The sequence below is a fragment of the Primulina eburnea genome, chromosome 17 (assembly GCF_022965805.1).
Source record: "Primulina eburnea isolate SZY01 chromosome 17, ASM2296580v1, whole genome shotgun sequence".
In the NCBI taxonomy this organism is placed as follows: domain Eukaryota; kingdom Viridiplantae; phylum Streptophyta; class Magnoliopsida; order Lamiales; family Gesneriaceae; genus Primulina; species Primulina eburnea.
In genome coordinates this window covers 22,545,555-22,614,086 of record NC_133117.1, presented here as the reverse complement: position 1 = coordinate 22,614,086, position 68,532 = coordinate 22,545,555, and the positions used below count along the sequence as shown (strand labels likewise).

At 35.9% G+C, this 68,532-nt stretch overlaps 2 protein-coding genes, 1 long non-coding RNA gene and 1 other non-coding gene across 9 annotated transcripts; 3 read left to right on the top strand and 1 right to left on the bottom strand.

The window, feature by feature from the left end:
* Nucleotides 1–8,070: 8,070 nt before the first annotated feature.
* LOC140818271 (phosphatidylinositol:ceramide inositolphosphotransferase 2-like) lies at nt 8,071–12,327 on the bottom strand. The gene is made up of 12 exons (XM_073178189.1): nt 11,824–12,327; nt 11,620–11,709; nt 10,084–10,170; nt 9,927–9,995; nt 9,764–9,844; nt 9,520–9,591; nt 9,318–9,375; nt 9,138–9,240; nt 8,940–9,035; nt 8,807–8,853; nt 8,587–8,708; nt 8,071–8,480 (listed from the first exon to the last, which is right to left on the bottom strand). Exons 1-12 carry the CDS (start codon nt 11,890–11,892, stop codon nt 8,400–8,402), a joined length of 975 nt encoding a protein of 324 aa, XP_073034290.1. The 5' UTR covers nt 11,893–12,327; the 3' UTR covers nt 8,071–8,399.
* Nucleotides 12,328–24,140: 11,813 nt separating this feature from the next.
* On the top strand, nt 24,141–25,589 carry LOC140818780 (uncharacterized). The gene is made up of 2 exons (XM_073178827.1): nt 24,141–25,375; nt 25,474–25,589. Exon 1 carries the CDS (start codon nt 24,250–24,252, stop codon nt 25,372–25,374), a length of 1,125 nt encoding a protein of 374 aa, XP_073034928.1. The 5' UTR covers nt 24,141–24,249; the 3' UTR covers nt 25,375; nt 25,474–25,589.
* An 18,456-nt stretch (nt 25,590–44,045) lies between these two features.
* Nucleotides 44,046–44,150, top strand: LOC140818866 (U6 spliceosomal RNA). The gene has a single exon (XR_012115097.1). It is a non-coding gene; the product is annotated as a U6 spliceosomal RNA (small nuclear RNA).
* Nucleotides 44,151–58,100: 13,950 nt separating this feature from the next.
* Nucleotides 58,101–66,764, top strand: LOC140818847 (uncharacterized). Of its 6 annotated transcripts, none has more exons than XR_012115083.1 (5): nt 58,101–58,450; nt 58,613–58,687; nt 58,850–59,505; nt 65,819–66,004; nt 66,609–66,764. It is a non-coding gene; the product is annotated as an uncharacterized lncRNA (long non-coding RNA). The 6 variants fall into 6 exon arrangements; XR_012115086.1 differs by lacking the exons at nt 65,819–66,004; nt 66,609–66,764 and adding an exon at nt 60,921–61,158 and having other exon boundaries at nt 58,850–58,900; nt 59,439–59,505; XR_012115085.1 differs by lacking the exon at nt 65,819–66,004.
* The last annotated feature ends 1,768 nt before the right edge of the window (nt 66,765–68,532 follow it).

Sequence of the window (68,532 nt, the reverse complement as noted above, 5' to 3'; positions counted from 1 at the left end):
AGAGGGTGAAACTGATAGGACACCAATTGCACGATGTTGCTAAACACTCGTGGATCACGATGAAACGGGCATTGGAACAACGAGGTACGACCATTACCTGGAATGTGTTTAAGTCCGAATTTTATCTATGGTTCTTTCCAGTATCTTATAGGAAGGATAAGGGAGCCGAGTTTGCAAATTTGAAACAAGGCCAGTTAAACATTGAGGACTATGTGGCTAAGTTTTCTACACTGCTCCGATTTGCTCCCCATGTAGCTGAGCATGATGAGGCCGTTGCGGATCAGTTTATAAATGGCCTAAATCCTGAAATCTTTACCTTGGTGAATACCGGGAGGCCAAACAATTTCGCCGACGCTTTGAATAGAGCCAAGGGAGCCGAAGCAGGACTGATGAGACAGAGAGAGGCTTCGTTTGTGCTTCTAGTACCGGGACAGCAACAACCACCTCCTCGATTTGAAGGTAGCAGTAGCAGTAGCAGGAAGAAAGATTTCTTGAGGGCTAGAGGGAAGCAATTCAAGAAATCAGGAACTAGCTCGTCCAGTTCGAGTGGCTCTAGACAGACCGGTCAGGGCCAGAGCTATACAGGACCGTACTGTGGTACTTGTGGAGGGAGGCATTACACAGACCAGTGCCGAGGAGTGGTCGGCAGCTGTCGTATTTGTGGACAGCAAGGACACTTTGCTCGAGTGTGTCCCCAGAGGAGTGCTCAGGGATCACAGGCAGCTGAGTCATCGGGATCAGTAGCTCAGGCAGGTAGACGACCGTTTGCCGTGCATACTTTTCATCCAGCACCGCCTACTCAGTCACAGCAGAGGCCAGGAGGGGGCTAGACCTCGAGCCAGCCTCCTAGACCGCAGGCCCGATTGTTTGCTTTGACTGAGGAGCAGGCACAGGATGCACCTGATGATGTTGTGGCAGGTAACTGTTTTATTTCTGGTTATCCTGCATATGTATTGATTGATACTGGTGCATCGCATACTTTTATTTCTGAAAGGTTTGCATTGAGTCGTGCATTTCCAATTGAGTCATTGTCTGCGGTAGTGTCTGTTTCTTCCCTGTTAGGAACAGGTTTGATATCAGTGAAATCTGTGAAACCTTGTATACTGCAGTACGATGGACATACGATTGAGCTAGACTGTATTGTGCTTGGTTTATCTGATTTTGATTGTATTATCGGTATCGATACGTTAACCAAGTACAGGGCTACAGTCGATTGTTTCCACAAAATTGTCCGCTTCAGACCTGAGATGGCTGATGAGTGGAAATTTTATGGTAAGGGTTCTCGTGCCAGAATTCCTTTGATATCTGCAATGAATATGACTCGATTATTGCAGAAGGGAGCGGATGGATTCCTGGTATATTCAGTTGACTTACTGAAATCGAGCCCATCATTGGCGGATTTGCCAGTGGTGTGCGAATTTGCTGATGTCTTTCCAGATGAGATTCCTGGATTGCCTCCGATTCGAGAGATAGACTTCAGCATTGAATTGATGCCAGGGACAGTTCCGAATTTCGAGAGCTCCTTACAGGATGGCACCGATCGAATTGAAAGAACTGAAAGAACAGTTGGAGGATTTACTGGCCAAGGGGTATATCAGACCGAGTGTATCTCCTTGGGGTGCACCAGTACTGTTCGTGAGGAAGAAGGATGGGTCGATGAGACTTTGTATCGACTAGCGGCAACTAAACAAGGCAACGGTAAAGAATAAATATCCATTGCCTCGTATTGATGATCTGTTTGATCAGTTGCAGGGCTCTTCGGTGTATTCCAAGATTGATCTGAGATCTGGATACCATCAACTGAGAGTCAGGGACTCTAATATCTCAAAGACAGCATTCAGAACCAGGTATGAACACTATGAGTTTATTGTCATGCCTTTTGGTTTGACGAATGCACCGGCGGTATTTATGGGATTGATGAACCGCGTCTTTCAGAAATATTTGGATGATTTTGTTATCATATTCATTGATGATATATTGATCTATTCAAAGAATATGATCGAGCATGCTGATCATCTGAGGACTGTGTTGCGAACTTTGAGGGCGGAGAAACTGTATGCTAAATTTTCGAAATGCGAGTTCTGGTTGAAGCAGGTGATATTTCTGGGTCATATCATATCCGGAGACGTAATATCAGTTGATCCCAGTAAGGTTGAGGCAGTGATTTCTTGGCCGAGACCGACATCTGTACCAGAAATACGCAGTTTTATGGGTTTGGCAGGATATTATCGCCGATTTATTAAAGATTTTTCGAGTATTGCCAAACCGATTACGCAGTTGACTCAGAAGAACGCTCCGTTTAATTGGTCAGAAGACTGTGAATCTAATTTTCTGGAATTGAAAAAGAGATTGACCAGTGCGCCTATGTTGACGATTCCTTCAGGCACTGGTGGATTTGTTGTTTATTGTGATGCATCTCACCGAGGATTGGGTTGTGTATTGATGCAGCGGGGGCATGTGATTGCTTATGCCTCGAGACAGCTGAAACCCCATGAATCTCGTTATCCAATTCATGATCTTGAATTGGCAGCCATAGTCTTTGCATTGAAGATATGGCGGCATTATTTGTACGGTGAGAAATTTGAAATATATTCTGATCACAAAAGCTTAAAGTATTTGTTTTCCCAATCAGAGTTGAATATGAGACATCGAAGATGGTTGGATTTATTGAAAGACTTTGATTGTGAAATCAAATATTATCCGGGGAAATCCAACGCAGCAGCAGATGCACTGAGTCGAAAGGTATGTGCACTATCCTTATCGACGATAGGTGTTTCAAATTTGATAGAAGACTGTTGTTTGTCTGGATTAGCTTTTGAAACAGATCGTCAGCCTCTGAGATTATATGCAATTCGAGCTGAACCAGAATTGATATTGAAAATCAAAGAGGCACAGAAAAGTGATCAGAATATACAAAATTCGATTGCTATGGTCAGAGCTGGTCATCAATCGGAATATCAAGTGAGGAATGGCACTTTATATGTGAATAATCGTTTGGTTGTGCCGAATGTTTCGGATTTGAGACAGCGAATACTGACAGAAGCGCACAACAGTCGTTTTAGCGTTCATCCTGTTGGCAGGAAAATGTACAATGATTTAAAGGCACAGTATTGGTGGAAACAAATGAAATCTGATGTGACTAAATTTGTAGCCAAATGTTTGAATTGCCAACAGGTGAAAGTTGAAAGAAAGAAACCAGGAGGATTGTTGCAGAGTTTGTCCATTCCTGAAGGAAATGGGATCACATTTCCATGGATTTTGTGACACAATTACCGAGATCCTCCCGAGGTTATGATGCGATTTGGGTCGTGATTGATCGATTGACCAAATCCGCATGTTTTATTCCATACAAGATGACATATAGATATGATCAGATGGCCGATATCTATGTTAAGGAAGTGGTTAGACTGCACGGAGTTCCGAAATCAATTGTTTCAGATCGTGATCCTCGATTCACTTCGCACTTCTGGCGGAGTTTACAGCAGGCTCTAGGTACGAAGTTACATCTGAGTACCGCATATCATCCACAGACTGATGGACAGTCAGAGCGGACGATTCAGACATTAGAAGATATGCTGAGAGCTGTAGTGCTTGATTTTAGCACTAATTGACAAGATGCATTGCCTCTTTGCGAGTTTTCGTACAACAACAGCTATCAAACGATTATTGAGATGGCTCCATTCGAAGCGTTGTACGGAAAGAAATGCAGATCCCCATTGTATTGGGATGATATCTCTGAAGTTCCTGAGACTGGACCTGACATGATCAGAGATATGACTGAAAAAGTGAAACTTATTCAGAAGAAAATGAAGGCAGCCCAAGACAGACAAGCCAAATATGCCAACCTTCGGCGACGACCGTTGGTATTTGAGGCAGGAGACCGAGTGTTCCTGAAGATTTCTCCTTTCAGGGGTGTTGTCCGATTTGGGAATAAAGGGAAGTTGTCTCCACGATACGTCGGTCCTTATGAGATTCTTGAAAAGATAGGAGATTGTGCCTATCGACTCGCCTTGCCGCCTTCATTATCAGGAATACATGATGTTTTTCATGTATCGATGCTGCGGAAATATCTCCCTGATGATTCTCACGTGATTCAGCTAGATGAGACCGAGCTGGATGAGACATTGAGTTATGTCGAGAATCCGATCCGGATTATCGATCGTAAAGAAAAACAGCTCAGAACAAAGAAGATTCCTCTTGTGAAAGTTCAATGGACTCGTCATGGCGTGGAAGAAGCCACTTGGGAGACGGAATCTGATATGAAACAAGAATTCCCAGCATTATTTCAGTAATGTAAATATTTGTTCAGTTTGAATTACATTCTCTCTTAATGATATGATTTGACTATCTGTGATTTCGAGGACGAAATCGTATCTTAGGGGGGGAGAAATGTAATGCCCGGAAATTTAATCTTAATAATATGTAATTATTGAATTATAATTTGATATGATTATGAGAGGATTAATCGGGACACGAAATAAGAATACGTGTGAAAATGTATGTGCGAGAGCCGAAGGTCTCGCGCATATGCGCGAAGAGTAGGCGCGCATATGCGCGAGTAAGACAGTAGCCCATGATGCAAGACAGTAGCATCGGCGCACATGCGCGAGCAATCCAGAAAGGTTGGCGCACATGCGCGACTTGGATTCGCGCACATGCGCGACACAACCCGAGAGTTGTGAAGAATTACTCGCGCATATGCGCCGATCAAGGGCGCGCATATGCGCGAGGTGATGTGCCAGACACGCGCCGAGACATATGGTCTCGCGCATATGCACGAGGTGATGTGCCAGACACGCGCCGAGACATATGGTCTCGCGCATATACGCGAGTGATGTCGTGCATATGCGCGAGACGTGCTGCATGAAGGGTGTGCCACTTGCCTTTATGCATGTAGGTAGATGTATATATATATATATACATGCAACTTAATTCCCTCAGAAACAAGACCGAGGGTTTCCGGGGAAATTTAGCTTTTTGTGCTTCAAACTTCAACCGTGTAAAATCCGTCCGTCTGATTTCAAATCCGACTTCAGTACCGAATTCCTATCGACGTAGGCTACAACAGGACGCAAGTTTTATTGATTTCTGGTATCATTTGAAAATATGATGTTGTAGGAATTTGATATAATTCGTGTATGGTGTTCTTGACATGTTAGACACCGTAGAATCGAAGTCAGATCAGAAAACGGAGTGATTCTGGAATTGTTATGATTTTCTGATTATATTGATTTGAAGTCGAATAGATTTGGATTATGGACTGATTACGGATTGTAATGGGTAGGAGTTATGGATTGTAATTAATATCTGGTGATATGGTATTGACGGGAATATTGAAATTATACCGTTATGCCGTTGATTTTGAATTAAATCCAAATTGATCAGATTGTTATTGATTTGAGAGGTATATTGATATGAAATTATTGGTATTGTCATTGCCAGACAGACTGTGAATTCAGGACTTTGACTGAGCCAGAAACCGACGAAAGAAAGGTATAAGTCAATGTGGTATTGGGAGATGGACTTGAGTCGGTTTAGACTTGAGTTTCCCTAAATCACATACTTTACTTTATTGCATTGATTTGATTGATGTACTTGTTCTCTTGAATTATAGATAACAGGTAGTAGATGAGTAATCTTGTGACAGAAGTTCCTGATAGTGGTGGGATCGCCACGGGAACATTGCACGATGTCACAAGATAGTATAGAAATCTTGTAGACGGAAGTCCCTGATAGTGGCGGGATCGCCACGGGCACATTGCACGATGTCTCAAGATAAGGATATTAGGGATAGATCTACAGTCTATGACAGTTAGGTCAGGACGCCGGATGTTTGGTTATATCGAGTAATAGGATTGGAATTCTTCTATTACGGAATTCGATATAGGAACACCATATTTGGTTATATCGAGTAATAGGAACAGAGTTCCTTCTATTACGGAATTCGATATAGGAATACCACATTTGGAAATCGGGATCCCTAGACTAGGATGGAGTCTAGTCTGAAACGTGGAGTCACGTATATGTTTGACAGTCTACGATTGTTTATGTTTCAGATTTTGATACATATATCTGTTACCTGATTACATGCTTTATATTTGTTTATATGATTGCATGTTTCGTTGATTTATACTGGGATTTATTCTCACCGGAGTTATCCGGCTGTTATCTTGTCTGTATGTGTACATGACAACAGGTGGGACATGATCAGGGTCCAGGAGATGAGGAGAGATCGTGATAGAGTGGAGACTTCGGACTTTGATGTATATAATGTGTGACACTTGATATATAGATGTTGTACCTTAGTTTTACTGGTTTGTAGACGGTACAGGACATGTACTTTATTTTATACTGAGTTGTATATTAGTTTGATTTCACTACGTTCCGCAGTTTAAAAAGAAAAAAATTTTAGACCCTGTTTTTAATTGATTAATTAGTCCCAATTATGATTAAGAACTTGATTAGCGTCCGGGTCCCCACATTGAGTTTCTCTCAAATTTTTAATCTGGACGTAAAAAATTCTTTCAAATATTCTAGTGCTATTTGAAAGAAGAACAAATCATCTAGTCGTGGACCTGATTAGAAGAAAGAAGTCCTTGAAGAAAGTTCGTAGGGAATTCATCAAGAGCTATCTCCGCTAACCCCGGAATAGTTGGAGTCGTGTGAATCGTTCACCAAAAGTATATTACTAAACATCCTATGTATGTTTATTAATTAAAATCATACGAGCGCCCAAAGAAAAACATATTTTGATTGTCAAAATAAATAAAAAAAAATCTAAACTTCCGCTGCGTTTGGGCGTGTAGAAAACCGGGATCCAATAAATCCTTGTACATATCTATACTGAATTGTTGTACGGTTTAATATATTTAAGTTATATTGTTCTCATTCGCTATATTTTTTACTTGTTGAAATGGGCGTTTGATTCTCGTCAATTTTAATTATAACTACAAGTGAAAGGCTAACCTATATGTGAGATGAGACTGAGCTGAGCAAGTTAATCGTGGACTCGAATTTTTTGCGAATTAATCGTTTCTTTGAACTCTAGGTGATCAAGAGCTCGGACAACCAACCATGTTGCTCTTGAGCACGTTGTGTCACCTGAGGATCCCAAAAGCAGATGCTCGGGTCGAGTATTTAGCTTAGGACGCAAGCAACTCGGTCATTGGCTCATGGCTGCACCGATGCCAATAAAAAGAGGAGTGTCGAGCTGCTCGAAACATCGATCTAGCAGTGCTAACGTGTTCGTCCAAAATGTCGGTCATGCAGTTTATGGATATAAGTACTTAAATTTTTAGTATCATAACAAGAAAGACAAGAATGGAGTGGTATGTTTTGACTAGAACTTTAATATCAATTAATATTCTCGCTTAAATTGCACCAACATGAGCACTCCTGTATATATATTCACACATATATGTATATCCGTCGAGAGAGAGATGCACGTGAAAGGGGGCACGTGAGTTAACAAATTAGCTGTATAGAACCCTTTTTTATTGTACCAAAAACACACATAAGTGAACATAAAGACTCAGTACCCCACCCCCTTAAATTGCTCCACTCAGTGAACAAAACACAAGTTGAAGAGCAAATGTGTATGGAGAGTCGCTTTCACCAAATAATTAGTATATCCCATGATTCAGAAAGCATCATTGGTTCTTAATAAAAGGGTTATCATTAAACGAGCTCGTGTGAATACTGAGTTATTGTCTTCAATTTAGTGCCGCTTGAATTAATAAGTATTCTGTCAAGCAGTGAAGTGTGAGTGGGCTCCCACAAGCACATGGAATAAGCCAATTCTTCATAATTCTTGAATAAAGTAATGGAGAAGTTCATTCATAGGTAAGCACGGGAGAAAGTAGCCTCTACAAGGCATGTGATGGCAAGATGCTATCCGATAAAGACATTTTCCAGTTTCGCAAGGTTCTTTAATCAGCAAGGCAAGTTGCTTTTCTTTTCTTGTTTTTTCTCTTTCTTGCAACGTTAAGCATGTGTGATGACAGACGTGTATGTTTCACAAAAACAATTCAAACACAGATGCGTGGAAGTCGAAAAATGGGATACGGCAGATGGGTCGGTTAATATGATGTAGCGTGAAGAAACAGCGCGATTTCTCAACTTCATAAATGAACATGGTTTTCTTGATTTTGATATTTCATTGCAACTCATACAGGATTAAGCATAAATAAGAAATGAAGATATGTAACCATTGAAGGGATTAGAAAAACATGGAATTCCATGATACATTAAGGTGTCTTTGAGACCACATCGCAGGACCGGTTCATGAACCATGAAATTTGAAAAGCATTACCCGGTCTCCACGAACAAGAATGAAAATTATATTGTGATGACTTTCGGGAGATCGTTGTGAAGTAGCAAGAAGTTATTCCGTTCCTAGACTATACAGTGTTAATAACAGCTTCAACATGCACGACGTTTCCATCTTCCAAAACCTTGCCATTGATTTGAGTTCTTGGCCTCTGAACAAGAAACAAACAAATGTTAACAGAAGCTGTATGGTCGAGGAATCTGTGCAAATTACAAAGAAGTGAAACAAGGGTTGGTGGGGAGCCAGTTTTATTTTACCCAGTCGGCAGTAAAATCTCCGGAATGCCCATTAAAAAGTTTGTGATTAACCCCTTCCTTGGTTTTGCTATCCTTGCTCAATGGGAGCAAAAGTGCTGCAGCTCCAGAACGATCTGGAAGTTCTGCACGAACAAAACTCAAGTCGGACTTGAAATGATAGGCAAAACAAGATGAACATATTCAAGCAGACACGGCCATTCAGAGAACAACAAATGCTAACCTGGCAATTTTTTGTCAATAAAGAACACCACCAAATTAACAGTGTACCTGAGATAACATTGTGTGTCGTTCAGACCATTTCTAAGATTTATGAGCTAAAATTCGTTAGTACAGCTTGGTTGTTTTGTTTTTACCATGCCACAACCACATCAACTGTGTAGTGTTTACGCGATGCAATGATCAACAAACTCTGAATCACAACAGTAAACCAGGCACACTGTTTGAGAAACCTGCCTCACCACATCGAGAAACATATCAGAATTTGAAAGTTCCATATTTGCAGATTACATGTTGAAACTTCAAACATATCATGAGATGGTTCACGGTATTACCTTTGAGTGCCATATTTATTATACGTACGCACAAAGACTAGAGAGAATATCATGTGAGAGGAAAATATCAAATCACCACAGCCGAAGAGCACCCCCCGTGGAACTGAACCATAAGAATTCCAATAAACAAACATATATATAATATACATTTACAGAAAGCAAAGGAAAGCAAAGTGTTACCTATCAATAGAACTTCTAGCATATTATCAGGACGAGGCAGTGTGGCGAACTTTGACCCCTAAACCATCCAAAACAATATTGCAAATATTAATTGTGCTGTTCACTTACAACTTCTAAAGAAAATACAAATAGATACTGACTATCTTCAGCAGAAAGCAATCATATCAACTGAGAGAAAAAAATGATCCTAGCAGGGTCTTACCTCCCGACAATGGTAATTTGGACCAGGTAGTTGAGTAGAATAAAAGGTAATGATCCGAAGAATTTGACAAGCCTGCAACAATGGGAAATTAAATGCAGAAAATTAACATGAGAATTATCGTACTTGTAAAATGCCAACGAACTAGATTGAGAACTCCTAGCCCTAAATATAGTCCCATTAAATTTTCACGGAGGTTCATAATTTTTCACCGAGTGATCGATTTAAGATTCAAAATAAAACTTACAACTAAGCATGCCAAGACCCTGCACCATATCAGGACTGTGTAAATCTTCTTGCTCTTCAAAATGAATGGATGGAAAGTCCACTGCATATGTATTTGAAATATTTAAAGCATTTAACTTTACTGAAATTTGGGGAAAAAATGATGCAACAGAGCGAAAACTCACCAAGACAAAAGATAGAAAAATGAAGGTAAATACAAATTCGCTGACGTAAGCTTTATCTTGCCCCAGCTCCTACAGTTCCAGAAAGTTGAAATCATACATAATTCTCCAGAAGGACCAGAAATAGATATAATAAGCAGCACAACTGAAAAAAGCTTACTGGAAGAAGGAAAAAGCCAGCATCCTGAAGTATTGGTCCTGGTCGATGAAAATAATGAACTCCTCGAGCTGCCAACCCATGGATATACTGAAGTAAACAGATGAGATAAATTACACAAGTAAGAATCTCCAGAGAAAATAAAACATAACATAAGCAAATGTTCAACATCCTGTAGGAAATTGCGAACTCATTAAATATTGATAAACAGGCTGGAAAGCAATTAAATCTTTTCCTTAAATAGAAGAATGTTACGGCCCAATGACAGATTTTTTCTTTTAAACCTTGCATTTCCAGAATGCATGCCAAAAGTGCATGAGAACTCCAGATTATATGTCATAAAAACTGAGATCCATTTAACTAGAAAGATCATATTGCTCGTCAAATTAAGGTTATGACAAAGTCGCATACTTTTACAGTGTCACAACAGAAGCTTCAAGATCAAAATTATGCAAAATACTAAACAGCATATTTAATCTCTTAGTGTGAGTAAAGAAGAGAACTATCTCTAGCAATGTTAATTAACGGAAACCTAGAGTTCACTAGTTACCAAAGTTGTTACCTAATATAGATTTTCCAAATTACAAACAGTAGAATAAGAAGTAACTCTCAGCAGTTCAAAATATCGAAAGGCCCCCGAGCACAGTAAATCAATGCATTAAAATAAACTGCCACAAAAAGTTAATTTTTTTTAAAAGAAAATAGCCAAAAGCATGGAGAATGATAAATAGTTGGTCGATTTCTGTAATGCTTGAGCAAATTAGTCTGCATGCCATGATTGCCTTAGAATTATAATCAACTACGGATCCCTTTAAAACTTATAAAATGATGAAAAAAATCCATATGGCCGTTCTATTCATGGAGACTAAACAACCATAATTTAGTACCATTCCCACTGGATACCCCTTTGTCACATGTGCCCGGAAACTATTGTTCCATAAGCATATAATCAATGTCAGCAAACTCACGTCAAAATTATACTTTATCTTTGTTGCTATGATGAACACACATTTAAACAACCTGAAACACCACATCACTAAAAAAATGTACTATCCAAACAAGTAAAATCAGGTTCACACGCCACCACTAAATTCATTCTTAGCCACGAATCTTTAAAAGAAACAACTATTACAAGTGCAAACCAAGTTTTGGAAAGATTTTTCGGTCCATTTCACTTTTGAAAATAACTGATATCTTCAACTAAATCTCTAGTCTATACAGGCATAAGCTGTCATGTTTTTTCTCTCCATTGAAAAGCCAAAACAGATTATCATTTCGATGTATTGAAACGAGATTACTAGACTCCAAAATCTCCAATAATTGAATGAAAACTGGATTCTGAATTCCTGATAGTAATTACTTTGAACAAAGAATCGCGATTCAGGCATATTAAAATGAACTTAACAGGTTTTCACATTGCATGTTCTCATGTCAGATTAATACCTGCACTAAAATTGATCGGACTACATCACCAGCCAATTAGTAATTATAAGCAAGCGGAGATTATCCTATCAACATAAACAGTAGAAATGAACAAACCTGACAGATGAGACCCCCTAAAATATATTTCCAATTTTCTGCAAGAAGGTTGATTTCTGTAATAGTTTCCGCACAAAATCTCTTCCAAAACTTCGGATCACAAAATCCAAAAAACACCCATCAATCAAATAATCCGAGGTAAATAACATGAAAATCAAACTAAGAAGAGCACGAAATGCTCCATGGAAGGGGAAAAGGTCGAACCTTTGAAGCCTCGCGACCAACGTAAAACGACATATCTTCTACGTATGCTTCAGAAAACAGCAATTCCATATTACATCACAAACAGACCCCGTAATCTGAACAATTCATCAACAAAAAGAACACAGCGTTCCTATATCCGATCGAGAACCCACCAAGAAAAAAAAAGATTCCACCCTCAAGATTAAAAAAGAACACAAAAGGCAAAAACCCAGTTGCCAAATCGAGGGCCTTGTAGATAATGATCGATATCTGCGCTGGCAGTGCCAAAAGAAATTTGAATTTTGAAATTAAAATCGCAGAAGTAACCTCTTTTTCTCTCTCTTACAAGTGGTGGGCATGTATGCGGTTATTAGTTTTTTGTTTCTCTCCTTTTTCTCTCCTTTTTCTCTTCTCTCCTTCGACAGTTTCTTCTTCGTATGTTTTCTCTCGCACACACAATTTATACAAAATCTAGTTTTGATTCGTCTCCAGTTTCTGCTGAAACGCGAGTTGAACGCGGAGAGACGGTTGAGATGGACTTGGGAGAGAGGGAAGAAGGTGAATAATTTTTTTTTAAAAAAAAACAAATGTTTTTCAAAGCCAATAAAATTATAATATTATAAAATAAAATAAAGTTAAATTAATTAAAATTTTCCAGTTTAATAATTATCTTTTTTAAGACAGGGATCGAAATATAATATTTAAACACACTGTCAATTATAATTTTTGATAAAACGTTAACTTTCGATCTCAACTCATAAAAATATGATATTATAATAGAAATATATAATAAGAATATTTGGTTGAGTTCGTAAATATGTGTAGCAACAAGAATATTGCATCTTTATGAACTATTATTTTTTCAATTTTTTCCTCACATAATAACTAATTAAGGAAAAAATAAGTGAATTTCAAATTAAAATGATAAGAAGGCAATGCAAAAGATAAATGAAATAAAAACTTTTGTGGGACGGTCTCACGAGTCGTATTTTAGAAGATTGATCTCTTATTGGGTCATCCATGAAAAAGTATTACCTTTTATACTAAGGGTATGTTTGGTTGAGTGGATTAAATAAGGATAGATTAATAGTCAAATATTTATCGTTAAAATTTTAAGTTGTTTTAATAATTATTTTAACCCGGTTTAAGATCCAATTTTATGGATAACTATTTGATTAATAAAATTGGATCTTAAACCGGGTCAAAATGATTATTAAAACATCTTAAAAATTTAACAATAAATATTTGACTATTAATCTATTCTTATTTAATACACTCAACCAAGCACACCCTAAGAGTATTACTTTTTATTGTGAATATTGGTAAGATTGACTCGCCTCACAAATTAAGTTTCGTGAAACCGTCTCACAAAATACATACTCAATGATTTTTGGTTCCAAAAGTCCCATTTGAGTTATGGGTTTTTGGTCAAGCCAATCCAATTTTTTCAAAAAAAAAAAAAAAATTAAAATAATCGATGTCCATTTTATAATATATATATATATATATATATATATATATATATATATATATATATATATATATATATATATATATATATATATATATATATATATATATATTCTAGAATGTATACATTCTAGACTGAATAGCATCTTGCTATTTAAAATGGACATTGATTATTTTAATTTTTTTGAAAAAATGGGGGTTGACTGGTGGCTTGACCAAGCCAAACCCATGACTCAAATTGGACTTTTTGGAAGCTTCCTTCATCCAGTATTGTGTGTGGAATTAGGACTAGTCCATTTTGACATCAAGGATTAGTAACATGAAAATAAATTTTAAAAAAATGATATTTTTCGAATTATTTCATGTTGTATTTGGATTGATACAAGTCAATAGATTTCGGTCATTGTTTGATTGTTATAATAAAATAATATGTTAAATTTTAAATCAATGATTTACGTATATTACTAATAATATAAATTAAAATGAATTTTAAATGAAATAATTATTTGAGTGAACTTGAAATTCATCATAATTAATATAAAATACTATATAAATATGTAAGAATTGGATTTGAAATTTTTTATTTTATTTCTTAAAAAAACAAAAAAAAAATTGAAATTTATTAATCCAAACTCTGAAAGAACGTAAAATTTCCAATAAGTTTGCCATGTTAATAGGAAAGAAAGTTGTTTTAGATTATTTTTTTCAATATATTTTAAAAAAAACTAATCAAATTTGTATGAACAATCTCACAAGAGTATAAGATTTTTTTTCAAAGAATCCAATAAGTGGTTGGGCAAAATTTGGGAAGGGAGACTGGCGGCTGGCCTCCTCAAGGGGACTTGACCGCAAAAGGATTCAGCCAACTAGTGGGGGACTGTCCTGTTTGCATGATTGGTTTGGGCATTCAATGTATAATTAATTAAAAATTAAGATCTCCGCACGTGATTTATTGATTATATTAAAGTTTTATATGTTGAAAATATAATATTAAAATATGTATGTTGAATGTTGAATGTTGAAAATTAGGTAAAATTAGGTGTTGAATATTGAAAATTAGTGTGTGATGATGTATGTAATGAGGTAATTTATTTTGGAATATTTGTATATGAAACTCTATAAATAGAGCACTCATTTGTGAATGAAATAACAATTGAGTTGAGAGAAAAATATTATAAAGTGTGTAGTTTGATAATTTTGAGAGTTTGAGATTTTTACTTTTTACCGTAAATTTTTACTTTTTCACAACACGTTATCAGCACGAAGCTCTAAAAGTCCTACATACTTTTCCAAGCTCCAAACAGAAGAAAAAGGTAACAAAAGTAATTATATTTATTTTACTGTTATTTATTTATTGTGTATTTATTTAATATACAATATAATGTTATTATTAGAAATAATAAAATAAATTTTTCATAAACTTGTTATAAATCCTGGGAGGATGTTAAGACGACATCCCACACTCCCGGCAAGGGATACGACAAGTATAAAAGCCTATAAGGTTTTTAAACAAAATAAATTATGACAGTCGTTATAATATTATGATATGATATATATAATTATTTAAACATGTCTAATATTATATATACCATATTATTACCATAAAATTATACAAATACATACATTTATTCTTTTATTCACCAACGGTCATAAACGGTAACAAAACGGATAGTTTTTGCCCTATAAATATGATCTCTCAAACTCATTCAATCACCCCAACTTTCTCTTCTTCTCTAAAAATTATTCTTCATCAAATTTTCGGAGAAAAAAGAAGATGGCTTTCGCAAGATTATTTTTAATTATTTTAGTTATCATACTCACGAGTCTTGTATTTATCGGAGAATATCCTCCTCGTGTGTTTTCTTTATTTTTACGAATACTTGTACTTGTTGTTTATCCATTACTTTGTATTGCAATATTCATTAACTAATAAAATGCATCGTGATTTTTAGTACCACCATGGCAAACTTGACAAAGCTCGAATTCATCGCTCTTGACATTACTGGGAAAAATTATATGCCATGGACTCTAGATGTAGAAATGCATCTCGAGTCATTGGGTCTAAGCGAGACCATTAAAGAAAATGGCATATGCACGTCACAAGAAAAGGCAAGAGCCATAATATTTTTACGTCGACATCTCGACGATGGATTGAAATGTGAATATCTGACTGAAAAAAATCCCATGGCTTTGTGGAAGGGATTAAAAGAAAGATTTGAACATATAAGAGAAGTTATACTTCCGACCGCCCGGGATGAATGGAATACATTAAGATTCCAAGACTTTAAAAAAGTCAGTGAATACAATTCGGCGATGTATAGAATAATCTCGCAATTGAAATTTTGTGGCCATGAGATTACTGAATCTGAGATGCTTGAAAAAACATTTTCCACATTTCATGCATCAAATATTACTCTACAGCAACAATATAGAGTACGTGGATTTGCCAGATATTCTGAACTCATCGCCTGTCTTCTTGTGGCGGAAAAGAACAACGAGCTTCTAGTGAGAAATCATCAGTCCCGACCCACTGGATCAACAGCATTTCCCGAAGTAAATGCTGTAAATAAAAATGAATTTAAACCTCGGAACCAAAATCAAATTCAAAGACAAGATTTTGGTCGAGGTCGAGGTCGAGGTCGTGGACGTGGACGTGGACGTGGATTTGGCCGTGGTCGTGGTCGAGGCCGTGGTTTTGAAAATAATAGAGATAGTTATTTTTATAACTCATCTCAAAAGAGCGTCCCAAACCATCCACAGAAAAGGCATCATGAGAATACAAGTGTTAATGAGAATCACTCAAAAAGATATGAAAGTTCTTGTTACAGATGTGGTACTCCAGGACATTGGTCCAAAGTTTGTCGAGCCCCTGAGCACCTTTGTAAACTTTATAAAGAATCATTAAAGGGGAAAGAAAAGGAGACCAACTTCACTGAACGCAGTGACCGTTTGAGTGATTCAACTCATCTTGATGCTGGTGATTTTATGAATGATTTCTCTGGAAATGATCAACATGTTGGTGGGATAGAAATGAACAATTTTGATGCTGCAGATTTTCTCAATGATTTTTCTGAAAATGAACAATATAGTGGTAGAATATAAATGTACAATAATTTGTTTTTCATGTATTCATAAAATAATGTTTTATTGTATAATTATGATATGTGTTATATTTAAATATATATTGCCAGTAATTTATTTCATTGCATATTTTTTTGAAGTTCAAATATGGAAAATGCTATGAGCAAAGCTGAAGTTTGCATACCCGATAGTGGTACAACGCACACTATCCTCCGAGATAAAAGATATTTCTTGGAACTAAAACCAACAAAAACAACGGTGAATACAATATCAGGTCCTGTAGACTTGATTAAAGGATGTGGTAAAGCACAATTTTTGTTACCTAATGGTACAAAATTTTTGATCAATGATGCTTTATATTCACCACAATCGAAAAGAAATTTGTTGAGTTTTAATGATATATATTCCCATGGGTATGATACTCAAACAATGAATGAAGGGAATGAGAAATATATGTGTCTTATCACATATAAATCAGGAAAGAAATATGTGATTGAAAAATTACCAATGCTCCCTACTGGATTGCATTATACACATATAAGTCCCATTGAATCAAACATGGTAGTTGATAATTCTTCGATATTAACCAATTGGCATGATCGATTGGGACATCCTGGTTCAACAATGATGCGAAGAATTATAGAAAATACACATGGTCATCCGTTGAAAGACCAGAAGATCTTTCAGAATAATAAGTTTCAATGTAAAGCTTGTTCTCTCGGAAAACTTATTATAAGACCATCACCAGGCAAAATCCAAACTGAATCACCAATGTTTCTTGAACGTATTCAGGGTGATATTTGTGGACCAATCCATCCACCATGTGGTCCATTCAGATACTTTATGGTATTGATTGATGCCTCCAGCAGATGGTCACATGTATGTTTATTGTCAACTCGAAATGTTGCATTTGCAAGATTACTTGCTCAAATAATAAAATTGAGGAATCAATTTCCCGATTATACAATCAAGAAAATTAGACTTGATAATGCTGGTGAATTTACTTCCCAGACTTTCAATGATTATTGTATGTCTATGGGAATCATTGTTGAGCATCCTGTTGCTCATGTACATACACAGAATGGATTGGCTGAATCATTGATTAAACGTCTGCAAATGATTGCTAGACCAATGATTATGAAAACAAAACTCCCTATTTCTATATGGGGACATGCAATTTTACATGCCGCTGCATTAATTCGCATCAGACCAAGTGCATATCATAAATACTCCCCATTACAGCTTGCATTTGGTCAAGAACCAGACATTTCTCATCTGAGAATTTTTGGATGTATGGTGTATGTGCCTATTGCACCACCGCAACGAAAGAAAATGGGACCTCAAAGAAAGGTTGGAATTTATATCGGTTATGATAGTCCATCAATCATTCGATATCTTGAACCTCAGACAGGAGACGTGTTCACAGCACGTTTTGCTGATTGTCATTTTAATGAGGAAATCTTCCCAATGTTAGGGGGAGAACAGAAACATACTGAAAAGGAAATTTCGTGGTATGTATCATCATTGTTACATATGGATCCAAGAACAAAACAATGTGAAAAAGATGTACAGCAAATTGTGCACTTGCAAAGAATAGCAAATCAAATACCAGATGCATTTGCAGACACAAAAGGGGTAACTAAATCATATATACATGCTGCAAATGCCCCTGCTCGAATTGAAATTCCAAAGAAACAAATGGAAGATACTCATGATGTCATTAAACGCCTGAAGCGTGGAAGGCCAGTCGGTTCCAAGGATAAAAATCCTCGAAAAAGAAAATTCATAGAGAAACACGATGATCACAAAATAAAGAATGATGTTTCTGAAGAAACACATGATGATCACAAAATAGAGAATGGTGTTCCTGAAGAAACACATGATGATGAAAATGTTCTGTCAGAACCACAAACTGACGAGAATCATGAAATCTCTATCAATTACATTAATACTGGAAAAATATGGAACCGAAAAGATATAGATGAAATTGATGATATATTTTCTTATAATGTGGCAATCGACATCATAAATGATAACGAAGATCATGAACCAAAATCTTTTGGTGAATGTAAAAATCGGCAGGATTGGATAAAATGGAAAGATGCCATCCAGGTTGAATTAGATTCGCTAAATAAACGTAATGTTTTTGGACCTATAGTCCTTACACCTGAAGGTGTAAAACCTGTTGGATACAAATGGGTTTTTATTCGAAAGCGAAATGAGAAAAATGAAATAGTAAGATTTAAAGCTCGACTTGTTGCACAAGGTTTTTCTCAAAGGCCTGGAATTGATTATGAAGAAACGTATTCTCCTGTGATGGATGCAATTACGTTTCGGTATTTGATTAGCTTGGCGGTATCTGAAAATTTAGAAATGCGTCTTATGGATGTTGTTACAGCTTACTTATATGGATCACTTGATAGTAATATATATATGAAAATCCCTGAAGGATTTAAGATGCCTGAAGCACAAAGTTCAAAACCCAGAGAATGTTATTCTGTGAAATTACAAAGATCGTTATATGGGTTAAAGCAATCAGGTCGAATGTGGTATAATCGACTAAGTGATCATTTGATGAAAAAGGGATATGTAAACAATTCAATATGCCCTTGTGTTTTCATTAAGAAAACAACATCCGGATGCGTAATTATTGCTGTATATGTTGACGATTTAAACATCATTGGAACGAGTAAGGAAATTCAAGAAGTTGTGTCATACTTGAAGGAAGAATTTGAAATGAAGGATCTTGGAAAAACCAAGTATTGTCTGGGTTTGCAAATCGAACAAAAAGAATGTGGAATATTTGTTCACCAGACAAATTATACAGAAAAGATTCTTAAACGTTTTAATATGGATAAAGCAAATCCTTTAAGTACTCCAATGGTTGTTAGATCATTAAACATAGAAAAAGATCCATTCCGTCCATGTGAAGATGATGAATATATTCTTGGTCCAGAAGTACCATATCTAAGTGCCATCGGTGCCCTTATGTACCTTACAAATTGTACAAGGCCTGATATATCTTTTGCCGTGAATCTGTTGGCAAGATTTAGCACATATCCAACAAAGAGACACTGGAACGGAATTAAACATATATTCCGTTATCTACGAGGAACGACAGACTTGGGACTTTTGTATTCAAAAGATGCTAATCCAAGTATAATTGGTTATGCTGATGCTGGATACTTATCTGATCCACACAAGGCACGTTCCCAAACTGGATATGTATTTACTCATGGAGGCACTGCAATTTCTTGGCGTTCACAGAAACAAACACTAGTAACAACTTCATCAAATCATGCCGAGATTATTGCACTACATGAAGCAAGCCGTGAATGTGTGTGGTTAAAATCAATGACCCAACATATCCAAATCTCATGCGGATTATCATTCGACGAGAAACCTGTAATACTATATGAAGATAATGCTGCATGTGTTGCTCAAATGAAAGAAGGATACATAAAAAGCGACAGAACTAAACATATTCCTCCTAAGTTCTTCGCATTCACCAAGGAGCTTGAGAAGAATAAATGTATTGATGTTCGTCACATTCGATCAAGTGAAAACTCATCAGATCTCTTCACAAAGGCACTTCCTACGTCAATATTCAGAAAGCACATATATAATATTGGGATGCGCAATCTACGAAATTTGTGAAGAACTGTTCATGTCAACATCAGGGGGAGTTTACGTGACTGCACTCTTTTTCCCTTACTATGGTTTTTATCCCAATGGGTTTTTCCAAGTAAGGTTTTTAACGAGGCAGTATAAAAACACGTAATGAAGACAATCATTATGATCATCATCACAAGGGGGAGTGTTGAAAATATAATATTAAAATATGTATGTTGAATGTTGAATGTTGAAAATTAGGTAAAATTAGGTGTTGAATATTGAAAATTAGTGTGTGATGATGTATGTAATGAGGTAATTTATTTTGGAATATTTGTATATGAAACTCTATAAATAGAGCACTCATTTGTGAATGAAATAACAATTGAGTTGAGAGAAAAATATTATAAAGTGTGTAGTTTGATAATTTTGAGAGTTTGAGATTTTTACTTTTTACCGTAAATTTTTACTTTTTCACAACATTATATATAATATAATATTAATCCATAAATCATGTGCGGAAATCCTAATTTTTATGGGTTTTTATTAAAAATAATTTAAATTTTAAATTTTTTTTCAAAAATACTTTAAAAAAAAAACATGTATCAAAACTACCTCAATCCGCTGATGAGAAGAGCGGACGCTGCCTACGTGTAGCAGCGTCCGCGCTTCGTAAGCGCGGACGCTGCTCCACGTAGGAGCGTCCGCGCTTGTCATCAGCGGACGCTCCTACGTGGAGCAGCGTCCGCGCTTGTCAGCAACGGACGCTCCTACGTGGAGCAGCGTCCGCGCTTTGTAAGCGCGGACGCTGCTATTTTATATATATTTTTTTGTTTACAATTTTATCGATTTTTCTACACCAATCGTTTCGTCTGATTATGTACGAACGAACATAATGTACGAACGATTCCTGAACAATTCACGTGAAACTTGAGAAAACAAGACTCTGAAAATTTCACGTGAAAGTCAATACTCTGAAAATTTCACGTGAAGACCAATAATAAAGAAACGAGTCTTATATAATTGAAAAATTTTCGATTGAATCAGATAACAATTCTCATAAATTTTCCCTCACTTCTCTTTGAATTTTTCTCCAATCTCAGTGAAAAATGTCTAACATTGACGTACTCTTATATTTTGGTGGTCATGTAGTTAGCGATAATGAATCGATTGAATATAGCATTCCATTTGTTAGACCGATACGTGTATCACGATCCATTAATTTGATGGATTTAGTTGAAGTTGTGCATAAAATGTTAGCAATCGATCCAGCGAATTTTGTTTTGAAGATGTCAACCAAGTATTCATTCATGGAGAGAGCATCTTGGCATGAAATTGAAGTCAATCTCGTTGATGACGATGCTTTACAGTTCATAATACAATGTGACAACATGCATGTGTTGCATCTGTACGTGGAAGCAAATTCAATTGAGCATAATGTTGGATTTGATGATCCTGAATCTTACGTTCCACATGCATCCGATTCAGGTTTTTATAACCAACCCGGTACGTCTACATATGGTGGTTTCCAGGAGCAAGAATCTTATGTTCCACAGGTTACTGATATGAGTTTCGATGATGTAAGTGGGCCTTGGGATCAATTTATAAATGTCTCGTCGGAACAAAATAATGTTCCATATTGGCCGAATCCAACATTAGATACGAGTGCTCGTTGTCCGGATGAGGCCAATAATGATTATATTTGGAGGACTGATTCTGAACCCGATATATCATACAGCGAGTCTGAAGAAGACGATGCGAATGTTGATGATGAAGTGAATATTTTTACGAATCCTGATGAGGGGACATCATGTCGACAACCACCACGTGACACATTGCAGAGGCAGACCGTACCTTTTTTGTCAAACACTTCTGAAATACCATCATTTTTCAATAAATTTTTTGGGGAAGAGCATCCTGATTCTATCGATGTTCCTTGTGGAGAGCAATCAAGCTATTACAATCCGGATAGAGGTGAATTACGCGTCAACATGTTATTTAAAGATAAGAATGATCTTATTGCATCTGTGAAGGATTATTCTGTCAGAGTTGTCAGGCGTGAGTACCGTGTCGAGGATAGCACACGCAGTTTGTTGAAGTTACGTTGTAAAAATAATTCTTCTACGGTCATTTGTCGATGGGGACTGCGGGCTTCATTCAAGGCCAAGACAGGTTATTGGAAAATAACAAAATATGGCGGGCCTCACACATGTATATCTACGTCTGTTGGTATAGACCATAAGAACTTGAGTAGTGAGATGGTCGCACATACGCTATTGGGAGTTGTTCGTTGTGATCCTTCGTATGAGATTAAGTACATCATTGAAAATGTGAAAGATAAATATGGTTATCAAATCTCGTACCTGAAGGCATGGCGAAGTTTGAAACGTGCTATGGAAATTGCTTACGGTACATGGGAGAGCGCGGTTCAATTACTACCGAAATATATGTGTGCTTTGTCAAAATACAATCCGAGAACAGTTGTGGAGTGGAAGCATCTCAGAGGCAACAACGAAATGAGTAAGACACTGAACTATGTTTTCTGGGCATTTAGGCCGTGTGTTGATGGGTTTCGGCATTGTCAGAAAATAATTAGTGTTGATGGTACACACTTGTATTCCAAATACAAGCACAAAATGTTGATCGGTGTCACTCTGGATGCGAACAATCAGGTTCTACCGCTAGCATTTGCTGTTGTGGATGAAGAAACAACAGATTCTTGGAAATGGTTCTTGGAGAATCTCGGAAGACATGTTGTTCGTGGTCAAAATGGCGTGTGTCTTATTTCTGATAGACATAATGGAATCGTGCGTGCAACTGCAGATCTACCCTATTTTCAACCTCCACACGGTGTGCATCGGTTTTGTTTGAGACACGTGTGTTCAAACTTCAACGCTAAATTTAAAGACGTGCATCTGAAAGATTTATGCTGGGCGGCAGGCACACAGAATCAAATCTGTAAGTTTGAATCAATAATGGAGGCAATCAAACAAAAAAATATTTTGGCGCACCGATATTTGGCTGGAATTGAGAAAGAAAAATGGAGTTTGGCACATGATGGTGGTTGGCGTCGTGGGGTGATGACAACAAATATGTCGGAGTGTTTAAATAGTGTGTTGAAGGGTGCTCGTAGACTTCCTATATCTGCCATAGTACACTTGACACTTCAGAGGTGCGTACAATATTTTATTGAACGTGTGACTAGAGGTGCTCGAATGGTTCAGGAAAATCAAATGTGGTCAGATTATGCATTTCGGAAGTATGACAATTGGGCGAGAAAATCTAGTGAACATCGTGTTGCCAAATATGATGTACGTGATCAAACTGCTTCTGTTGCAACTGTAGGAAGACCAAGTCGTGGCCAACATATGCAGGTGGTGAAGTTAGCAACGAGTGATTGTTCGTGTGGTAAATGGACGATTTTTGGCATACCATGTTCTCATGCTATTTGTACCGCGAAGTGGCACTCGTTGGATCCCACGACACTAGTGCAACCATGGTATAACATATCTGAGTACTTAGCGACTTACGAAGGCAGATTTCAACCTCTTGCAGATGAGCGTTACTGGGATCCTCCACCTTTCGAGTTGCAACACAATCCTGTTAGACGTGAAAGAAGAAGAGTTGGTAGAGATAGAACAACTCGATTGCGAAATGAGATGGACACAAATGTTTCTAGACAGAGACATCATGGATGAATTATTTTCTGATATTATAATAATCGTTGATATGATAAATAAAAAATTTAATGTTTTATTTGTTTTTACGTTATGTTCACGATTAAAATTAAATTTAAATAACTTAAAAAATCCCAGCGCAAATCGAAAGACTTCAAGTGCACGGCCGACGTCCGAGCGGTAACGAATTACCGCTCGGGCGCGAGGGGCTCTGGAAAATTTCCAGAGCCCCTCGCGCCCGAGCGGTAATTCGTTACCGCTCGGGCGCGTTGCGTGCGCTGGAAAGAATTCCAGCGCACAAGTCGCGCTCGTGCGGTAACTTGTTACCGCTCGAGCGCGTTACGTGCGCTGGAAATAATTCCAGCGCACAGCCTGCGCTCGAGCGGTAACAATATACCGCTCGAGCGCAGGCATTGCTGCCTCCCCCTTTCTCTTTCCCTCTCCTTTATATTTCCTCCACTCCTTTCCCTATCTCTTTATCTCATACCCTTTCAACTATCCAAATCTCTCTCAAATCTCTTCCCTCCACCCCTTTTCCTTATCTCCTTACCAATATTCCTACAACTCTCCAAATATCACTCAATTATCCTCATCTAATTATCAAACAATGGCTCCCAAGAAGGTGAAAGGTAATCTCGGGTCTTCTTCTTCGTTTGATAGAACTCGATTTGTTAGTGATGCGGCGCAGGCTCGGTATGAACATGCCAAAATCAATAGAAACCCGATTACCGAGCGGGGATTTCGTAGACAAAGGGAGGATCGATACGTTGGGCCTCTTGTGGATTTGGATAGGCGCAGCTGGGAGAAATTTGGAGCTCAACCGAGAGCGGCGGTGGTCTCGATCGTGCGAGAATTTTACGCAAATGCGGGTGAGAAGACGGATGACAAAGCTTTTGTTCGGGGTAAACTTGTGTCATTTGATTCTGAGATAATCAATGCTTTTTTAGAAACGCCCGAGGTCGACGATTCCACCTTCCAGGCTTTGGTTGCTAACCCCGATTATACTGTGATAATCGACACCCTGTGTCATCCAGGGGCGATCTGGAAACCAGTAGGGGGATCACCGAGTTGTTTTGATGAAAAATATCTGAAGGCCGATAATGCTCTTTGGTATTTGTTTTTGGCAAGGAGAATGATGCCGGTGTCACACAAAAGTGAAGTTCAAAAAGAGCGAGCCGTGGTGCTATATGCTATATCTCAGGGTTACCCAATCAATGTGGGAAAGCTTATCAATTCTCAAATTTTGATAAGCGTTAATAACAGACATATCGGTCTTTTCTTTCCATGTCTCATATCAGAGTTGTGTGCAATGGCAGGCGTTGTGTTCCGTGATGATGAAGAGTGGCTGCAACCAATGAAGCCCATTTGTATCCAGGACTGGCAGCGTAAGTATGCTAAACGACGTTTAGAATTCAGGACGGATGAGGGCGATACAGGTGGATCGAGCACCGCCGTCCCGCGTCGCCAACAACCCCACAGACGGTCCCTAAACGAGAAAGTAGATGAAACTCTTGCCTTCATGGCACACCAGGAACGAGTTAACTTGAACCACAATGAACATATATCATATTTGGAGTCCATGATGCATACAATGATGGCCCATAGAGGTGTTGACCCAGGGACCATTCCTCCACCTCCTCCGTTCATTTCTCCGTTCAATTTTCAGTATGACTATCAGCCACAGGGGAATGCATCGGGAGTGCCACCACCAGATAATGACGAGGATGAGTGAGGTATGTGATCTTTTGTTCTTCTTTATCTTTTACTGTACATTTGATAGATTGAATGTACTATATTTTATCGTGCTTTAATTACAATTTACTTAACGCAGATCAACAGGTTGAAAAGAAGAACAACAAAGTCGAGGATATGGAAGTCAATTATGTTTTTTCATCTTATTTTTCGATTGTGTATTTTCTTCATTTCAGGTGTGTAAGATGTAAAAGGAATTGGAACTTGTTTGTTTATATGTTTTATTTCAGTTTTGTTTACTTGTGTTTTGTTTCCTGCACTTTTATTAATCTGATACTGATGAAATAAAATAATCTACAATGCTTTAATTAACACTATACTTACGAAATCATAACATTCACACGGTGCAACAACGCAAAATGTACAACAATTGAAATTTTATAGTCACAATTAATGAGCAGAATCATCGTCATAATTAAAATGATACAAATGGCTCCCTGTTCCACAGTCAGGTGGATTGCGTCTTCTCGTCCCTCTACGCAATCCTATATTTTCAGGAATTCTTTCGTTTGAATACTCTGGATAAGTGATAGGGGATATAACATTCCTCTGCGGTCGAGTATCATTCACAACAAGCTGATGTCCGACGTTAAGCAAATTCGTGAAACTTTGTGTGTTCGACCAATAAGGAGTCTGAAAATCTGTCTGACCAAACGGACGAAAGTCACCATACCCTGAATCACCGAAAAAATCATGCTGAGTATTAGAGGTTCCTGCAATATTCATTTCACCTGACGTAAAAATCATAGAGCCTCCTGCAAACCCACTTGGTTGCCCAATCATGTCACTTCTCCCTCCAAATGAAGACTGATGCGAAAACGGAGAAGGCGTACTAAAATTTTGTTGAAAATTAAATTCTCCAACAAAAGTATTGTACGGTTGTGGTTGAAAACCAACGGCAGTAACTGCAGGTGAGATCGAGCGCACAGTTTGCGTCGTTTGCCCGTGTCGCACCCCTTTACAAACATATCTCAGCCTATTATTCCACGACTCAATTGAATTCCTATGATAATCTCTCCAGTTGGTGTTGCGATGTCCTATTCTCGTGATATTATGCATATCGTCATTGTCGACGGCAGACCCTGGAATTGATTGCCGTCTTCGAAATTGTCGCATTACCCGATTAGGACGATGCATCTCCACGATGTCAAAGCAAATAAGGGGACAAACACACCGCCATATTTTGTTGTCGTATGAATCAATAATGGTCTTCACATCTATGTCATTTTTCTGGTATACGCTCCAATTAAACTGCAAAAAAATTATTAAAATTGAATATTAATTTGATGAATAAAAACATAATAGTACTCGGCTATTCACTATTACGTATTAAAATTTTATAATACCTCATTATTATTCATACGATCTAGCGAATCCCTTATAATTCTTACAGAATGTGTTGGCGAATGTGTGTAACTAAACCCATACGTCCACCTACAGTTACAAAAAAAATTTATATATCAAGAAAATATACAAGATAAATATGATATTCACAAAAATAATTTTTAAATATTACCGTGCACCATATGGAGAAACTGGAATTAAAGCATCCGGATCAACGGGAGGTACAACTAATGTTAACCCATCTCGATCGGGATTAACACATTTAATCCTGCTCCATGCCCATATCTGCGTGTAATAATAAAAAAAATTAAAAAATTTAAACAAAATATCGTGTTAAATAATCACATCACATTAATGATACCTGCAGGATATATAAAGGTCCAGCCATTGTAGACTTCTCTACACGTGTCGCGTTACACAACTCACGATATAGAAACGCTAAAACTGCACTACCCCAACTATAAGACTTCACGTTATCAAGATCTCGTAACAGTTGAAAAAAAATTAGTCTAGCTGACCCTCCTTGATAATCAGGGAACATTATTTCTCCAATAATCATTAACGCAACACAACGAGTAAATTTCACAACATATACCTCTGAAGTTTCATCATTGACAAGGTTAGATATACAATGATCATGTAGTGCTGTCATAGACATATGACCACCTTTCAAATATTTTGATTCTGGCACAAATCCTAACATATCCAAACATATGTGTTGCCATTCCTCCACTTTATGCGACACGTCTACTCCGGTTACTGCTTCACCATCAATTGTCAGACCCCAAATTATTGAAACATCTTGTAGTGTAACTGTTGCTTCACCACATGTAAAGTGAAACGTGTGTGTCTCACGTCTCCAACGTTCAACAAGCGCAGTAATCAAATGATTATCAATAACTTGCGAGCCACATTCTAAAACTCCATAAAAACCCATATGATTTAAATATGACAATACACGCCTGTGTAAGTAATTATCGGTATATAACTTCCAAATCAAATTGTCTGACCTTTCACTTTGACAATATCATCAACGGTTAACGAAGATACTCTTGATGACATATGGGTCGCCTGTAAATATAGGACACTAAGATCTTCTGGATTTCTATTATCTGCCATTTTTGCAAAATGCTGTAGATCTTCTCAACTTCAAAAAATATTGCAGGTAGGAAATGATAAACGAGAGCAGCACTGAAGAAGATAAATGGATGAAAGAAGAGGACGAGAAGAAGATAAAAATCGACTTACATTATTGATTGGACGAATCAATAAGGGCCACGTGGCATGAGAGAGAGGGCTGCTCCACGTAGGAGCGTCCGCGCTTCTCATCAGCGGATTGAGGTAGTTTTGATACATGTTTTTTTTTTTAAAGTATTTTTGAAAAAAAATTTAAAATTTAAATTAGTTTTAATAAAAACCCAATTTTTATGCTTATAAAAATTAAATTCGGTATGTTTAATTAAGGGTATTTTTAATTTTAGCCCTCCAAAAAAGATTTCAAAAGTGAAATTTGTTATAGTGTAATTTTCTGTGTGTTCACAATAGTATTTTCATAACCCCGTCGTCAATCAAATTGGTCAACCCTTAAAAAACTATTCAACTAGTTCACAAAAGTGTTTTCATAACTCAACCCTCAATCAAATCGATCAACCTTTAAAAAACTATGCAACTGATCTGTAACGCTCGAAAACCCGAACACATTAACTACGTCCATGCATGAAAATTATTTATAGTTTATTTAAATAAGTGACTTAAATGCATGATAAGGTAATAGTATGATATAATAAATATTTAACTGAATGTTATGAATTTAAACTCTCTGCAGTGGAATTCACGTCGTACGACCAAGACAAAAGAATCGGGGATGATTATGATAAGACATCTATTTTATTTTTGAATTTTAACAATTTGAAATCCGAGATTTAGCAACCCAAATTAGGAAAGTAGTAATTTATAAATATTAAGGAACGAGCTCAAACAGTAATAAACTTTTACTAGAAAACAAGAAACTTCGGGCTTACGGTATCTAAAACTCGTAACACCGAATATTTTTAATCATCATATGGACTTCTAATGATATAATTACTGATTTAATTAACAACCTTAAAGGGACCTAGAATATAAGTGTTTAATTAAGTGATTTAAAAGCCTTAATTTCACCTAAAAGCCCACTTAAGAAATTGATTAAAAACCCTAGGCTAAACACACACACCCACGCGCCTCCACCTTGCAGCACACACTACACACACTTTCAAAAACCCTAGAATGGCTGAAGAACACCCTAGCCAAATGAGGAAGAATTCAAGAGCCCCATTCGTCTCTCGTCGCGTCGTCACACGATATTCGTAAGCACAAGATTAAGGCATGTTTTAAAACCCTTCTTTGTGCACCATTCACTCCATATTATTGTTTTTGTTTGTTTTATGTGTGAAAGTTTATAACGTTGATGGTTTTAAGATTTTTACACGTGCATCTCATGTTTTTATAAAGAACTCCTTGATGTTTTTGGATTCGTTGAAGGAGGGATGCAAAACGGTGGATTTGAGGGGTTGATCTACAAATTTAAGGGTGGATCATGAAGTATAGAAAGGTTTAGGAGAGGAGGCAAGGTTGGACACTCCTCTGCACACAACACGCGTGCAAGCCGTGAGATGTGTTGGGCGATTTAGGGTCCCTACAGCCAAGGGGTGTTAAGAAATGAAATTTCAGGAATTTTGGTTTATGATAAATTAGAAATCAACCGCGGTTAGAAATTCTCAACCGCTAGTTTTCAACCGCCTATTCTTTATGGTTCAGCCGTTTCATTTAAGAGATCTACTTATTACTTTCCAACATTCCCTGACCGGTTGAATGCATTCAAATTCTCGAAGTCAACGATCTCACATCAATTCCAAGGAAGATGTGCATTTATATCTCTTTCCCAGAAAGGACGTTCAGAGACAGTCTTCATAACCTATTGATGTATGCACAGTCGCCCAAAGGAGTAAACCTCAAGTAAAGAGCTTCAAAATTATGTTAAGCAAAAGGAAGTTTAAATGCGACCATTTATTGCTCATAAATGAGAAAGTGACTCATCTAATTCAGGAGCTCAGGTTTACGATAACTGTACTTTCTGACCGTTACATCGTTCGGATATATCATCTAAGAAGAATGCAAGCTATCGGCAAGCAAGCTACACAACTCTAACACTGATTGAAAGAAGTCTTTCAGCTTGCCTTCACAGAGATCTTTGAGCGCCTTCACAGTTTACATTTTCATTATCGCTCTTCTGCACGCTGCTCCACAGTCACATATTTGATCTTTAAGGATCTTTTCGTGCTACCAAAACAAACTACTGTTCTATCAATAACCTACGGTTATTTGATTATAAGTTTGGAAATTTGGTGAACTGAGAGTTCTTAAATCCAGAAGTGTAAAGTGATCACTAGGAGTTCCAAAACAGGCAATGGGATAAGTCCTGATTGGATTGGGCTGTTACAAACGATTTGTAAAGTCAAAGTCTTTTAGTGGATTCCTTCCTACCATAGGAAGAAGGGGTGACGTAGGAGTATTCAATCTCCGAACATCCATAAAATACTGTGCCTCTTACCTTATGCAATCTTTTATTCATATCCTTGTTGTTTAGATTGTTAAATATTTAAGAAATATCTGTCAAAGGGAAGTGAACCATCTTCCGCACATTCTAGTGGTTCACCTCTTTCAACCGTTTGAGAATGAAGTTTTTCGAACCGCCTAAAAACGGTTGAAAATACATTTTAGAAAAGAAATTGTGAAAGAGTTCATTCACCCCCCCCCCCCCCCCCCTCTTAACTCTTTCTCGATCCTAACAATTGGTATCAGAGCGGGTTCTTCTCAAACATTGATATATCTTGAATAATATGGCATCTTTCAACAAAATCCCTATGTTTTCCAAAGAAGATTATGACGATTGGAAAATTCGTATGCAGGCACATCTGGCAGCTCAGGATGACGATATGTGGTTTGTAATTACTGATGGACCAATGAAGATAATGAAAGCAAACACAGCTGTTGGGATAACTGAAGGTGCTCCTCAAATGATAGAGAAGCACAGATCTGAATGGACCGCTGAAGATAAAAAGAAAGCAAACTTAGACAACGTAGCAAAAGACATTCTCTATAAGACTCTTGACAAGAACATGTTCGCCAAAATCAAGACCTGCACTACTGCAAAAGAAATATGGGAAAACTCACTCAACTGTGCGAAGGAAATGATCAGACCAAAGAGAACAAACTGACAGTGGCTATTCAAAAATTTGACAATGCAAAGATGAAGCCAGGAGAAACTCTTGCAGAATTTGATGAGCGATTCAGCAGCATTATCATCGAACTCACCTCACTTGGAAAAGAGTACTCCAACAGAGAAATTGCTTTAAAGGTCATGAGAGCTCTTCCCAGAGAATGGGATGTAAAAACAATAGTTATGCGAGAATCCAAAGATCTAAACAAACTGGAACTACACGATCTATTTGTTGATCTCAAGGCATATGAATTTGAGCTAGGGATACGAACAAAAGAAGAGCCGTCCATAACCCAACAAACAAAAGCCTTGGCAGCAGCTACAGTGACTCTTCCGGTCGAAGAGTCCACAAGTAAGAAATCGGCTGAGCAACTAAGCAATGAAGCCATGTCTCTGTTTGTTAAAAAATTTGGTAAATTTATGCGCAAAAATCAATCTCAAATGAATAAACCTTATTTTAAAAAGGACCATACTGAGGATGGTCAAGGGTGTTTTAACTGTGGAAAGAAGGGACATTTTATTGCAGAATGCAATAAGCCAAAGAAGGACGAAAAGAAACCGGAGAATAGAAGACGATTCAAAAACGACAAGAAATTCATCAAGAAAAGGAATCAGAAAGTTTTGGTTGCAGAAGAAGACAAAGGCAAATGGGCTGAAACAGAATCAGAAAAGTCTTCTTCTGAAGAATATTCGAGTGAAAGTGAAGACGAAAGAGTCGAATGTCTTATGGCCAAGGAAGATCAAGAAGCTACTGATGAAATGGTATTTGATTTTAACTCTGAAGAATTTACACGTGAAGATCTTGTTACAGCACTTAACGACATGGTAAATGAGTTCAAAGGACTATATATGAAATTCAATGAAGCTGATGCAGAAAAGAAAGACTTGAAAAATAAACTAACTCTCTTCAGCTGTTCGCAGCACAAAGAGGTTGAAAGTTTAAAAGTCAAGTTAAGTCTGATAGCAGCTGAGAATGATAATTTACGAAATTTGTTCCATGCTACTTTAAAAGAAAACAAACGTTTATTAAGCACCATCAACATGTGGAACAAGTCATCTGCTTCTCTTGATAAGATACATGAAATGCAGAAACCAGCCGGAGATAGAACTGGACTTGGTTATAGCATAAATGATTGTAATTCCTCAGAAGCATCAACTCAACCGTTGCTAGAAAAAGACAGTTTAAGATCAATTAAATTTGTCAGATCTAGCACGGTATATGAACATAATGAGCCTATGGTTCAAGGCATTCAAAACATAAATCTTAAGAACAATGGGAGGCGATGTGGTTTGGGTTATGTTCAGAGTGATAAATCCAAACAATATTGGCGCAAACCCAGGCCAAATCCAGCTGGATACGAAGGGTCAACCAGATATCACTCAAGATTCAGACCTTACAATTACTACAATTGCCGACCAGTTCAAAAGAGGTATAGATTGAATGATGATAATCAAAGGCCCAAACAACATATACTGCATTCACCAGAGTATGCTTTCGATCATGATTACCCTGGAACACATCACAAAAAATTCGCAAGGATAATTCAAGTGTGGGTTCCTAAGGGTCTAATTAACCCTGGACCCAAATAAAAGGGGTACCAATCTTTCATTGTCAGGAACTAAAAAGGAAAAACATAGAAAAGTCATCATGGTTCCTAGACAGTGGATGCTCAAGACATATGACTGGAAATAAAGATCTCTTATCAGAAATTGTAGATCTCAAAGGACCAACAATCACTTTCGGTGACAACTCTAAAGGTAAAGCTATGGGTAAGGGTAAGATTACTCATGGCAAAATTATTATCAAAGATATTCTTTTAGTAGAAAACTTATGCTACAATCTGATCAGTATAAGTCAACTTTGTGACAATGGGTACACGGTTGAATTTCATAAAGAAAAATGCATGGTTAAAACCAATACAGGTTATACTGTGTTGACTGGTTATCGAAGTCAAAATACCTATAGGGTAGAATGGAATGATCAAAATTTAAATGCGTCTACCTGTTTCGTTGCTTTAAATGGAAATAAAAACTGGCTATGGCATAAAAGACTGAATCATCTAAATTTCAAATCCATTGCTACCATTAGTAAGTTTAAGCTAGTATCTGGACTGCCTAACGTTGACTTTGCCAAAGATAAAGTATGCAATGCTTGTCAGCTTGGAAAACAGGTTCGATCAACCATCAAGAGTAAAGGTAGAAACTCTACAACCAGATGTCTAGACCTTCTTCACATGGATCTATTTGGACCAATCCCGGTAATAAGCTTAGGGGGAAATAAATACACTCTGGTCATCATTGATGATTATTCCAGATTTACATGGGTACTATTTCTTGGATCCAAAGATCAAACTGCTGATCATCTAATCAAGCTGCTCAAGAGACTTCACAATGAGAAGAGGGAAAACATCAACAGAATCAGAAGTGATAGAGGAACTGAATTTCTGAATAAATATCTATCATCCTATCTTGAAGATCATGGGATTAAACACGAACTATCAGCTGCAAGATCGCCCCAACAAAATGGAGTAGCAGAAAGAAGAAACCGCACATTGAAAGAAGCAGCTAGAACCATGCTGGCTGAATCCGGTATCTCACAAAGATTTTGGGCTGAAGCCATTAACACAGCTTGTTTTACTCAGAATCGATCTATGATTAATAAAAATCATGAAAAGACTCCATATGAAATATGGACCGGCAAAGTGCCAGAAGTGGGGTATTTTCGCATCTTTGGCTCTAGCAACGATGAAGATGAAATAGACATACAAAGAACAGGTGAAACACTGTCCAAAGAAAATCCAACCGGTCAAGAAAATTGTCAACAAACAAATGATCCAGAGAACAACTATCAACCGCAGAATACACTACTAGAAGAAGAGGCAACAGAACAAGGAAATGACATCATTCAACCAACCGAGGAAGATCAATATGGACCATGTCTCCGGTGGAAAAAGGATCATCCACTCGAGCTGGTCATCGGTAACCCTACTGCTCCTCTTAGAACTAGAAATCAAATGATAAGTGAATTTTTGCAGGCTGCTTTCGTTTCTCAAATTGAACCTAAGAAAATTGATGATGCTCTTCTAGATACAAACTGGATAGAGGCCATGCAAGAAGAACTTAATCAGTTTGAAATAAACAGAGTATGGCACTTAGTATCTCGACCTAATGATGCCAATATAATTGGAACTAGATGGGTTTATAGAAACAAAATGAATGAAAGTGGATTAATCATAAGAAATAAGGCCCGTCTAGTGGCTCAAGGATATAGACAGGAGGAAGGAATAGACTTTGATGAATCTTTCGCCCCGGTTGCTAGATTAGAAGCCATTAGAATATTTCTAGCGTTTGCAGCATTTAAAAATTTCAAAGTATATCAAATGGATGTTAAATCTGCCTTTCTGAATGGTATGTTAAATGAGGAAGTTTATGTAGAACAACCATCCGGTTTTGTTAACCACATATTTCCTGATTATGTTTACAAATTAGATAAAGCTTTATACGGACTGAAACAAGCCTCAAGAGCATGGTATGATACACTAACCAAATTTCTGCTCGATCATTGATTTTCTATTGGAACAATCGATAAAACCTTATTTACATTCTCCAAAAATGATCATTTACTGTTTGTTCAAATATATGTAGATGATATTATTTTCGGATCAACTAATACTAAGCTGTGTGAAAGATTTTCAAAGATGATGCATGAACAATTTGAAATGAGTATGATGGGCGAATTAAACTATTTTTTAGGACTGCAAGTCAAGCAGTCAGAAAATGGTATCTTCATTAATCAAGCCAAATACACTCGAGATATGTTAAAGAAATTTGGAATGGAAAATTGCTCTCCGGCCAGCACTCCAATGAGCTCATCAATCAAATTGGATAAAGACGAAGGGGGAATTTCGGTGGATACAAAAATGTATAGAGGACTAATTGGGTCTCTACTATATCTAACCGCAAGTCGACCGGACATTATGTTTGATGTATGCCTATGTGCACGGTTTCAAGCTAATCCTATGCAATCTCATTTTATTGCTTCTAAACGTATACTCAAATATTTGAAAGGAACCGCAAATGTGGGTCTTTGGTATCCCAAAGATTCAAGCTTTGACCTTGTAGGTTACTCAGATCCAGATTATGTTGGATGCAAAATTGATCGAAAAAGCACAAGCGGTTCATGCCAATTTTTAGGGGAAAGACTTATTTCTTGGGCAAGCAAGAAGCAAACGTCTATCGCTACATCAACCGCTGAAGCACAATACTTAGCAGCTGGAAGTTGTTGTGCTCAAATGTTATGGATTCAGCAACAGTTGAAAGACTATGGAATTCAAGCGGCAGAATCTCCCATATTTTGCGACAATACAAGTGCAATAGCTATAACATACAATCCTGTCATGCACTCTCGGACAAAACATATTGATATCCGACATCACTTTATCCGAGAGCATGTGATGAAGAAAGATATACGGCTTGAATATGTTCATACTGATCAACAAACGGCTGATATTTTTACAAAACCATTACCTGAGGCTAAGTTCTCTCATTTTCGCAATATGCTTGGTTTAACTGATTTGTCATGATGTGTTTATTTATTATGTTCAGGTCAAGTTTGCAGAAAACAAAAAGAACAAGACAAACATCTGGAAGCAAAATAAAATAATATTTCATTTAAAAAAAGGGGGATTTAGTACATCATCAGAGGCGGAGTCGAACACTCCTAATCTCTTTATCTACGTACAACCTCCAAAGGGTTAACCATCCAGCCAACCCTCCTACGGCAATACGTGAGAACTCCTCTGAGATGGCCACCTTCTTCAGAGCTCTCTTCTCCTTAAGCAGCATGAGAAGATAAACACCGTCATCCGAAAAGACTCCAGCGTTATCCTCGACGTGAAGCCGTCGCCGATATCTTTTCAATGCCGCCCTATTTCTGGAAGAGAGAGCCTCTCCGCTCTCAAGGATGGCCTGTATTGTGTGCACCTTTTCCCAAATGGCCAGAGGCTTTTCATGCACTCTGTCCATAATGGTCTTCTTTCGGGAAGCTAAGACATCCCTCATGAACTCCTCTGCCAAATCTGGACTGCTATCTCTATCCATTGTGTTTAAACTTGAAGTATAATGTTAACGTCTTTGCTGTTACTTATAGATGGAGATCAAGCGTCAAGGGCTTATGTCATCATGACTCTGGTGGGAAATGTGAAGAGTTTATCATACGCAACCGACGGTTTTCTCCCATTCATGCACGTGTTTAGGGGGAACATGGTTAAGAATGATAATCATTGTCTGTAACCGGTTCCACCTAATAATATTAATGATCTGGTTCATATTATGTGGACAGATTTAATCCACGGCATTCTCGTAAACCACACTCTAAACTGTTTTCGACTGCCCCTATATGACGTGACGGTTATCTCCTTGAAATTTGAAAAACACTCATTTTGCCGCCGTCCAAAAATTTAAAATATTTTTGAAACAATTCTATACTCACAGTCCTCCACGTGGACATGTTAGTACACCCTTGAACCGGACATACATACACTCACTCAAATTTCATTGCTCTTCTTGCCACTTCATCACAGCTTACAATACAGGAACAAAGTTACAGAATCCTTTCAAGAATTGTCAAAATGGCTGCCTCCATCTCACAGAATACAGTGGCTATCAACTTTTCATCTATTTTCTCTATGCCCAACAAATCCATGAAGACCATGTTTCGTACACTTGAAGAATCGGGGCTTCGAACTTTTCTGGGATGTCGGCACTCCTACTCTGAACTACTGCTGAAAGAATTCTTTGAAACTGCTCACATGAAGAATGGAGAAATTCTCTGCTCTGTTCAGGACAAACATTTTACTTTCACCCAGAAGGTGTTTGCTGAATTGTTTAAATTACCTACGACGGGTGTCACTGACTTCTCCACACTACCTGATGGAAATATTGATATCTGGCGTCAAAATTTCTCACTCACTGCCTCTCATATCTCTCATCCGACTTGCCAAATGAGAGATCTAAAGATTGAATATCGACTGTTAGCTGATATTGTGGCTAAAGGAATTCTTGCTAAATCTGGTGCTTATGATAAGATTACTCTGGAAAAATTTCTTGTTATGGCAACCATCTCTTCTCAACTAGGAGTCAACTGGTCTGACATCCTCTTCAACATTCTGGTGGCCATGGTAATGAAAGACAACCAATCTCAAGGATATGCGGTTCAAATTTGCCATATGTTAATTTCTGCCGGTGCTCAACCAGTTGAGATGATTGAAGTTGGTAAAACCAAGCTGTTTTCATGGATATCGGTCGACAAATTTATCTCGAAAAACAAACCGACAGATGAAGAATTCGTCCAAATCAAAACAGAAACTGGAGTTGAATTTGTGAAACAAAAGAAAGCGACTGCCTCCACTCCCAAGGAAACTAAGAGAAAACTGGTTCTGAAATCCAGTTCTGATGAAGAAACTAAGGATGACATTCCGGTTTCACAGGTGTTCAAAAAGAAACGAACCGCTCCTGCCAAAGTAACGAAGATTAAGCTAATCAAGCATATCTCTGCACCACTTATTCCTGCACCTATCCCATCTGCTTCGATTTCAAAGTTAAAAGGTATTCAGATTACAGAAAACGATATCCAATCATCCTATTCAGGAGTTCCAATCATTCTGTCATCAGACAAAGGCAAACAGGTTATGAGTACCAATCCTCCGCAAAACCATGCAGTTCATACAGCGATCGTTCTCACAAGTCAGCGTGTTTGTGAAGCTGTTGAGTCCAAAATCAAGAAGTTTGATCAATGGGTAAAGTATCGCACTGCTGTCTCTTTTGATTCACTCATCGAAACCGGGAAGATACAGACTGCAGCAAAGCTTGAACGGTCTATTTTGGAATGGGCAGAAACAACAGACATTCCAACCGCTCTTCAAAGACGTGAATTCATAGAAATTCAAATGAAAGAGAGCACTCTCCGAATCATCATCCAGTTAAAGAGGAAAAATTTTGATCCCAATAGTCCTACAGCTCAAGATGACTCTGCAGTCATCTCTCAACTTGAAATGGATGCTCTGTCTCTTGCTACATCAGTCGCTTTCATGCGAAATTCGCTCAATCTTCCAGACAGTGCCGAACAGAATAAATTTGATTCTTTGATGGACATTCATGATGACTTTAGCACAGAACCAGTTCCCACAACTGCTTCTCCGAAGGCTTCCTCGTCCCACCCTTGCACTAGTTCCAAACTTCCTACACAAGGCATTTCGACCACAGCTCAGCTGGAGCTAAAACTCGTTCAGGAAACTCAACCGTCAGATCAACAGGTAGCCTCTCCCACTTGTCAAGATGTTTTATCTACTCCACATGATAAATCTGCACGACCTACGGTTATCATTGAACCAAATCAATCAACTCATCAAGACACGGTTCCTACACCATCTGACCCAGCTCTGAACGAAGACTCTGTCTTTCCCGTCCAACAATGCGGTCCAGATATTTCAATAGTCCCAGTCGTTTCGTCACCGCATTCCGATGCTGGCATCATTGCTTTTCAGCCTGTCATTGAGTCAGTCAAAGCTTCAGTTCTTTCAGTCGATGAAGCAGAACGATTTCTCTCTGACTTTGATGCTGCTCAACCATATCAGGACTCTATTGTATCTTCGCTAGATCCTCTCCCGGTTGTTGCTCACATGGAACTTCACAAGCCACCCTCAGCTTCTGTGACAGACATTCAGCAAGCCGAGATAACCATCTCCTCAAAACCTTCTTCTGCTAATGACCAAATTGACAAACCAGAAGAATCCAAGCTCATTAGGTCAGCATCTTTTGTATCAAATGACGACATTGATAAATTTATTGAGAGTATCGCAGATGACCCCATTGCTATTGACCCCTCGCCATCTTCTGCCAAAACAACATCATCTAAATTAATCGCCTTCAAGGACCAACTTCTCGATGATCCCAAAGCACCTGAAGTCCAAGAAATGTTCGCCCCTGAAGAAGAAGTGGTTGTCGAAGCAAACTTCCATCAGGATCTGCTCAGTCGACTTGGCAATATGGATCAGTCTATCCTCGCTCTTAACCGCAAATATTTTGATCTCAAAGAGGATCTACAGTCTATCAAGAGCAGTATAGCTAAGGATTTTGCTGTCATCAATTCAAAGGCTTCCAACAATCACTCGATAAGTGTCAATATGAGTCTTGGTCTTTCCTCTCAAATCACTCGTATTGAACAAAGGATGGATGCTCAAGGAGCTCAGCTAACAGAAATTATGGACTTTCTGGTAAATGGTGATGTCAAAAAGGGGGAAAAAGAGCAAGAAAAGAGAAAGCAAGAAAAGCGTATTCAAAAGGAATTGGCCGCTCTTAAGAAAAAAGGAAGCCAAAAATTCAGAATCCATGAAATAACAAGATTGTCTCTGATTTGGCTAACAGAATTTCAGCTCAGTTTTATCATCACCAAAAAGGGAGAAATTGTTAAGAAATGAAATTTCAGGAATTTTGGTTTATGATAAATTAGAAATCAACCGCGGTTAGAAATTCTCAACCGCTAGTTTTCAACCGCCTATTCTTTATGGTTCAGCCGTTTCATTTAAGAGATCTACTTATTACTTTCCAACATTCCCTGACCGGTTGAATGCATTCAAATTCTCGAAGTCAACGATCTCACATCAATTCCAAGGAAGATGTGCATTTATATCTCTTTCCCAGAAAGGACGTTCAGAGACAGTCTTCATAACCTATTGATGTATGCACAGTCGCCCAAAGGAGTAAACCTCAAGTAAAGAGCTTCAAAATTATGATAAGCAAAAGGAAGTTTAAATGCGAGCATTTATTGCTCATAAATGAGAAAGTGACTCATCTAATTCAGGAGCTCAGGTATACGATAACTGTACTTTCTGACCGTTACATTGTTCGGCTATATCATCTAAGAAGAATGCAAGCTATCGGCAAGCAAGCTACACAACTCTAACACTGATTGAAAGAAGTCTTTCAGCTTGCCTTCACAGAGATCTTTGAGCGCCTTCACAGTTTACATTTTCATTATCGCTCTTCTGCACGCTGCTCCACAGTCACATATTTGATCTTTAAGGATCTTTTCGTGCTACCAAAACAAACTACTGTTCTATCAATAACCTACGGTTATTTGATTATAAGTTTGGAAATCTGGTGAACTGAGAGTTCTTAAATCCAGAAGTGTAAAGTGATCACTAGGAGTTCCAAAACAGGCAATGGGATAAGTCCTGATTGGATTGGGCTGTTACAAACGATTTGTAAAGTCAAAGTCTTTTAGTGGATTCCTTCCTACCATAGGAAGAAGGGGTGACGTAGGAGTATTCAATCTCCGAACATCCATAAAATACTGTGCCTCTTACCTTATGCAATCTTTTATTCATATCCTTGTTGTTTAGATTGTTAAATATTTAAGAAATATCTGTCAAAGGGAAGTGAACCATCTTCCGCACATTCTAGTGGTTCACCTCTTTCAACCGTTTGAGAATGAAGTTTTTCGAACCGCCTAAAAACGGTTGAAAATACATTTTAGAAAAGAAATTGTGAAAGAGTTCATTCACCCCCCCCCCCCCCCTCTTAACTCTTTCTCGATCCTAACAAGGGGGTACATGGGGTCCTATCTGTGGTCTGGAGGGAAGACTTAGGGTCCTAGGAAGGTCTGAGAAGGGTACGGTCAGGTCCTAGATGGCTGGAGCAACACTGTGGCCGTGATTCCACTAACGGCAGTCTTGGATTGTATTTCTTGCGTACGGCCCTACAGGCTAGGGGAAGGTGGAAAAAGGCTAGACCAAGGGCTAGGGCCGAGCCTTAGGGTCCTGTAAGGGGCTTGTGTGGGCCGTGGTGAGAGTCATAGTGAAACGTCTGCTCATTTTAAAATTCTACTGAACATTTGTTTTTTATTTAAAAAATTTGCAATGGCCGAAACCATGCCGGAAAAATACAAAAATTAAAAACATGCATTTTATAAAATCATCTCATTGTCGAATAAAATAAATGCAGTTAAGCTTATGAAAAGAACCTCCAACCTAAACAATCGCCGTTCAGAAAATAAAACATCCAACATAATAAAATATGTCAAAACTCTAAACACAATAACCTTGTCAACCATTTAAAAAAGTTACTTAAACGTACTCCCATAAAATCATATATATGCGGAAAAATACAAGGTCCTCGGGTTAGCGTGCGCACATCCAACTCCGCCTACTTAGTCGTCGGCACCTCCAGTCTCCTCATCAATGTGCTCACATGCATCATTCACACCTCATGAGTCTAAAGACTCAACACACATATACTGGAAATAAAAAGTACATATACATAGCACACAACAGTGAAAAGTACCATAATCAACATATATTTCGTGAACTTAAAGAATGAACATAAACATGTCATATAAAATCGTAACGTGTCAAATCATGTCTCATCATGTCATCATATACGTATACATTTTCTTTTAATTGAATTCAGTTCATTAGTTGTGACTTTCGTATCAGCTCTATCGTATCAACTCTATTTGATGGATCCATCTACGTATAACCACGGTACCGGGCTGTAACGACCATGGGCTATCTCGATCTTGGGCTCTCTCGGGGGCCTTGTCCCATCTTGGGTTCCCACTGGGGCCTTTTCCCTCACGGGCTTTCCCATGCGTCATTACTCATAGAACTCTCCAGCCCAGGAACTGGAGCTTGTGCCTCCCCAGAGTCGAACCCAAGATCTCCTGGACATATAGATACTTGGCACAACTGGTACCAGAGTTGTGCCAAGTATCTATATGTCCAGGAGATCTTGGGTTCGACTCTGGGGAGGCACAAGCTCCAGTTCCTGGTCTGGAGAGTTCTATGAGTAATGCGCATGGGAAAGCTCGTGAGGGAAAAGGCCCCAGTGGGAACCCAAGATGGGACAAGGCCCCCGAGGGAGCCCAAAATCGGGATAACCCATGGTCGTTACAAAAAAAAAGGCGCCTTTTTTTTGTAACGATCATGGGCCATTAGGCTGAATCAACAAAGGCCTCGGCCCATACCCACGCACCACTACTAGTCATGGGTCGTTAGGATGGTCCAGCATGGGCCTCGGCCCATGCCCATGCACCGCCACTCACAGAATATCCCACTCCAGGAAAGTGGTTTCTTTCGCCTTCCCCAACACTTGAACCTAGGACCTCCAGGATAAGTACCTAGATTCCTAAGTGTTGGTAACCAGTTGGGCTACTGTTGGATCCCGGTTTTCTACACGCCCAAACGCAGCGGAAGTTTAAAATTTTTATTTATTTTGACAATCAAAATATATTTTGCTTTGAGCGCTCGTATGGTTTTAACAATAAACATACATAGGGTGTTAGAATCGTTATACCTTTGGTGAATTAATCACTGGACACCAACCGATCCGGTATAACAGATCTGGCTCTTGATGAATCCCTATGAACTTTCTTCAAGAGATTCCTTTCTTTCCTTCTAATCAGGTCCACGAATGAATAGATTGTTAATCTTCTAAATTGCACTAGAAATTTAGAAGAACTTTTGCGTAGAGAAAAATATTTTGAGAGATGACTCAAATCTCTTTTCTTAAAGAGTGGCCAAAAATTTGGAGGATTTTGAAAGTCTCGCGTCTTACCATTGGAAGACCCCAAAACTTATTTAAAATATTTTGTAATCTCCTTCAAGTAAAACAAGGAGCAAAATCCTTATGATTGTGTCTAATCTTTAATTTACTAAATTAATTAGATAATTAATTCAATTAAAGATTCTACAAAATATTTTCATGCCATTCACGTGAATTACTATTGGAGATTGGTGGAGGCTTTATCTTTTAGGTCAAACTTTTCTTAAAAAAATTTTCATGACCTGATTATCATAATTAACGTTAATGGGCTTGATTAATTAATTTGGGCTAGTCCAACTAGTTTAATTAATAAATCAAAGTCCATTAAGAACTTTAATTATTTAGTATGTTGGACTTGTACTCCTACAAGCCCATTAAACATACTCCCAATATATTTAATTTAATTTTTAATAAACTCAACTTTTGAGCTTAATAAATTAAATTGAATAAATTCAACATTTGAATTTATTCTTTAAATTATAAATTCAACTCCTTGAATTTATCACCTCCAAAATTTAATATTTAATAAACCCAACTTTTGAGTTTTATAAATTAAATTATCAAGTTTTATAAATTCAACTCCTTGAATTTATTATCTCCAAATTTCATATCAACTTCTTGAATTTACTATCTCATAAATTCAACTCCTTGAATTTATTTTCTCAAAATTTATTTATCATAAATTCAACTCCTTGAATTTACTATATCATAATATAAATTCAACTCCTTGAATTTATTCTCTCAACGGGAACAAACAATCAAGTACTTGTGTGACCCTCAATGGTTCAGGGATACAGCTAGCCGTGGGTTCACAACTCTTTGTGATTCAGGACATAATCCTTTATTCAGGCTTACCCTAGTTAGCCTCATTCTTTTCATCAACTCCTTGATTAAGAATGTCAGAACTCATTTCTGATTGCACCCATCGGATCATGGTAAGAGCATCTAGTAGCATCGCCCCATGATCCCCTAGGTATCACTGATAGTGCCTGCAAGAACCAGTCGATTATGATTAACGTACAGTACGGTCCCTTCATCTCATATATCCCGATCGAATCTGCAACCATTGGTTCATCGAGGGTTGCATATTAATTCGATAACTATGTGATAACTATAATAGTGGCATCGCGTGTACTATTTGGAGAACTCTTTCTCCAACGTACATCTCGTACTCTGGCCAGAGATTCCATGCACTATTATTTCATTAGATCACATAGGATATCCACACCCGTAGGTGAGCGGTGAATCTCCGACTACAATGCACTGGCTCCTATATGTGCCGCAACTGTGCCCAACCTCGCCACCTGATGACTCTCCTGGAGCCAGTAAACGAGTCAAAGCACAGCCCTAGCATATAGAGCCTCAGTGTTGTCTCGGGTCGTAAGGACTAATGGTGTACAATCATAACCACGGACTTATCCTCTCGATGAATGATAACCACTTGGAAAGTCCGAGGGAGGGGACATCCGATAAAATTGGAACGATACAGAGAAGATTAGCATGGCCCCTGCGCAAGGATGACACGCATAAATCGAGAAATGGTCCAAATTTTTTTTTTGTAACGATCATGGGCCATTAGCTGAACCAACAAAGGCCTCGGCCCATACCCACACACCACTACTGGTCATGGGTCGTTAGGATGGTCCAACATGGGCCTCGGCCCATGTCCATGCACCGCCACTCACAGAATATCCCACTCTCTGGAAAGTGGTTTCTTTCGCCTTCCCCAACACTTGAACCCAGGACCTCCAGGATAAGTACCTAGATTCCTAAGTGTTGGTACCAGTTGATCTACTAGCTCAACTGGTACCAACACTTAGGAATCTAGGTACTTATCCTGGAGGTCCTAGGTTCAAGTGTTGGGGAAGGCGAAAGAAACCACTTTCCAGGGAGTGGGATATTCTGTGAGTGGCGGTGCATGGGCATGGGCCTGGACCATCCTAACGACCCATGACCAGTAGTGGTGCGTGAGTATGGGCCGAGGCCTTTGTTGGTTCAGCCTAGTGGCCCATGATCGTTACACGGGCGGTGGGAACATCAACGACAGCATTACCAATCCACTGAGCCTTGGCCTCAGCTCATCATATCTCATGTCATCCGTATACATATACATCTTGAGTCACAACCAATTCTTATCCTTCGAAAACATCATCATATTCACCACTTAATAAAAACATACATATACGTAATTTTTCTTTAAAATCAAGCATGCAACGTATTTCCATAATTTCATAAAAATCATATACATGATACATAAACATTTAAAAACATGATAAATATGTGTGCAGGGCGCTGCCAGGACCAAAAACTCACCCCGGGTGCAAAATGACCATTTTGCCCTCGGAAACCCAAAATGACCGTATTATCCCTGTACATCTAAATTTCGACCCGATGTTTACCAAACTCCTTAAAACATCCCAAAACATAATTATAATCATCCTTAGACGTAAACCCGAGCTCGTTTAAAAACTTAATCAATTCGTTTTAAAACTTGGATCGGGGTCCCGGTTTTAACTCGAATCAACCAAAAACTCAACCGATTTTTTTTCAAACTTTTACCATACCTAAAGCACACCCTACCAGCCTCATAACACCACGTTCCAGCCCTCAAAGACTCACAAAAACAGACACGAGCTGCTGGAATTTCTGCGCGTATGACAACCGAACCCTAGTCACTTCCTTGAAGCATAACTACGGCCCTACCCTTATCCACTCGGACCAGCACCTAACCAGCTATGCTAGGAACTTTCTCGAACCCAGGGGGCTCTCCTTGACCGTCCCTAGCTAACCCTACTGCCCATGAAGCCAACCCCGAGCGGCCCTCATGCTTTTTCCTTAAACCCTCCCAAGTTCGACTTCCATCAGTATTTCTCAATCACTCCTGTCCTAAACAACCCCTTAACACCAAGTTTAGGCAGCCCCTTGCACAAGGGTAGGAAAACGTGAGTTGCACACCAATTAAATGTAAGTTCATGTCAAAACTTTCACAATATGATGCTTCATGAAAGACCAAATAAATTGTCATGCAAAAAATAAAAATAACAGCATATATCATGGTGTAAATGATGATAAAGGAGGTACATAGAGTGCCTTGATGCATAGATGCTTGAACACTCGAAGAGGCGCGTTGGGGAAGCACCGGAGGAGGGGAAAGGATTTTTCTTGAAGGGACAAGACTTGGCCGAGACCTAGCTGATGAAAAGATGAGAGGAGCTGCTGTAATTAACGTGGGAATGGCTGCTGGAATTGTGAAGTGGGCGGCCAATGATTAGAATTAGGTTTAAGGTTTAGTTTGAATATAATTAAGTTATTAATGGGCCCTAATTAAAAGTTTAAATGGATTAAAGGGTTTTGAGCCTATTAAACATTAAAATAAACTCATCAAGCCCAAAAGCACTCCCGAAAAATGTTACGTTTAGGTACATTTTTGAAAATATTGTTCGAGCCATCAAAAAGTCCTCCGATTCGATAAAATTTACGTATCGATTAAAAATATGCTCTGGCGCGTAAAAATACCCCACAAAGCCCAATTCTTGGAAAATACACTTAAAACACCTTATATTAATAAAAAAAAAATTAAACATGTAATTAAAATAATTTTCCTGATATTTCTCCGGTATCTGTTCCTCGTTCGAGCGCGAAATGCAACTTAAAATCCTAATGCATGAAACTTTAAATATGAATTAAAACATAAATTAATGAAATAAACATGCATTTAATGCTTTAAAACAATTTAATATAATAAAATAAATTTAATAACTTGCATGCATATGGTTTACGTGGACCTTCAAATTTTCGGGATATTACAAATAGGGTGCAGCAGTCGTGGTCGTCCCTTGAAGGCTGTTGCGGCACGCGGATGCATTTGGAGTGCCCTGGTTCGTGGACTACAAAGCTTAGGGCGTCGGGTATGAGTCCCAAAAGGGCCTGACCATGGGCTTAGTTAGGGTCTATGGAAGAGGTCTAGGGCCTAGTTCAGAGTCGTTTCGAGCCGTGGTCCGTTCAGAGTCGCAAAATGTCCAAACGTGTCAAAATAGAGACGAGATGGGTCTAGGTTAAATTTCTTGGTCTTGTTCTAGTTTTTGGCCTGGGATTGGGGATATCTAGTAAGTTATATTGAGTCATAAGAAGTCATTAATGGTTCGGTCTCGGGCTGCTTCGAGTCGTAAGAGTAGTTTGGTCATTTGTTGCCCGAAAAAGCCTAAACAGAGGAAAAAGAGTCGTTCAGTGAGCGAATCGAGTCGATTTTGAAACATACGTCTTAATATGAAATTTTCAGCAAGTTTCTGGATATTTTTGATATTTTAAAATTGTGGAATCGAGTCGTTTTTGTTAAGTCAAAGTCCGAGGTCGTTCGGATACATGTTGAGTCGTATCGAGTTTGGCGGGTTCGAAGAAAGTTAAGGGCGGTTTGAAACTTCCTAAAATAATTCCATGTCAGATATATGCTATTTTTAAAAGTTTTAATGTAATTGCATATTTTATACTATTTTTAGAAGTTTCCACATATATGCAAGTTGTATGTTATTTTTTAGTAGCTACAACACAAAAATATGTTTAAGCCATTTCTGTAGATTAAAGATACAAAAAGATATGCATGTATTTAGATATGATATTGTAAGGAATTTTTGAGAAATGTGAATTGTTAGTGACTTAAACATAGTAAGGATTTTGTTGAAAACAGGAATGGTGACCTTGCTATTAAAAAGGAGTGAACCGTCGATAATGGGAGGAGGGAATCTCATTAATAATGGATCCGCTGAAGAAGTGAATGGTGAAGTTATTTTAAATTAGTCGGTGGGATCGTCGAATAAGTGGATGTTGAACTTGACATCCTAGTACTATAGTTAATAGATTGATCAATCGTCTTTATGTTGTCACTACCAAGGATCGGATTTCATTTAAAAGTATCAATTTATAGAAAAGTTTATGTTTATTCATGATTTAGAAAATTCCAAATTTTTGGAAGTTATACGATTGCATGACAAATATATTTTTAGTTAAAGTATTTTTACACATGTGCTTGTATAATTATTTACTTGCTATTTCTGGTTTGAGCATGCTGAGTCATTAGATTCAGTAGGTTTAAATGGTTGCAGGTGGTGAGGATGTAGAGTCATGAAGTGCGGACCATCGAGCCATACAAGAGGCGCAATGCATGCCCGATAACCTTTAAATTCCGCATATGTTAAATATTTTAGGAATTGAGGTTGTTGATTCAAAAAATAAAAATAAAAAAATTAGTGTACATTTAAAGAAATTGGTAGTTAGGGTCGTTTCAGTTGGTATCAAAACGGATGTTCTTGAAAAGGGTTATGTATGCTGCCATTTCCGAGGAGCTTGAGAAATCACACCTCAAGTCTGTGAATTTTATTACTTTTAAATTTAATTGTCTATATATACTTGCTTATATGACTGTCAGAGTTAAGTGTTAGACACCTTATATTTTAAAACTGCACGTTGATTACGTGTTGGGTTGGACGACTTGTACAAATATGCCTCCTAGACGAGTTCTTCACAAAGATAGTAAGGATAGATTGGGAGGAGGAGTCAGGAGGGAGGAGGAGATTCCACAGCCTCTTCCTACTCAAGATGCTAATGCTCGTGTGCTAGCTAGTATGGCTTGACTGATGGAGCAGCATGTCGGGAATGCCGCGAGGGCCCGACCAGAGGCGGTTTATGAGTGGTTCAGGAGGATATATATACCCCGATGATTTTTCTAGCACCACTGATACATTCATGGCTGAGGAATGGATCAGGTCTTTAGAGTTGGCGATGCGAAGAACGGCAATACAGAAACCCTAGGCTGAATTCTTCCTCAAAACTATGGTTTCCCTTATTAAAAATCTAGTGTGTGTCTGTGTCTGTGTGGTGAGGTGGAGGGAGAGTCCTTGTATGATTATGAGGGGTGGGGCTAGGGGTGTTCATCGGTCGATTCGGTTCGATTTTCGGTTTTTTTTTTCGGTTTTCGGTTTTAGAAATATATAATCTGATATCCGAACCATTTTTCTTCGGTTCGGTTCGGTTTTCTACCAAAATAGTTCGGTTATTTTGGTCGGTTAATTCGGTTTTGGTATAATTATTTAAATTAATAATGTAAATATATTGTATAATATAATATGTTAACTTTTTATATGTTTTCTTAGTAAAATATTTAAATATAATGTCTAAATTAATTAAACAAACAACAACCAACTAAAAATTGTTCAAAATTGTTTTTCATTCACTAAATATCATATTAAAATATATCATATAAATAAAAATATAAAAAAAGTTATTAATTTAATGAAATTCCGATTTTTCGGTTTGTTCGGTTTGACATATATAATCTAAAACCGAACCAAATAAATTTCGATTTTAACATTTATATCCGAATTACAAAATTCGGCTTTCGGTTCGGTTTGGTGTTCGGTTTTTTTGGTTTGGATTTTCGGTTTTTCGGTTTTATCCGAAGTTTGAACACCCCTAGGTGGGGCGTGGGTTTAAAGGGGTTATGGGTAGGGTTTTAGGATTTTATTTTGATATAAAACACATTGTGTAAGTTTAGGCTCATTAACATGGTATAACAGACCTATTAAGCCCATTAAGTAACTTTTAAAATATTTTGTTTAAGAACGTTGGTGAAAATATTAGTCGAGTTCTCAAAAAGTTCATTTTTTCATCGAAAATCCAATACGTACCGTTTAAAAATACGACTCGACATATATAAACACCTGAAAACACCTCACTTTCGAAAATACCATATAGCATATAATATATTTTAAATAATTATTTAATAAAAATATTTTCTCTTTTTCAGCCCTCGGTCGATGTTCCTTAATCGCGTCTCGAATAACTTTTAAAACATAGTTTCATGCATTCGTGTCGAAATGTGCATTTTAAACATATAAGCATGCACCTTATATTTAATTAATGCAATTAAAACCCTTTAATTAGAAATTTTCTATTTTCACTAGATTCGCATGCAGTTAGGTTACGTTATCGCATTTTGGACCTTACATAACCGTCGATAACCAGGGTGGGAATCTCATTAATAATGGATTTGTTGAAGAATTGAACCATGAAATATATTTAAGTTAATCACTGAAATCGTCGAAGAAATGGAAGTTGTATTCGACGGCCTAGTACTATGGTTAATAGATTGATCAATCGACTTTATGTTGTCACTATCGAGAATCAGACTTCACTTAAAAGTATTAATTTATGGAAAAGTTTATGTTTATGCATGATTTAGAAAATTACATATTTTTGGAAGTTATACGATTGAATGACAATCTATTTTTAGTAAAAGTATTTTTACACATATACTTGTATAATTATATACTTGCTATTTTCGGTTTGAGCATGCTGAATCATTAGACCTACTAGATTTGAATGGTTGCAGATGGTGAGGATGTAGAGTCGTGAGGTGCGGACCGTCGAGCCATCTAGGAGGCGCGGTGCATGCCCGAGGACCTTGAAATTCCGCATATGTTAAATATTTCAACGATTTTATGGATTATTGTTTTTATTTAGAGTCCGATAGGATGCTAGAATTTTTGGGGATAAATTTCTATATGTTTATTGCATTATTTTTATTTCCAAATGAATGATTATGGATAGTATGAAATTTTGTTTATTTGATTATTTTTGCTTGTTTTGTTATGATAAATTAATTATGTATGTTTTAGGAAAGGAGGTGGTTGATTCAAAAAAAATAAAAATTACTGTAAATTTAAAGGAATTAGCAGTTTGGGTTTTCATTATCTGATCGATGTAATCAAACGATCTGACTGAAACATTGTTATATTATACAAAATAATAATATAATATAGTAAATAATATATTATAAATTTTAAAAAAAGCATAAATGTGTATAAAATAATAAAAATATATATTTACCAAAATTTAAAATCTAAAAACATATCTATAATCAACATATCACAAATAATTATATTTTTTTAAACAAAAAATTTAAATCAAAGAAACTCAAATACTACTAAAATAATATTTTTAATAAAGTTCAAAATCTAAATAAACACACACACACACATATATATATAACCAAATTATAATTTTAAATATAAGAAATAAGCAATTTTAAAAAATTAGAAAAAGTTGAACTAGTCCAAACGGTTTTTAACTAATTCATCGGCACGACTAGCTCTTGACCGATTTTGTCTCGTAAAACAGTTTATGGGTGTGGTCCGTATTGGATTCGTGACTGTTTTATAATCGAATCAATCGATCCAATCCGATTTAAAAACAATGTTCCATGAATTCTCAAAACTTCCATCCGACTTATATATCCTTTTTTTTAAATTTAGATATCATACCACTTTCCCTTTAGACAACATAGTTATCAAATAAAAATAGCAATTCATGTACTATTATATATATATATATATATATGTGTGTGTGTGTGTGTGTGTGTGTGTGTGTGTGTGTAAAAGGATAAATTAAATATAAATAAGATGTATGATATTATATTTAATGTTTGGTATGATTTTAATAAGAGATTAAATTTATATATTAGATTGTAATGACAAAATTAACCTTACCATAATAAATTTTATAATTTCAAAGTTGTTGCTTGAGTTCATATTTTTTATCTGTTCATGTACCGATAGTACTTGCATGATTTATTTATTATTACCTAATTTTATATATTATATAATATGATAATTGAGCCTTTGATTTTTTGAGTCAAGTCAAATATCAATTTTTAAGGTTAATCGAGTGATACTAGTAATTTTATTGAGATTTATAAAAATTATTTATATAATTATCTTATATAATTTTCATATTATATAATATATAAAAATAAATAAAATATTTATTTGATTTTAATTTCTACCTACTAGCATAGATTTATAAAAAATCATTTATAAATTGAGGGTAATTAAGTTATTTGTAGTGTATTTTATCATTAAATTAAAATTATCACACCTTCTATTAGAGATATTTTATCCTTCTAAAAAATTATTTATCAAGGGCCTATGATATTATCATGAGCTTATATTATTGATCGGTGACCCAATCATGTTTTTTGGTCTACAAAGGACCGGACTTACTATAAAGTTAACGAGCCCACCTTCTCAAAGCCCGGTTTTGGAGGGGTTTAATTTTATTATTATTATTATTATTATTATTATATATATACATACATATACATATATATATATATATGTATATATATATTATATATCGAGTTTGTGATCTATTGGATTAACAAATTTGACCCAATATTAAATAAAAGGAAAACTAATTTGAATTTTTTTTATAATTGATCAAATTTAATCTTCCTTGAAGTTCAGTTTAAATAATTTAAATAATATCAAAAGATTTTTTTTTTTTATTTGGAGAAGTTAAAGAGTTGTTTTTTAACTAGCTTGATAAAGTATTGTATGTCGTTAAAACAACTAAACGAGTAGTATTTTTACTTGAATATTTATTGACTTGCTTTTTTATGTAATATATCGTTTATGTTATATTTATGTATTGTTTATTGTATTTACTATTTACTAACACTTTATTGTTATTTATCGCAACAAGAGAGCTCATTTTTAAATTTTCGCTTCAAGTCCGATTGATAATAGATACAGCTCTGGGTCTAAACATAAGGTAATTAATTGTTTGGCAGGGGGAAACAAATTATTTGAACCCAAATTTGGCTTGAATTAAAATTTGAGTGTGATTATCTTGGAGAAGATGGTTATCCGTTGAATAACTTTTTTTGTTGAAACGTTGTCCTTCCACTCGATGCTTTCAGATCAACAAGGTCTGTTAGGATTATTTTGTCCGAAAGTAATCCTAACAAAGTCGACTTTTATCCTTGCTCAACGAATATGTCTTGCAGTCAAGCTCACATCTGTCTTAGCACTTAGCGACCTTCCCTTACCTTTTGGTAGGACTATGTCTCATGATAAACGGTTTATGTTATAAAACCAAAAAAAAAAAGACTTATGAAACCATATCGGACAAAATAGAACTATTTCACATTTTCATTGATCCATGAATATGATACACATCTTGATTATAAAAATGATCAACATAAAAAATAATAATCAAAATTGATCGATAGATTTCTCGAAATAAACGTGTTAGGCTTAAATTTAATTTTGCAAGTTCTATTCAGCAAAGGCTCGAAATCGAGTTCAAATATAGAGCAAAATGAATCAAGCCCAGCAGCACAGCCCAAACAAATGCGGCTATACCTACCATCCCTCGGCAAGTGGTCTCTCTTGCCTGCTAATCGAACGAACTCGGAGTCTTCCCTTATCAATCACGTCGAAAACCAAATCTTTTTTTGTCGGTTCGTGAATTTTATCCCTCGATTTTGTATTTATCACTCGATTTTATGTTGTTTGATTCTTGTTTTTTGTTTGTTTTTCTTTTGGCAGCTGGTGAGATGATTTCTGCAGTGTCTGGTTAAATCCTCGAATCAAGAGACCTAGTTTCTTCAACCATGTAATTGATGTTCTAACGCGAATGTTCACTGTTTTTAGATCCTACACTGAGCTTTAGTCTGCTGAGCTTCGAGTTATGAATGGGAATTAAGTTGATTTTGTTGTTAGGGCTTGAACTATGTACATTGTATGTTTTTGTTTCTTAATCCCTTCAAAACCATTTATCTGAATAATTTGAGTTACATTATTTTTGTCAGCTATCTAGAATTTAGCGACGGAACTTATCACCGTCGCTAAAATCACCGTGTTTTCGATATTTTTTCAAAACTCGTCGTTAATTAGTGAAAATAGCATCGTTTTGTTTAAGTATTTGTTTATTTTTTAGGAAGTGATTTCAATTGTTTCAAATTACAGTTGTAATGCTCGATTCTGGAGAACGAAACTTCTTGTGTTCTCACGAGTAGGGGTGAGCAAGATTTCAGTTAAACGAATTAACCGATCGAACCGAGCCAATTCGGAAATTCAATTCGGTTATCTCGAAAATTCGGTTTTCAAATTAAAAAAAATCGGTTATATCGGTTAATTCGGTTCGATTACAGTTTTCAAAATTTGGAAATCGGTTAACCGAATTAACCGATATAATAAATATTATTATTTAATAATTTTTTTATTTATCAATTTTATAAATATTTTTATTTTTAAAATCGATATTATATGTATTAATTGTGTTCAAATAAAACTTATACATTTGTGATGTGTGTGATTTTATGTTTTTATGTATTTGTGTAAACTGTAGTGTTCAAAAAAAAATTACATATATAATTAAAGTTAAATCACAATTTTTTAAATTAATCGTGACCGAATTAACCGATTTTAATTCGGTTCAATTTTCGTTGGTTATAAAAATTAATTCGGTCGGTTCGGTTATGGCTAAATATTTCGGTTCGGTTCGGTTATGACTAATTCGGTTCGGTCGGTAACCGAATTGACCGAATACTCACCCCTATTCACGAGTAATGCAATCTATTTTTTGATGCAAATTTTGGAGTGGGAGCTAGAATTTTTATCGGCTTGCAATGGTAAAAATTTGTGGAATTACTACACTCAGCCGTATTATTTCTCACCCTGAAGTTCACGAGCACAAGATGCTGAACATTAGATCAACATATTCACTGTTTCTTTCAATTGTTTGAAAAGATTATCTTGTTATTTTTGACTCCAATACAAGTTTCGCGCTTACGTTGTTTATCAATTTAGAATGCAAGAATTTTTTCCAAGTGAATTAGTCTACAAATTATATCATAATTAACATGTCAAAAACTATCGTGTTTCCAACAAGAAGACTCAAGTAAGTAAACAAAATTATTAATTTTATCAATCACATGTTTAATAGTTATTACATTGAGTTTGAATAAACTATTACTCACATTGTATTTGCCAACAAACATTCCACTCTCAGACAAAACAACGTTATCTGATACAAAGACAATGTGGAATCGTTCTTGTTAAAAAACGACCCACACACCAAATTATCACTAATGTTTGGGACATACAGCATTGTTTCACAGTCAGCTATTTTCCAAACGTTATTTTTTTACCATATTCACCTCTCAATTTGTCTTCGCCTTCTTACACTCAGAGGCCTTGTGATGCATACCATCGCAGTCTAATAATGATTAATATATATATAAAAATTTTCTGAAAAAAACAGTTTAATATATATATACCATTGCAGTTTAATTTTCTGAAAAAAAAAAAAAACAGTCACATAGAAATTTGATTGATTGGATTAATGAATAACTTTTAAAAATTTTAATTTGTCTGAAGAGTTAACTTATTATGGTATAATATTTTAAAATTTAGTTTATGTTAATATTACTCTATATTATCAAAAATAAAGGATTCCATTGTTGAAATTGTAGAGATTGAGTACTATTTCTTTATATTAGTACTAAGTTTCATTATATTAATATATATACTATTTTTTAATTTGTTTGAATAGTTAACTTATATGAATACTTGTATTTTTTATATATTTGGATTAAATTACAGGATTAATACTCATTTTGGTCCCTTTTATTTGTCGTTTTCTTGAAAATAGTCTTTCATCTTTTCGGGTCGTCAAATTGGTCTCTATTATTTTGTAAACTTTCTCAATTGGTCCCTCCCATCATCTCTGTGTTAAAAAGTAACAGATAAAAAGCTCATTACAGATTTACTCCTTGAAATCGGATTGAAAATCCTTTCTTCTTTCACATTTTTCCAATCGAAAACCGTATGAGGTAAGCACCAAAACTTATTTGTGGTTAGTGCCTCTTGAATTTTCTTGTTGATAGGATTTGGAAACTTATTTTGATGCTTCTAGTTTTCTTTAGATCAACGTAGGTTTGAATTCCAATTCATTGTCTATTGTTGACTCGCCTTGTCTAATATAACTTGCCAACAATAATTTTATAATAATCGATTAGTGTTCTCTTCATGTAGGCTTATTTTTGCATTACTGTGAATTTTTAAAAAAAAATTCTGAAATTTTTGCCTATTTCAAGTGATATTTTTTGGGAAAAATGTGTTCTCAATTTGATTTAAAGAAGTAATCTGTAATGAACTTTTTCTTCGTAGTTTTTTGACGTGGAGATGAATTTGAGAAATATTAGGGACCAATTCGACGGCTCTCGAAAAGATGAAGGCCTATTTTGAAAAAAGTGGCTAACAAGAAGGACAGTGATTTAACCCTATATTACATTTTGAAAATTGTGGTTTTTCAATAAACTAACTAGATGTGCGATTTCGAATTTACTTTTGAATGATTTTTTTTTTAAAAAAAATGATTTTAATTTAATATAATGCAAAAGCAAGCACAATAAAAATAATTAACACAGATGATGTATGAGATTTAACAAGTGTGTATATATGGAAGAAGATATTGTTCAATATAATAGACATATAAAATACAAGGACTAACTTGAAGCTATAAAGATGAAATTTATCAAAATTTGACCAAAGTAATTGAAACCCAATCACCCATTTTTACTTTGGCAAAAATTTGTGTGAGACGGTCTCACGGGTCGTATTTTGTGAGACAGATATCTTATTCGGGTCATCCATAAAAAAATGTTATTTTTTATTGTGAAATCGGTGATTTGGTTCTTCCATGAAAAAATATTATTTTTTATGCTAAAAGTATTATTTTTTATTGTGAATATCAGTAGGGTTGACTCGTCTCATTGATAAAGATTCGTGAGATCGTCTCACAAGAGACTACTCTTTTACTTTTTATTTGACATTGTGAATATCAGATATCGTTTGGCTTGTGAGATATGATGATGAAGATATATGATTTAGACATGCTGATTTAGAACTCTAATCATTTGTATAACTTAAGTGATGTGTTGCTGAAACAAAAAAAGTATAATCAACTCATGTTTTATCACACACCAAATAGTCATAAATAAATTAGTTATCCTTTATTTATGATTAATAACTACTCTATACAAATATTATATAAATATAATTATAAATAAATAATAAACATGACTCAAAACACACAATAAGCCCGTAAACAGATTCAGGCCCAATAATATTTTCGCTGACATTAGGCCCATGAAAAGTACTATCACATGACTAAGTGAACTTATACAATATGTATTTCGTTCAAAATAATCTATACTCTATTAAAATATATTAGAATTTTTAAATGTACGGCCCAAGTTAACACTACATGGATTACATGACATCCTAAAGTCGAAAAAATATTAAAATTGTCAAAAAGAGAAACTGATATTCATTCAAAATATAGGGTTTGGTTCCAGTCAGTAAGACTAGCTCGAATGTAGATCTATGACCTACTCTGGACGTGAAATCACATAGGAGACTGTTAGAAGGGGGTCGTGAGGGTGTTCCGGCGTAACTCCTTCGATACTCAGGTCAAGTACTAAGAACACAAATGAGAGAGCAGCTGAGTACGTTGCTAAGAAACAATGTAGTGAATGAATAATTAGACTGTCAAACTTGATATTTATAAAAGAATATACGTGGTCTGTCATGGGCAAACTATCTTGGTTAAAAATGGACCGAGGGTTCAAAGTCCGATTTGGGCCTCTTTCTTATGAGCATATTCATGGAGAATCAGAAACAAAGATAGTCAATTAAAACTTAATTTTGATAGATTAGATAACTAAAATTGCAAACATACATGACAAAAAGCAATTTTCCGTTATACACATATGATGCTTGTGCATTTACGCTAGTGTATTATAATAAATGAGAGGTTTAGATTAAGTGTGATTGAACCAATTTTAGTGTCATGCATAATCACAAATGATAGATATATAATCTATCGCTCATATTTAAAAAAAAAAGCATAAAATTCAACATATTCTAAAAATAACCAAAAAAATCCTACTCAAATAACTATTTCAACTAATTATCAAAGATTAATTGAAGTCTTAATTTTACATAATGCCCTTCAAAACAATAATTCACGTTTTTTCATTAAAAAATGTTTCTCAAACATAATAACACCATCTTTATATGGATCCTTTTCAATTAAGAATTATTTAATATTTCATTCCTTTTCTCCTAATTATTTGATGTTTTTATATTATTTTTTCTGTAATTATTTATTTGAAAAACCAAGTACCAAGGAAAATATCAAACATAATTTTGGTGGGATTTCTACTAATTAAGACTTTACTTGAAAATAATTGGGTCCATTATAACTTGATCGCTTTTTATGAGTTTATATTCAAACGGGTTTGTTCGATATTATTACTCAGGTGGCTCGAGCACAAAATCTCAATGTTGAACAGAATCAATTCGTACAGACAGTAGGATGGACAACATCAAACAAAGTATCACAATAATTATAAACATCGGAGCTTGACTCTGGAAACCCGGCCACAATCAAAATATGCACGAATTTTTTTCTCGAAACTTTGTTTGATCTTTCACTTGGTTCATTGATGATATGTTAAGACAATGATTTACGTTTTCAATGATTCCGTGGTGGTTTTTTTCTAAAAATATTAATTTTTATTATAAATAAATAAATATATATATATATATATATATATATATATATATATATATATATATATATATCTACTATACTGAAAACGTGAATAAGTTGTGATGGGCCTGTTTTTGCCCGGTTGCCAATCACTAAAAGTCCACGCGTTCCATTCTTGTTTCTCTCAAATACACGTGTTTTACGTTAGGCTCTCCACTAAGCAAAGAGGGTGTGCTGTCAAGAGAATAGTTCCTGCCTCACAGGTGTGGTTTCTCCCCATCATTCTTTTTCCCATCTCTTTCCAACCCTTTCTTCTCACACTCCTTTCGTTGCGCGGCTCGTACGCTGTTAAGCTTCTCCCCAGCTAGCATCCAGCTTACCCCCACCTCTTTTTGCCGCCTTGCGCGCGTCTCCGTCTCTTCTTCTACTTTCCCTCGCCTCGGAAAGCGATATTTCGGTCCGTATTTCCCTTGGCTTTGCTTGATTTGGGGTTTTCGCTCGTGGTTTCCCCTATCAGATGCGTTGCCTCTTTTGATTTTTTATGTCTTAGCGTTGTGTAAATTCGAGCGTTCGTGCTTACATGCCTTCTTCTGATCTAACCATGGTTTTTTATGGCTAGGGTTTAAAAACAGCGGCCTCCATTCTGCTTATTCACTCCCGTCTGCTCTTCTTCACTTTGCAAAACGATATTTGGGTATGTGCTTTCTTTGGATTTGCTTGAACATGTTTTTTTACTTGCGGTTCATTCCTTATTCGATGCGCTCGTCCCCTTGTTTTTTTTACCTTTGCCTCGTACAAAGTAGAGCTACTGTGTTTATATGTCTTCTTCTGCGCTACTAATTTTTTTTAATTTTAGGCCTCCGATTCACCGCCTGCCGCTTTGCCAGGAAGAACAAGCGAGAAATAGGTGAGCTGGTCCTGTTGTTGTCTTGTTCCTAAAATGAGCTTCTTTTGTATATGGTTTGGTTTGGCGTCTTGCTTGTGTTATTTCCCTTATGTGTTGTACGCTTCCCTTAAAAAATTTAGCCTTCCTGTTGGTGAGCGGCTAAAAAAATAACTGAGTTAAGTATGTTGTTGGCCTACTCCTGCAATAAACCGACTTTGTCTATGAGTTTTCCTTGAGGATAGCTTCACACAATACAAGGAATCGGTGTTTTTTTTTTTTTTTGGTTTTTGCTTGCTATCAGTGGGTTGCGTTTTTCCCTTCATTTTATTTTTGAAATGTGAGAAAAAAGAATATATCTCGCATTTGAAATTTGGAAATTCATATTTCATATGCTAGCGATGTTTTTTAATTCTTTTAGTTTCGAAATGGTCAAGTTTATGAAATTAGTTAACTATTTGTCTATTTGCACATGGTGTTTATTAACTTGTATGTTAGTTGTGGACATGAGTTAATGAGATATTAACCTTAAAGTAATCGAACTTAACCCATAAATTGGCAGCCGGAAGTATATCTGTGGCATACAAGGGACGATTCCAACAAGAGATGGAACAGTCTCCCTTCCAATTGTAAGGATAAAAAAAACTCCAAAATCGTGTTTTTTTATTTTATTTTAAATAGAAGCTTCTTTCCCCTAAAATGCATCAAGGAACAGTTTGGATATAGTGTTGTTTAGATCAAAAAATGATTTATTAAGTTTTTGTTTCAAATGACGATGAAATTTTATTTTTGGATGAGAAAATAAAAATGTTTTATTCTGAAATTGAAGGCCTGAAAACCACATCTTTGGATAAATTTTATGAAGTAATTTCTGACAATAATTCCGATTTCTTTAACCGAACATAATGTTCTATGCAAAAAAAAAAAAAAAACCCGTGATAAAAATATTATTTTATTTAATTCGTCTATCTCAACTCAGCCCCTTCCACTTGTCAATAGTTAAATAGAGTTAATCTATTTTTACTGAGGTGGCTCAAAATAAGCACCACATGTGTCATAGTTTATCCATGACTCATCCTAACGCATACAATTTATATAACATCATTTGCCTTCTTTTACATTACGGCTAAATATCCAAAAAACCCAACACTTTCTCCTCAAAGTTTAGAATCACTTTTTTAAATCCAACTCTGATGGAGAACAACCGTTACTGTGAATGTATCGATTGCAGTCAATGTTACTGCAATTTTTTGTTTCAAAAAGAAGTCGAAAAACTGATGAAAAGGCTTTCTCAAACCCAGTATGGGCCATCATCTTCCGAAGAGCGCTTAATATGGAGTCAAAGCTTTTTCTTCTAATAGACTATACAGCCGATATCGAGACAGAACTAAATCTCAACATTATCCTCCAATCTCAGTATGTACATTGAGTAAATAGTTAAGCATTTATCTTATGTACTAATAATAGTTCATTTACAAAAAATTTAATATGAGGTTGCTAAAAACTCTGAATAAAATTCAACTAAGCATTTATTTATAGTACTTATTTTTATCTCACTCTTTATATCAGTTTAAGTTATTTTTTTACAGTGCATAGCTAGCTTTTACTCATGTCATTGACATGTTGTATTTTCCCTCTGATATATCAATTGTCAACTATTTAGGCATGTAAATAAGCTACAATATTACTCATACTTACCTAATGCCTGATATGTCAAGCTCGTTCCTAATTTTGATCACATCCTACTGTTTACAAGCTTCGCTTTATAGATATATTCAAAAAAAAAAAAAACAATAAACAATATTAGTTTTCAAAATATATTAATGTTTAGACGTAAATACATTCAAATAGTTATGTTCGCGACGATATTAAAAATTTAAACAAGCTAAGTGATTTGTTCTCCCAAATTATTTCATTCTCAGTTCTTTAACATGGTATACTTAAAGTTTCTAAATAACATCGTTCGCATTTATTTAACTTTTTATAATTGGATCTCAATCAAAATACAAATTAACTAACTTTATTATCGGGTTTTTTTTTGCAGGTCCAACGCAACAGCTGAAGACCAAGAATGAAACCAGCGCGTAAAACTACAAAAATCACTGAAATTTTTGTGTTTTCTAAGTACGTGCAACTCGCAAAAAAACCATAGTATATATACAAATTATCATATTGTTAAAATATTACACTTTATTCCTATTCTATATTATGGGTGCAGAATACTGCGTTTTGCCCTTTCTAAGTGTTAACTTTTGAAAATTATAATGTACATTTTATTTAAATTATGATGCAGTTATGTTATTATGCAAAATATGATGTGCTCCCTACGTTGCATTATCCCATATTTGTATGTGTCATATTAAAAAAAAATGCCAATCGTTTCAAAAACTCTAAATAATTGTTGTTGTATATAAAATTCTCACTAAATATATCTTAACCTTTGTTGCATAGTCACCGTTGCATGTACGTGAACATGGAAATGCTTACCTAGGTAAAATTATTTCTTTTTATCATATTTTTTCAATCGAATTTCTCCTTTTTTTAAAAAGCTTAATTTTGTGCAATTATATAACATTAATATATTTTCCCTCTTTTTATAATTACATACTTCTACATTGTTTATATAAATACTCTAGAAAAACATATACACACTCATTCGTTAAACGATACACCTGGGTAGGAGCCCTCAAGAATTGAGGTGCCCTTACCTAGTATATATATAATATATAATCATGTATATAATGATATCATGTTCACATAATTCTCAAAATTAGAAGAGTAATCGGACGAAGGAGCGGGAAGTAGGGATGTCAATGGGTCCGGGTTTTACCCAGACCCGCAATGGACCCGTGTGTATGGAGTGGATTTGGGCATACTAAATGGGTCATGGGTTGGGTCTTGGGTCCAATTTTTCAGACCCGTCCGGATATGAGGTGGGTCATGGATTCTATAATACCCGCCTCATATCCGCCCCATATATGTAGATATAAATATTTTCGGGTTTTAATTTTATTAATTTTCGTTTTTTTAGTACATCACCTCAACCATAACGATCTTAGCTATTCCTATGTCAACTGTCACATTTGAATCTGCTTTTAGCAATAGTGGAAGAATAATTGGTCCTCATCTTAGTAGATATTGCCTACTCACTGATTTTATATTGATCTGTTTAAATTATGTTATGAATTATTTTTGGAGATATCAAGATTTTTTTGGAGAGTTAGAAACTCTTTTTTTTATATAATTTTTTATGTCGTGAAAATACTTTGTTTGTTATTGTTAAGTGTGGTCAAAAACATGAATCAATTTTTCACAATGTTGTATTTAGAGGCTTGTTTGTTTCATAATTTAGTCATGTAAGAAGAAATATTACTTTTTAATTTTAAAAAAATTCGGGTCTCACGGATCTACCCAGCCCCGTTTCGTATGTGACAACTCTGACCCAAATATATAAAATACACAGCGGAAATAAAATTTTCTTTAAAATATGGAAGGAGTTTCAAAATACATTTCTTTAAACATCTTTACAAAATAGCAATACATGATCATTTAAATGACAAAGCAAAATACAAAACATCAATTATAATAAACTATTAAAAATACTAATATAATATGATTTCAATTTTTTTAAAAAAATTAAATAAATTGGCATCCTCCCCACAAAGGGGCAGGTTAGCTCGGTGGACGAAATTCAAATTGACGACTTAATAGAGATATGTAAGTTTCACTTGTATAATTTAGCATTCATTTAATTAGCGAAACTAGCCAAATTGACAAAAAAAATAACAATTCATATAAATTGTGTTTTAAAAAATAATAGAGCTTTTTTTAAGTAGTTATTGACCGTCTCTATCAAATATGAACAAAAAATAGAAAGACGTTTTTTTTTAAAATTATGATTTGTTGGGTATAATCCAAAAACAAAATATAAACATAATCAAACAAAAAATTCCTTTAGAAATTCTCCATATCAAACTTTAGTAATTAAAAAAAAAATTAAAATGACGAAATTCGATTATCAAACCAATTGTTTAGTAGATCTCTTGTGATAGATCTGTTACACAGATCGAATTCGTATTTTCAATGAAAAGTACTTGGCAAAAATTTGTATGAGACGGTCTTAAATGTCATATTTGTGAGACAGATCTCTTATTTGGGTCATCCATGCAAAACTATTACTTTTTATGCTAAAGCTATGTTTGGTGTGTAGGATAGGATAATTAATTGGATTGATGTCAAAACTCAATGTAAGGATATACAATTGGATTGTCAATCCCTCCAAAACAATGTGATATCTTTTCAAGAAAGTATGTTTTTTTTATCATGAACTTCTTGATTAATTGGACCCATAAAAAATGAGACAAACATGAGTTTAATAATCTATCATTTACTTATCACACACACCAAACATACCCTTAGAGTATTACTTTTTATTGTGAATATGGGTAGGGTTGACCCGTCTCACGGATTAAGATCCGTGAGACGGTCTCACATGAGACCTACTCAAAGTATTTTTTAATATAAAAATTAATATTTGTCCATTGTCGGGTCAGATCAGAGATCTATGTCACAAAACTCGTGAATAAAGCTTTTTGTGTCACTCGTTAGTATGAGATTATACTGAATAAGATGATGAACCAATAATGTTGTTTGTAAATCTAAACATCAGTACATGTTCAAGAACAGTGAAGTTGCGTGCTTTATCTACGAAATTGTTGGCCTCATATAGTAGAATAAATATTTTACTTGGTATGTATTTCAAACATTAGTATTTACATAAAATTTTGAGACGTTTTTAAAGTATGATCCTTTAGTACGGACTGATTTTACATAATTGCTATTTTAAAAAAAAAATGAATGTGCAATGGTTGGAGCCTAACATGGTTTGAAATGAGAGTGATATACCTCATGGATGGGTCCACTATCTCGAGCCTATCCCTAGCCCAAATGGAAGGCAGGCTCATGACGCGCCAGGTATTTCCCTGTAAATACCATGTTTGAGTGTTTAATTCATGGATTTATTATATTGTTTTTCGGTAGCACCCTTAGTGCTCCTCATATATCTTCAGTTTTTGACTTGAGCGTTGGACTAATGACATTTGCTGAAATCGGACTTTAAAATTTCCCGTGAGTATCAGAAAATATATACGTAATTAAAAAGCTTTACATGTGATGGATTGGATGTTTAAGGTTGTCTTATGCTCTTGTCTTTGACTAATTTAATTATCTTGAAACATATATCTTCCACTAATTAGACCCCAAACCTACACGTCTAATTCTTTGGAGACAGACTATTGTCCGTACACCAACTCGTCAACTTGTAAGATTGTACATGTTCTGCCGTATTCCACGGCAGGCCTCACCGCCTACCCCAGCTCATTAATTCTACACCAAAACTGAACCCTTTTTCTTTATTGCCAGTTAATTACTTAATAGATTAATGACGTTTTCTTCGACAGACGTTATAGTATTCGATCCGGCATGGATTTTGGAATTGTTTATGAGGGGTTCAATGAATTGTTATCGGGCTAATCTACTATACCAAAACCCATTACGTGATCGTGTTTATGCGAGTCTGGACTTGAGATATGACATACGTACGTATCTTTTACGGATGAAGTGGCACCAAAATATATAAAATGGGAAAGAAAGCTCTCTATGCATTATTGTTTTAACGTGTTTCAATGTTGTGGATGGTCATGGAGCAACTGTTGAATTAAAGAAGCCAGCCAGCCAGCCAGCCAGCCAGCCAGCCTTATTAGTTTAATGGATTAGTTATATAAATTAAGGGTCGAAGTTTTTCCCAGAAGGATAAAATAGTACATCCAAATTAAGCTTCTTCTCTTAAACATAAATTGGCAGGTGGCAGGTTATCCTCTTAAATAAGACACTCCTCTTTCTAGCCGGAAAATAACATTAAATTAAAAGGCTAATATTGGATTCCTTGTAGTGTTCGAATTAGATGCATCCTGATTTTGGATTAATTTAAGTTGTGTTTGTATTAATATATTTTAGTTAATGGATTTCAGATTAATTGATTTTAAATTCCTCGACTTGTTTAGGTAAACCAAATTAGAGTGGTCATTTTATGCCTCAACTCTTTGATCGTAAGAATTTGGATTTCATTTCTGATTGGATCTATCGAATCATGATAAGAGCACCCAATAACATCTTATTGGACTCATCTATTCATGGTAAGAGCTCTTAATATGCTTATGATTCTCTGTGTATCATTGGTAATGTTTGCTAGAACCGATCAATTATCGTTAACTGATACAATACTATCTTTTCATCTCATATATCGTTATCGGATCCATAACCACTGATTTGTCAAATGGTTGCTCGAATTCGATAACCATGTGAAGTATCTCATAAAACACATAGTGATATCGCATTTACAGCTAGGGAATCCTTTTAATTTCAATTTTAATTGTGATGGATTTCTCAATATTAGTGTCATTTGCAATAAAATAAATCCTTCCAAACACAAGTTGAAGTGGGTTTTAAATCAATTTCATATCAGATTACATAATTTTAACAGCAATTGTGGTAGATTTCCTAATATAGATATAATTTGAAATCAAATAAGGCAATTCAAACGCAACCTTAAATCGAATTAAAATTAAAAATTGACAGGGTTCATGAAAAAAAAAAAGAGGGGTATAATGGCTGGTTATAGAATTTTGATTATTTTTGTAGAGTTTAAATAGTTAAATAGAGTTAATCTATTTTTACTGAGGTAGCTCAAAATAAGCACCGCATGTGTCATAGTTTATCCATGACTCATCCTAACGCATACAATTTATATAACATCATTTGCCTTCTTTTACATTACGGCTAAATATCCAAAAAACCCAACACTTTCTCCTCAAAGTTTAGAATCACTTTTTTAAATCCAACTCTAATGGAGAACAACCGTTATTGTGAATGTATCGATTGCAGTCAATGTTATTACAATTTTTTGTTTGAAAAAGAAGTCGAAAAACTGATGAAAAGGCTTTTCTCAAACCCAGTATGGGCCATCATCTTCCGAAAAGCGCTTAATATGGAGTCAAAGCTTTTTCTTCTAATAGACTATGCACCCGATATCGAGACAGAACTAAATCTCAACATTATCCGTCAATCTCAGTATGTACATTGAGTAAATAGTTAAGCATTTATCTTATGTACTAATAATATTTCATTTACAAAAAATTTAATATGAGGTTGCTAAAAACTCTGAATAAAATTCAACTAAGCATTTATTTATAGTACTTATTTTTACCTCACTCTTTACATCAGTTTAAGTTATTTTTTTACAGTGCATAGCTAGATTTTACTCTTGTCATTGACATGTTGTATTTTCCCTCTGATATATCCATTTTCAACTATTTAGGTATGTAAATAAGCTACAATATTACTCGCACTTACCTACTGCCTGATATGTCAAGCTCGTTCCTAATTTTGATCACATCCTAATAGATATATTCAAAAAAAAAAAACAATAAACAATATTAGTTTTCAAAATATATTAATGTTTAGACGTAAATACATTCAAATAGTTATGTTCGCGACGATATTAAAAATTTAAACAAGTTAAATGATTTGTTCTCCCAAATTATTTCATTCTCAGTTCTTTAACATGGTATACTTAAAGTTTCTAAACAACATCGTTCGCATTTATTTAACTTTTTATAATTGGATCTCAATCAAAATACAAATTAAATAACTTATTATCGGGTTTTTTTTGCAGGTCCAACGCAACAGCTGAAGACCAAGAATGAAACCAGCGCGTAAAACTACAAAAATCACTAAATTTTTTGTGTTTTCTAAGTACGTGCTACTCACAAAAAAACCATAGTATATATACAAATTATCATATTGTTATAATATTACACTTTATTCCTACTCTATATTATGGGTGCAGAACACTGCGTTTTGCCCTTTCTAAATGTTAACTTTTGAAAATTATAATGTACATTTTATTTAAATTATGATGCAGTTATGTTATTATGCAAAATATGATGTGCTCCCTACGTTGCATTATCCCATATTTGTATGTGTCATATTAAAAAAAATGCCAATCGTTTCAAAAACTCTAAATAATTGTTGTTGTATATAAAATTCTCACTAAATATATCTTAACCTTTGTAGCATAGTCACCGTTGCATGTACGTGAACATGGAAATGCTTACCTAGGTAAAATTATTTCCTTTTATCATAGTTTTTCAATCGAATTTCTCCTTTTTTTAAAAAGCTTAATTTTGTGCAATTATATAACATTAATATATTTTCTCCCTTTTTATAATTACATACTTCTACATTGTTTATATAAATACTCTAGAAAAACATATACACACTCATTCGTTAAACAATACACCTGGGTAGGAGACCTCAAAAATTGAGGTGCCCCCTACCTAGTATATATATAATATATAATCATGTATATAATGATATCATGTTCACATAATTCTCAAAATTAGAAGAGTAATCGGACGAAGGAGCGGGAAGTAGGGATGTCAATGGGTCCGAGTTTTACCCAGACCCGCAATGGACCCGTGTGTATGGAGTGGGTTTGGGCATACTAAATAGGTCATGGGTTGGGTCTTGGGTCCAATTTTTCAGACCCGTCCGGATATGAGGTGGGTCATGGATTCTATAATACCCGCTTCATATCCGCCCCATATATGTAGATATAAATATTTTCGGATTTTAGTTTTATTAATTTTCGTTTTTTTAGTACATCACCTCAACCATAACGATCTTAGCTATTCCTATGTCAACTGTTGCATTTGAATCTGCTTTTAGCAATAGTGGAAGAATAATTGGTCCTCATCTTAGTAGACTTAAATATTGCCTACTCACTGATTTTATAATGATCTGTTTAAATTATGTTATGACTTATTTTTGGAGATATCAAGATTTTTTTGGAGAGCTAGAAACTCTTTTTTTTATATAATTTTTTATGTCGTGAAAATACTTTGTTTGTTATTGTTAAGTGTGGTCGAAAACATGAATCAATTTTCCACAATGCTGTATTTAGAGGCTTGTTTGTTTCTTAATTTAGTCATGTAAGAAGAAATATTACTTTTTTATTTTAAAAAAATCCGGGTCTCACGGATCTACCCAGCCCCGTTTCGTATTCGAGGTGAGGTGGGTCCGAAAAATATTTAACCGGGGTGTGACGGGTAATGGGTCAAAGTTTTTTCCTTGGGGAGGGTCTTGGGTTTAGCCGAACTCGCCTCATACCCACCTTATTGACATCTCTAGCGGGAAGGAAGTTGAAGAAAGCGTGGTATAAAGTTTTGAATCTGAAGAGTGCGTGAAACCCAGGAGACAATGGTTTAAAGCCCAATACAAAATGGATAGAGTTGCTCGGCCCACCATTGCAAGCTCAAGTCACAGGAAAACAATTGTAGGCCGCTACAAATGGATGAGTTGGAACTGGGCTAATTAGCAAGAATTTTGGCCCAATGGGTCAATGCTTGCGGGGGACAATTGTTTGGACTAAAATTAAATTAGATAGGCCCAGTTAAATTATGCAAGTCCATCAAACATAGCAGATCAAGCCCTATCAATTTAAACTGATCACGAGACTTTGGAAGGGAGAAGATCGTGGTAAGAGAGAGAGAGAGAGAAGAATCGTGGGATAAAAAGCATAAGAACATGGATCATGG

What these genes read in the sequence shown, in the direction of transcription:
- LOC140818271 (XM_073178189.1), bottom strand. Translation starts at nt 11,892, where the DNA reads ATGGAATTGCTGTTTTCTGAAGCATACGTAGAAGATATGTCGTTTTAC. An exon ending in TTGGTCGCGAGGCTTCAAAG is followed by an intron (nt 11,710 to 11,823) that starts GTTCGACCTTTT and finishes TGTGATCCGAAG; the next exon opens with TTTTGGAAGAGATTTTGTGC. An exon ending in TTTTTCTATCTTTTGTCTTG is followed by an intron (nt 9,845 to 9,926) that starts GTGAGTTTTCGC and finishes ATACATATGCAG; the next exon opens with TGGACTTTCCATCCATTCAT.
- LOC140818780 (XM_073178827.1), top strand. Translation starts at nt 24,250, where the DNA reads ATGGCTCCCAAGAAGGTGAAAGGTAATCTCGGGTCTTCTTCTTCGTTT.